Consider the following 72089-nt stretch of genomic DNA (forward strand, 5'->3'; position numbering starts at 1 on the left):
CCCTGTACTGTATTGTCTTTAAGTGCTGAGTACACTGTTGGCGCTATATAAATAAAGATATATACACGTACCTCCCCCTCTGTGATACACTGAGTGGCCTCTCACTCACACAGGAAACACTGGGGAGGAGATTTTAATGGCAGTGCACACCACAAGGAGAAAAGCACACAGATTAGATGGGTAGCAGGGGAGGGAATATAGTATGCACAGAGAGGAGCAGACACTTGTAAGCGGGAAGTACAAAAAGGAGCAGGGCATGATGGCGGAGGAAGGGGAGAGGAGACAGAGACGGCAATGAGAGAAGGAGACAGCCAGCAAGGAGATGAGAAGGGAATGGAGAGAAATGTGCACATCAGTCAGGAGGGAGTGCAAAGAGAGGGGAGGAGAGCCAGCAAGGTTAGTAGGAGGAAGAAACAGACACCAAGGAGAGGCCAACACAGATGAGATAAGTAGGAGAGGAGGGAGTGGAGTGTGTATAGAAAGGAGCAGACACAGTAAGACAGTGAGTGCAAAGAGGAGATGAGAGAGCACAAAGAGGAGCAGGCATGATGGAGGAGAGAGTAAGATGGGGAATAGGATGGTACCGCAAGGCATTACAGGGAAGAGTGAAAATAAAGAGTAATGTTTAATTACTAACCTTTCAGATCTCCAAAATCAGCGTATGTTACGCCGGCTATAGCTAGTTTTATGTATTTAATTATGCCAACTGGAGTGCTAATGAGAATATGACCTCAAATATACAGCAGTAAACAAAGAAGCTCCAATGTACATCCAATATGGCAAAATATTTCATTCTTTTCTATTAGGAGAACAGGAACGCTTTTTTTAGGGCGTGGAGTAACCCTGCTCAAATGTTCCAGAGGGCAAATAGTAAATGATTGGAACTTCACTAAACAGTGGGGTGGTGCCCGCAGGGAAAAAGGGGGTTTCTTCTAGGTATGGGTCATTTAGTTCAATCTTTTGGCCGTAACATGTTAAGCTACAACCACGTCAAGTTACACCCTATCAGTAGGTACCTACACTATCAAATGTATACAAAGCTTTTCTACCTAATCCATATACCTCTTTAAAAGTGCAAAGTGGTAGTAAAGGCTTTAACATTTTTAATGGACCAGTTTCTCCCACACATTTGGTTTTATTTAATCCCCAATCTATACTGTACTGTGTCTACATCCACCTTTCTGCATGTTTTTAAAATGTTTTAATCAGGTTTTTTTCTCTGCAATATTAAAAACTGTAACAACTTGCAACAAATCTTCTGAAGTTGAATGTACTGATAATCCTTTGGCTGCTACAGCAACCATTTAGAAAGTCATATCCACTTCCTCTTTTGAAACCGGCTCTGACACGCACCTTTTTGAGCTCTGCACTTAGGCAACAAAGTATCACAAACAGATCTGTTGCTGTGTTCCAAACAACCGACTCTATTGCTCTAAAAGAGGTAACAATGATGTGTTACACGTATGTAACATTATATTATTATCAGCGGCAGCATTTCACAGACTGTAGCACACAGTTAGAAGGTGGACATTATGTTAGTCACACAATCAGGATTTATAAAAGGAGCATAAAACGATTACCAGTTTAGATAAGAATGTAGAATTATACATTTTCCCATACTTTACATATACAAATAAGGAAAAAAGGACTAATGTAGTATTGCTGCTTTAACACCTCAATATAAAATACCATATTACTTACAAATGGAAGTCTACTGATATTTTTTATTGTTTTTTTTTTTTTTTATGAATTACATTCAATTACAAAGGGAATTTCAAAAGTACAATCTAGGAGGCAGGGGGCCTCATAAGCATGGAGTACTATCGTTCATCTCCTGGGGACACTTTATTGCACATAAGGTTAAAAAAAATGTATATATGTATATTTATAAATACAGGTAAACCCCGTTATAGCGTGACCCGTTATATCGTGAATCGGTTATAACGCGGTTTTCACGTGGCTCCCATTAAAAAAAAAAAAAAAAGTAAATTGTTTTTTTACACACTGCACACACTCACTGCACACACTGCTCACTGCACACACTGCTCACTGCACACTGCACACACTCACTGCACACACTGCACACACTCACTGCACACTGCATACTCACTGCACACACTGCACACTGCACACAGCACACACTCCCTGCACACACTGCTCACTGCACACACTCTCACTGCACACACTCACTGCACACACTGCTCACTGCACACTGCACACACTCTCACTGCACACACTGCACACAGCACACTGCACACACTCCCCGCACACACTGCTCACTGCACACACTCTCACTGCACACACTCACTGCACACACTCACTGCACACACTGCACAGTGCACACTGCACACACTCACTGCACACTCTCACTGCACACACTGTACACAGCACACTGCACACGCTGCTCACTGCACACGCTGCTCACTGCACACGCTGCTCACTGCACACACTGCTCACTCACACACTGCTCACTGCATACACTCTCACTCACACACACACACCCATCCATATACACACACACATCCATATACACACACACACACACACACATATACACATACACACCCATACACGCCCATACACACACACACACACATACCCATATACACACACACCCCCATATATACACACACACCCATAGTTTCTCTCCCATATATACACACACACACACACACTCACTCTACACAGATGGGGGGGGCGGAACAGAGGAAAGGCCGCAACCAGCACCACCACCCGCTCCCCCCCTCCTCCCGCACAGGCAGCGGGAGCGCCGGGGACAGCGGTGGGGAGAAGAAACCCCCCACTACCACCTCCATGCAGGCAGCGGGAGCACCGGGCACATGGGGGGGATCAGAGGTAAGCGGGAACCCGAGGGACATCCCCGCTCCCATCTCCTGCCCTGTGGGCTGTCATGCGGTGACAGGGGGAAGCAGTGACCGGAGGGACATCCCCGCTCCCATCTCCTGCCCCGCGGGCTGTCACGCGGTGACAGGGGGAAGCGGGAACCTGAGGGACATCCCCGCTCCCATCTCCTGCCCCGCGGGGTGAAGGGTGCTGCGGGGCGGGAGGGTGATGATGCGCCGATGCTGCCGGGGGGTGGCGGTTTTGGCCAGGCGGGAAAGGAACTAAGGCCTTTGGGAAACACTGTTCTAACTAATTTTTTTGCGCCGGCCATTTTGTTTTTGCGCGACCCCGTTACTAACGCAGTGGTCTCGGGATGAACCCCGAGGACCGCGTTATAACGGGGTTTACCTGTATATGTAAATAAAAAAAGCTGTAGGGATTGCTGCTTTAAGATTCAGTCCTGCATCTCCTTTAAAATGCGTTTTCATACGTGCGGCTTTTATTGACAATAAGATCATTGCCTTTTATTTGTAAATTCATATATGTTTATTATTTATGGTTTGAATGGGAAAGCTTTTGTATAGTTTGTGAATGCACATTAACCATCCTTTCATTCTAAATGCATAAAGCTTTTTTTAGTTGAGATGATTTATATTCAGAGACTGTCCGAGGAAAGCATAAACAGCCTTATTTGCTAAGTTGTTTACTGGTAACGAGACTTGTGTTTACTGCAAAGGTCAGAGACTCTTTTGACATTGCCTTTCATCTTTTGCAGATTAACTAAATAGAAATTCAAAGGTTAAACTATGTTGAAAAAACAGCTTGAAGTGTCTCCCTCTTGTTTTAAGTAGTGAGGTTTGTAGCAAGTAAAATGAATTGCCAAAGATGATTAGTAACAATAATTGTACCATGATCCTTGTGTCTTGTCAATAAAACCCTTAGAGACACGTTTGTAATTACTATCCTATTACTGTTTTGTAATTGCTATCCTGTCTATAACTTGTTAAAGTAAATAGTCTCCCATACATTTATATTCTACTTGGCATTTTTAAAATGTTTCCTTTACCTATCTGAATGAGTGCCAGGAGCACAGGGAAACATTTTTGCAGAAGGGGATTGTAAGATCGTAGCGCTTACAATTCTAAGAGAACTTTCTCTAAAACCAAACATATTTCACCTTTTGAATTATCAACTTTCAATGCCGAAGGGCCAATAATCCATTGGGGTAACATTAAAATATATATATATATATATATATATATATATATATATATATATATATATATATATATATATATATATATTACAGTGGTTGACAAATCACCAAAAAATCTACTCGCCACACAAAAAAATCTACTCGCCACCTAGTACCAAACGTGTGCTGCTTGGGCCAATATTTACTCGCCCGGGGGTTAAATCCACTCGCCCGGGGCGAGCAAATGTATAGGTTTGTCGAACACTGTATATATATATATATATATATATATATATATATATATATATATATATATATTCTATATAATCTCCATTTGGAAGAGGGAGGGCACTGCTGCTTTACTTACCTTTGAAAAATGGTGCCCAAATAAACGTGTAATTTTTGACCAATAACAGATGCCATATTTCTTATAGTGAGAAATATACATATTAGAGCAACCAGAAACACGATTGTGGAGGAATTATCTTTCCAACAGACGTGTTATTATTGATACAGTGCTACCAGAAGTTTAACAGAAAGAAACAATGCAGAGAGAAATGCAATTGCCCTGGTGTACATTGCGTACCTATATACCGCATGTAGTCAGATACAGCATAAGATATAAAACCAGCATATGGGATGACTGTTTTTATAAGGAGCAATCCAGGCTGCTCAGTTATATAGATAATGTATATATACACACATATAATCAGAATAGTTATTAATTAATGAAATGAAACAATGGTGGGATACAGTCACCTTAGAGAAATATATTGGACACAAAAAAAAGAATACAGAGGGGCTTATGTATTTTTAAAGTGCGCACATTTGACTTGGAAGATGAGACATACATACAAGAATGGAAATTAATTCTTGATAACTGTTCGTTTGAACTCATTAGATTACTCATTTTACATAGAAGGCAAGCACTAAAAGACTAGATGGCCATACTGTATAATGAGGTTAAAAGAGCAGTTAGACCCTTTTCAAAGTTATGAAGGAATTAAACATTTTACAAGAAAGAGTTAAGAATAAAATAGATACAACTGGAAAGCGGGTTATATCGATAAAGCAGAAAAAAATCTTTAGAGACAAAAAAAAGATTACTGACACAAAAAGGTATAGAAATTGGAAACCAGAGAGAGAAATGAATGAAGGGAGAAAAGATAACAATGAAAGGAGGTACATAACAAGAGAAACAGTCCTTTACAATGAAAAAAATGTCCAGTTATAAATTAAATAGATAACATAAATGAAAGATACTCCTCAATATATATATATATATATAGAGAGAGAGAGAGAGAGAGAGAGAGAGAGAGAGAGAGAGAGAGAGAGAGAGAGAGAGAGAGAGAGAGAGAGAGAGAGAGAACAAGAAACGACAATATAGAGGATGGGAGAAAAACTATGACTTCAAAAGAGAAACAAGAAATCCATTTAGAGCAGAGAATATAAGGAGACAGAGAGAAATATTGAATTCACATCCCATACAGGAACTCTTGTTTTTTTCTTTTTTCAAAAAGAAAGAGTAGAATGAGGAAAGGGATAGGAAAATAAATGGTCACAGAAATTGTACACAAAGCCTCCCCAATAAGGAGAAAAAGAATAACCAACACAAAGAATAAACTTCTAATTGAGGCAAACATGTTTGTAATATTAGGACAAATCCAGTAACTGAAACAGAAAAATGATCCTAGGGAAAGGATTATCTTTCACACCGGCTTGCATCCCAACTATATTTAATCTTTATATTGATATACTGTATACAAATTTGTTAGAAAAATAATATCAACAAAGTATTTCAAGAAAGATGCTATTAGTAGATCAGTAATGAACGACAATACTAATGATAACAAAAAATAAAATATGGTTCCACACTTTTTTATTTTTTGTAACTTAAATTTTTATTTCCAGAATGCAATGATACAAAGACATTTCCATACATTATACATCAATTGTCAACATCCAAAACATTGTATCTACTACACCCATGAACATAGAGTTCTATTACTACAACATGTACATGTAACGGGTGTTCCCCCTTGTCTGACCCACCCAATCTCACATTGGCCCGTGTGGTCTAACCGGTCCCTATTACGTGATCGTGTATGGTGGTGCACCTGCAAGTATCAGGACTCCTGAGTCTCCCGCTTGATGGTATTAGGGGATGTCATCAGGACAGGTAGCTGAGGTAGTGGGTGCGAGTCCAACTTACTTCATGTGCAGCGCTTCCACCTCATCAGGGTCTGTGCTTCCGCAGGGAGATGATCCTGGCGAGGAACTCCTTCTTGGTGGTGCCATCCACTGCTGAGTAACTTCACACTCACACAGTGGATGTATATGCGAACAAGACATCTTTATTTGCATGGTATGGGCCAGCTGCCCCTCACAGATAGCAACTCAGCCGCTCATCTCTGTGCAGCACTCCATTAGGAAGGTCCCTTCTCCCTAATAGAGCTGCTTTCCACCTTTACTCTCAAAGAGATTCCCCAGCTTCTCTGGCTGCTGTAATCTCCTCTCCTGAGCTGCTTTGTCTCTCTCAGCTCCTCTATTGAGCTGCTCTGTCTCTGTCAGCTCCTCTAACTCTGCTGCGTATGCTCACTGACTCACAGCTAGCATGAGACACTGCAACACTGTTGCAAACCTTCCCGTGCCTCTAACTGAACAGAGGCAGCACAACAACAGGAAACTGAACTTCTAACTTTAGGCAGTGCTGTGTCTTATATCACCCCCAGAGAACAAACCTGCTCTGTACCACTAAGTGTGGGCACATTGCATGTTGTCACTTCCTTTGGGGATATATGACACCTCACCAGGGTTTGAGGGCAAACCTCCATTGATTGTTGCTGGCAATCCTGCATACTTACCAGGTTTACTGCCAGCATGAGAAAGAGATATGTACACCAATCTTACACATGGCTATATTCTCCCCCTGATGGAACCCCAACGGCCCGGCTGGGATTTAAATTTGCGGAACCTTCCTTCAGGTAGCACTGCAAAACATAACAACACATTATTACAGTACATATCTTTTCATAACACAATAACAGATACATCCTAACGTAGATGTGTAAGAACTAGGATTACCCCCATGCTGGAGTATCCATTACTGGGACTACTCTACCCTCTTAAGGTGGCTTGCGCACAGCATGGTCTACTGGGTTTAGAGAAGCAATGCTGTAACACTCTAGGGGACATACTAGACACCCACAATCAGCCCATAACTCTGGCTTGGATGCTAGTGAACTGAGAGGATTATGCCCATAGATTTCCCAAAGGCATCTCCTGGAGATGTAGACTATCCCCTCTTGACTACACCACTTCTCATCTAACCCGCCAGGATCCCAATTTTCTTCCCCCGATCCTTCCTCTTCATCAGTGCCATATCCCCTATCTTCATCAGGGTTACCCATTTCGAACTTACTTTCTCCCTCCCATGGATGGTGAAAATAAAGTAACCACCTTTGGCGATCCCTGACAACTCTTGCCGACACTGGAGGCACATAGGGGGTTCCCCGGGCAATAGGCACAATATGAGCAACATTACCCAAATTCCCAGACAAAACTCCCAATGTCCCTGGGGACCTAAAATTTGACCCAAGGCTCTTAGGATCACACCCCACACTAACAGTACTATTGTTATCATTAGCAAAACAGTCACCCCAGTCCAGATTTTCCCCAGTCCATTCTTCAATAGTGGCTCGGGATTACCCAGACAACCCTTGGCTAGACTGGGACCCATAGGAAAAAGTGACAGGGGCAGGGGTTTTAACTATGGCCGAGGGTTGGGCATAGGGAAACACTGCCGGCATACGCGGGGCTACGACCCGCAACTTCTCGCTACCTTGCCCGGTACCATCGGACTGGCACTCTGGTTCACCTGTGTCCGTATTCCCAGGCTTCCGCAGGGCCTGCTGTCTCTTCCCGGACCCAGGCTTCCTGGTACAGCTGCTTGGCTGCGAGGACACAGCCATCTTGCTGGACTCGCCGCCATCTTGCATTGGGTTCCCAACCGGAACCTCTTCCTCCAGAACGACATCCGCCACCGGAAGTCATGGTTCTGCTCTCCGCTCCGTCTGGGCCTGGGCTAGGCCTTTCTCCACCATTGCCACCACCGGCGCCTGTGGGGGGTTAGGAGGTTCCTCACCACTCCGTTGGCTTGCGATGGGTTCCTCTGTGGTAGGCCAGACTGGCCGTTGTAAGGCATACGGGCCTACATCAGGGTCCGCAGCAGATGGGATAAATGTCTCTTTATCTTCAGCTTCACTTGTGTGGTCCGCCGGCTGGCGCATCACCACAGCTGGTTGACTACTGTCTTCAGTAGTACAGGATGGGGGTAGGGACATCTCCGCAGGGGAACAGCGTCGGGGCGCTTCGCATACGCTGGTGGCCATTGGCCTGAAGCGGTCCTGCTCCGGCGGTACCAGTGGTAGCGATACACCTTCTCCATGGGCAGTCACCTTACCCTTCGTTGATTCCATCAGGAATGGTTCCATCATCTGGGGTTCCGGTTTTGGAACCGGATCTGGAGCCGTCTCTGTCATCGGGGCTTGGAACTCCTCATGCTTAGGCAGATAAGGGCTAGACACAAGCTGGCTTGCTCCTGTTGCAAAGAAAGTAGCTCCCCAAACAAGTTCTGTTCCTAGAGATTCACAATCAGAGTCCTCACACCTCAAGCTGGTGATTCCGTCATTGGATACTTCCCGGACTCCTTTAGGCAATGAATAACAGGCAAAGATCATATCACCCTTCCTCACTTTATGTATACACGGGCACAAAAGAAAGGGTTAAGTCACTCCTCTGGCCCGCCATACCCCTGGTAGCTGAGGTTGTGGTTTGCTGCATTCTGTTTCTTTCTTAGGGGGAACAGAAGTTGCTACTGGCAGTTCAATGTGCGCACTCCCCCTGGTGGACTCTAGAGGAGGGTCTCGTAGACTTGTAGGCTGACCCAGCACAGGGGCGGAGTGAGTCATAGTCCATGAAGGCGCGGCTCCAGCTTTCGCGCCAAACTCCCCAACAGGGTGGGGTTTTCTCGTTGGCGCCAATCCTGGCCAACAATCAGCAAACTGCAAAGTTGCAAGACTTTCTGCAGCTGGCCGACGCGGTGTCCCGGGAACGCGGGAACCGCCATCTTGGGTCGTATTATCTTTCTTCATCACATTTGAGGTAGCGTTTGGCTGTTTGTATATTGAATAATAACAAAGTCCATTTCGTTCCTCCCATCTAGCAACACTGTCGTCCTCACTAGCCTCGAGGTTACTTTCCCGAGAGCATAGACAGGACAAACCCGGCGCAGCCGCGGCTGTCACGCCAGTCTCCAATAGGCTCACAAAAGTCTCTTCTGTAGCTTGTTCTTCAACCTCGCACAGAACAGGTGCGATCTCTTCATTTGCCCGCCATCCTGGACCTTCTACGCTCTGCAGATACTCCATTCTGACGGTTCTCTCTAGATCACTGTATACTGGATTCTTGTACATGGAGCTCCGCTCTGCGGGGCAGCTACCACACCAGTACAATAAACATGCCTTGTGCACCACCTTGTGTACCTAACGTAGATCTGACTCGTGTTTGCACTACCTCAGGCTAGGCTCACTCTTTCGGTGTCTACTGTTTCTCCTTCCTCCAGTCTGTGCTCCTCTCTTGGTAAGTGGTCTGGAATGGAGACTAGAGTACTCTGGCTCTTCCATGCAGTACTTTGGGCGTCGACCTACTGTTGGCTAGCCTAGCGCGGACCCTTCCAGAATTCCTGCCCTAAGTTACCAGTTTACCCCTTCAGGCGTCCCCCACTAGCGCTACCTCAAGGCGACTAGGACAGCAATAGCCCCCTGCTCCAGACCCACTAACCCCTAGCAGGATCCCAAGGCGTCTGTGCGGCCTGCAGCTCCAGCAGCTCCCTGACTACCCCTTGTTCTGTCCCACGCAGCACAAAGTGGCAGCAGACACTCTCCCTGTTTCCTAATGTGTGCCTAGCAAAAGCCTGTCCTGTTGACAGGTCTCTCAGCAGCGCCTCCAAATGTAATGGGTGTTCCCCCTTGTCTGACCCACCCAATCTCACATTGGCCCGTGTGGTCTAACCGGTCCCTATTACGTGATCGTGTATGGTGGTGCACCTGCAAGTAACAGGACTCCTGAGTCTCCCGCTTGATGGTATTAGGGGATGTCATCAGGACAGGTAGCTGAGGTAGTGGGTGCGAGTCCAACTTACTTCATGTGCAGCGCCTCCACCTCATCAGGGTCTGTGCTTCCGCAGGGAGATGATCCTGGCGAGGAACTCCTTCTTGGTGGTGCCATCCACTGCTGAGTAACTTCACACTCACACAGTGGATGTATATGCGAACAAGACATCTTTATTTGCATGGTATGGGCCAGCTTCCCCTCACAGATAGCAACTCAGCCGCTCATCTCTGTGCAGCACTCCATTAGGAAGGTCCCTTCTCCCTAATAGAGCTGCTTTCCACCTTTACTCTCAAAGAGATTCCCCAGCTTCTCTGGCTGCTGTAATCTCCTCTCCTGAGCTGCTTTGTCTCTCTCAGCTCCTCTCTTGAGCTGCTCTGTCTCTGTCAGCTCCTCTAACTCTGCTGCGTATGCTCACTGACTCACAGCTAGCATGAGACACTGCAACACTGTTGCAAACCTTCCCGTGCCTCTAACTGAACAGAGGCAGCACAACAACAGGAAACTGAACTTCTAACTTTAGGCAGTGCTGTGTCTTATATCACCCCCCAGAGAACAAACCTGCTCTGTACCACTAAGTGTGGGCACATTGCATGTTGTCACTTCCTTTGGGGATATGTACACCAATCTTACACATGGCTACATTCACATGAAGAAAACGTAAAAGTTTGAGGAGAGGGGGGGGGGGGAGTGTCTCCTGAATTCTCCACCTTGGGTCCAACTCAGTTTAATTTTGGGGGCTGCCCAACCCCCAAGTGTAATCGTATACTTCTCTCTGTATTTTGCCTATCCATGAAATGTTATATGAGGGCTAAGTTTTTACAGTGTGTCCTCCTTCAGAGTCCTGATTAGTTTGTGGTAATTTGCCTTATACAGTGAGTTGTAGTGTCTGGTGAGATTCACTCCGAGGTATTTTATGGAGTGGGGTTGCCATTTGAAATTGATTTCTAATATTATCTCCTGATCCTTCGGGAGCGTAATGTTTAGTGCCTTTGATTTATTGTTATTTATCTTAAAGCCTGAGATTTTGTTGAAGGTATCTAGGAGTTGGAAGAGGTTGGGCAAGGCGGTAAGGGGCCTCGACACAGTCAAAAAGACATTGTCCGCATAGAGGGCTACTTTATGAGTTTCGTTTTTAGTCTGAAGTCCCATAATGTCCGGACATTTACGAACTCATTGAATTTTTCACCTGGGAGGTTAGGAGCAAATGTAATTCAATTTTGGTATCCTTCAATTTTTGAAGCGTTTCTGCCTTATCCCTTGTGTTCCCCTACCAGGTTTGATAATTTTGCCTGTAGCTCTAACAGTTTTTTAGTTTTATCTCATTTTCTTCTTGCTCTGATGCTAATGAGAGAACCTCTAAGAGTAGCTTTGTGTGCTTCCCAAAGTGTTATATGGGACTTACACTACCCACATTTGTTTTGAAATACAATTAGGTCCGGAAATAATTGGACACTGACACAATTTTCATAATTTTGGCTCTGTACGCCACCACAATGGATTTGAAATGAAACAATTGAGATGCAATAGAAGTGCAGACTTTCAGCTTTAATTCAAGGGGTTGAACAAAAATATTGTATGAAACGTTTATGAATTGCAACCATTTTCATACACAGTCCCCTTATTTAAGGGGCTCAAATGTAATGGGACAAATTAACACAATCATAAATAAAAGGTTCATTTTTAATACTTTGTTGAGAATCCTTTGCAGGCAATGACTGCTTGAAGTCTGGAATGCATGGACATCACCAAACGCTGGGTTTCCTCCTTTGCCAGGCCTTTACTGAAGCTGTCTTCAGTTGTTGTTTGTTCGTGGGTCTTTCTGCCTTAAGTTTTGTCTTCAGCAAGTGAAATGCATGCTCGATCGGGTTGAGATCAGGTGATTGACTCGGCCGTTGCAGAATATTCTACTTCTTTGCCTTAAAAACTCCTGGGTTGCTTTCTCAGTATGTTTTGGTTCATTGTCCATCTGTAAAGTGAAGTGCAGTCCAATCCACTTTGCTGAATCTGAGCAGACAATATATCCCTATACACTTCAGAATTCATCCAGCTGCTTCTGTCTTCTGTCACATCATCAATAAACGCTAGTAACCCAGTGCCATTGTAAGCCATGCATGCCCATGCCATCACACTGCCTCCACCGTGTTTTACAGATGATGTGGTATGCTTCGGATCATTAGCCGTTCCAAGCCTTCTCCATACTTTTTTCTTCTCATCATTCTGCTACAGGTTGATCTTAGTTTCATCTGTCCAAAGGATGCTGTTCCAGAACTGGGCTGGCTTTTTAAGATATTGTTTTTGGCAAAGTCTAATCTGGCCTATCTATTCTTGAGGCTTATGAATGGTTTGCACCTTGTGGTGAATCCACTGTATTTGCTCTCGTGAAGTCTTCTCTTTATGGTAGACTTGGATAATGTTATGCCTACCTCCTGGAGAGTGTTCTTCACTTGGCTGGATGTTGTGAAGAGGTTTTCTTTACCATGGAAAGGATCCTACGATCATCCACCACTGTTGTCTTCCGTGGACATCCAGGCCTTTTTGTGTTGCAGAGCTCACCAGTGCATTTTTTTTCTCAGAATGTACCGAACTGTTGATTTGGCCACTCCTAATGTTCCTGCTATCTCTCTAATGGATTTTATTTTTTTTGCAGCCTAAGGATGTTTCACTTGCATTGAGAGCTCCTTTGACCGCATGTTGTGGGTTCACAGCAACAGCTTCCAAATGCGAATGCCACACCTGGAATCAACTCCAGAACTTTTACCTGCTTAATTGATGATGAAATAACGAAGTAATATCCCACACCTCTCCATGAAACAGCTTTTGAGTCAATTGTTCAATTACTTTTGGTGCCTTGAAAAAGAGGGGGCTACATATTAAAGAGATCTAATTCCTAAACCCTTCCTCCAATTTGGATGTGCATACCCTCAAATTAAAGCTGATAGACTACACTTTAAGCCTATATTCATTATTTAACTATAACTTGAATTTATTTTGGTACACAGCCGAAATAAAAAAACTTGTATCAGTGTCCAATTATTTCCGGACCTAACTGTAGCTTTTGATCTCTTTGTCTATGCTTTGCAGAACCTCCGGTATCTTTAGAAGGCATTCATTTAATTTGCAGTATGTTCCACGTCTGTGTAGGCTGAGATCCGCACACTTCAGTTTAATTTGTGCGTGATCAGACACATGAATCTGTGTCTCAATGACCGACGGGACCATTCTGTTCGGGTGAGTGCAAGATGTATTTTATTTATTAATTCTGCTTATTGTATTTTAAATGGGCAAATGCATTATTAACCATATACGGATAATTGTAATTTTGCCCATTACTGTACTGTATGTGTTAGGGGGGAGGGGTGTATTTGATATTGTAATGTTTATTGAGGGCCTAAGATCTGGGTAATGGGGCAGTAGTGTGTAGTGTGTAGTGTTTTAATTGTGGGTTGCAGGGTTGGGTGAAGGGGCTATTAGCCCCAAGGATGGGTGTTTAGACCTTGCGGGAGGGGTTAACCTCTTCATTACCTTAGCAGTATTAACCGCTAAGGTAATGAATGGGTTAACGCCACCCGCAGTCCCCTCGCAAGGCCTAAACACCTACCAAGGGCCAAATACCCCCTTCACCCACCCCCTCTACCCACAATAAGCCTGGCACGGGTGGTTAGCCCCTTCATTGCCTTAGCTGTTAGCCGCTAAGGTAATGAAGTGGGCTGTAAATGCATTTTTCCTGCATCGGATGCATGCCGGGGGGCTTCGGTGCTGATATTAATGGTTATCAGCTCCGGAGACCCCCGCATCAATCCGAGGCAGGAAAAGGGCCTGATGTTTTCTAAGTCCCATATCGCCGATCCTCTCCACTCATCCCCAGTTTCTTGCCAACTTTTTGTGGCGGGAGGATTTGGAGAGGAATTGTCAATTCTAGAATGGCGAGAAGCTGATCGGGGCTGAATTGCATTAAAGGTTCTCGGAATATGTCCAAACCCCAGACCCCAGGGTGGGTTTCAGTATATCTCACCAGGGATAAGGTGAAGAGAGTTATGGGGTTTTTAATTTAAAATGTAGAATGTCAGATCTTGGGCCCGGGCATTGTTTATGCATTACTGGACTGTGTGAAAAATACCCGCCAACCTACACGGCGCATAAGGGGTTAATGTTTATCCCCACACTCCTGTCAGGTATAAGACTGAGCCGGTTTGTTTTATTAAAATAAAAGATTAAAAACACATGAAAGCCGATAGCTAACTTTAGTTAGGAGCATCCTAGAAAGATGATATTTAGTGTGGGCATTACTGAGGTACGAGCACATAAAGGGGTTATGTTTTTGAGCATTAACATTCACCCCCAGTATTAAATGAATGTCCCCTATAATTTTGGTATTTTAAAGTTATAAGAGTAAGGAAATTAACATTATAGACAGGAGATGACACTTAGGGTGTGTAATCCTGGGTTTTGAAATGCTTAGCAGGAAATCTCTGAGCTTCAAAGAAATAGAGTTGTGAGAGCCATTTGTTCACAGGGGGGCTTATGGCTACTAGATCAAAGGGACACTTGTCCTAGAGGTGTTAAACCTTTTGTTGACACGTAGGGTATGTAATACTTGGCTTTGAAATGCTTAGCAGATGTCCTGGGAAGTAAGCTTGGCTAGGTATGCTAAGTGGCAAGTGGCCTGTGGGGGGAAGATGACATTTTTGTTGCACATGCTCAGTTGCGATACTGAGGCTTTGTGCCAGTTTTTGGTGTGCCTGGCAAACCCTTGCTATAGGTGGGATAATTGGTTCCCACGCCAGAGATTCGCTGTACATTATGGAAATAGGACATGTGAAGTTTTTTAAAAGGTCATGCAGTCAGTCAGTAAGTTAGTTCCATCTAAGAGTCATCTGAGATTAAGATTCATCTAAGTTTCATCTTGTAAGCAGACTCATCTAAGCTACAGCGGACGGTTCATAGACTATTTCATTGTATCCAGCTTCCATTATTCGCATGGACTAAGGATTGGCTAATTAATCCTGCATTGGGGGGAACGATAATATTACTTTTGGTGAAGAAACAGGGGGTTGCCGCTAGCGCCCCTAGCCAAGGACTGTTACACGGCTCTTTTTGTGCAGCAACCCCACGTGTGGGAATTCCTGCCTAGAGACGTAATTTCTGTGGATTTCGTTCTGTGGACATTTTATTTAATTATACCCCATTTCAGTAAGTGTTATTCGTGATAATTTTGTAATTCAAGCTGTGTGTGTTCTTTATGTGAATAAATACAATTTATTTTATTTCATGCTTTATTCAATCAATCAATCAAAGGATCCAGATGGTAAAGTGTTAATAAGCTTGGTCTATCGTGACACCGAATATAACATGTGAATGTATCACAATGCTGCTGAATAGCACTCCCAACCAGAGGAGTGCTTACCACAAACAGGACTGCGAGGCTGAGGTGGGGATATTGGTACACACCGACCTGTAACCGCGTCCGGAGTGCAGAGTGAAGGTTGTGTAGCTTGGTCAGGGTAGGAGAGGTCAGAATGGTCGTGATACTCACCGTTGTCTTGGATTGGAGAAGTTGGATGGTCGGTGTGTGTAGCCGGCGTCCAGGGGTAGAGAGGTCAGAATGGTCGTGCGTAGCCAGCTTCCAGGGGTCAGAGAAGGTAGAGGTCCGGGTACAAGCTGAGGTCAAAAAGTACAAGAGAGCAAGACTGAATGCACAGAGCAATAGCAGGGCAGCAGGATGCTTGAGGCAAGCACTACGTCATAAACAAAGTTTATGCTCAGCCAGTTTGCATCAGGTCTGGCTGAGCATATAAGGAACAAGTAGCCAATGGGAGAGTCCCTCCAGGCTGTGAGCAATGAATACTTAGAGGTAGACTGTATACTGATACACAGGGGCAGAGTGTATCGCAGTTGTGGAGTAGTTGATGGTTTTAACCCCTCGCTTGTCCCTAGTAATGCGGTACCAGCGTGTGGTGTGCACAGGCACGTCCTCCATTGTGTCACGGGAGGCAGCGTAGGGGCAGAGCATAGGTCCAGTCCTAATAGGCAGTGTTCGACAAATAATGATAACCACTTGCCCGTGGCGAGTGGATTTAGGCCGCTGGCGAGCCGTGCTGCGGCTCTTTAAATTCCCCTGCTCCTGCCAATTTTTTAAATTTTTTTAAATAAATAAATAATCCCCCTCCATGATTGGGTTAACGCAGGGAAGAGCCCCTTCCCCTGATCTCCTCCCCCTCCTGATCTCCTCCCCCTCCTGCCCCTGATCTCCTCCCGTGAGTCAGGGGGGGCCTGGCCGGGCGTCAGTTAATTACATTTAAAAAAAAAAGTTGAAAAAAATGGCGGCGATTCCCATGGTCCCGGCGCGCATGCACACACAGGGCAAGCAGGGTGTCCTGCCCTCTACGCTGCCTGTGGGCCCGCTGCCTGTTCCCCCCAGCAACCCAGCCCCCCTGTATACTGTGCATTCAATAACGATTGTGTATATTGTGTGTATATCTGTCACTGTGTATATACAGTATCTGGTTTATACATTCAATATAGACATCCAGGCATCATCATAATGTATACTGACAGTGGAGCTCTCATGAGGAAGGGGGAAGCGCCAAAACAAGCCCCGCGTGCAACCCAGCCCCCCCCCCGCACACCCCCGCTCCCCACGTGGGACGGAGGGGGAAGCGGCCAACACAAGCCCCCCCTGCACACCCCCGCTCCCCACGTAGGATGGAGGGGGAAGCGCCAACACAAGCCCCGCGCACAACCCAGCCCCCCTCCCCCACTCCCCATTTGGGACGGAGGGGGAAGCGCCAACACAAGCCCCGCGTGCAACCCACCCCTCCCCCCGCTCCTCACGTGGGACGGAGGGGGAAGCGGCCAACACAAGCCCCCCCCCTGCACACCCCCGCTCCCCACGTGGGATGGAGGGGGAAGCGCCAACACAAGCCCCGCGCACAACCCAGCCCCCCTCCCCCGCTCCCCATGTGGGACGGAGGGGGAAGCGCCAACACAAGCCCCGCGTGCAACCCACCCCTCCCCCCGCTCCTCACGTAGGACGGAGGGGGAAGCGCCAACACAAGCCCCACGCAACCCAGCCCCCACCTGCTCCCAACTTGATACGGAGGGGGAAGCACCAACCCAGCTTCCCCCCGTGCGCGCCTCCTGCCCTTGATCTCCTCCCCCTTATCTCCTGCCCCTGATCTCCTGCCCCCGATCTCCGCTTGCTGCCCGGGGATGTCCGCCTCTGAAGGGGGTTCACTTCGGGGGGGCCCTTGCAGAGGCCCTCCTGCTGTGTGGAGGGTCAACTGCCATGTGGAGGCCCCACTGCTGCCACATGCGACCCGGTGAGTGTGTGTGAGTGACTGTGTGTATGTCTGTGAGTGAGTGTCTGTGAGTGAGTGTCTCTGAGTGAGTCTCTGAGTGTGTCTGAGAGTGAGTGTGTCTCTGAGAGTGAGTGTGTCTCTGAGAAGTGAGAGTTTGTGTGTCTGTGTGTGTGTGTGTGTGTGTATGTGAGTGTCTGAGTGAGTGTGTGTGTCTGTGAGTGTGTCGCCCTCTCCCTGTGTCACCCTCTCCCTCTCCCTGTGTCGCCCTCTCCCTCTCCCTGTGTCGCCCTCTCCCTGTGTCGCCCTCTCGCCCTTTCCCCTTCCCCCTCGCCCTTTCCCCCTTGCCCCTTCCCTCTCGCCCCTTCCCTCTCGCCCCCTCACTCTCTGTCTTTGTCTCTCATTCTCTCTCTCTCTCATTCTCTCTCACTCTGTGTTTCTCTGTGTGTGTCTCTTTCTCTGTGTGTGTCTCTTTCTCTGTGTGTGTCTCTTTCCCTGTGTGTCTCTCTTTCCCTGTGTGTCTCTCTTTCTCTGTGTGTCTCTCTTTCTCTGTGTGTCTCTTTTTCTGTGTGTGTGTGTCTCTCTGTCTGTGTGTGTCTCTGTCTCTGTGTGTGTCTGTGTCTCTGTCTCTCTGTCTCTGTGTTTCTGTTTCTCTGTCTCTGTGTGTCTGTATCTCTGTCTCTGTGTGTCTCTGTCTCTGTGTGTCTGTGTCTCTGTCTCTGTGTGTCTGTGTCTCTGTGTGTCTGTGTCTCTGTGTGTCTGTGTCTCTGTGTGTCTGTGTCTCCGTCTCTCTCTCTCCGTCTCTCTCTCTCTCCGTCTCTCTCTCTCTCCGTCTCTCTCTCTCTCCGTCTCTCTCTCTCTCCGTCTCTCTCTCTCTCCGTCTCTCTCTCTCTCCGTCTCTCTCTCTCTCCGTCTCTCTCTCTCTCCGTCTCTCTCTCTCTCCGTCTCTCTCTCTCTCCGTCTCTCTCTCTCTCCGTCTCTCTCTCTCTCTCTCCGTCTCTCTCTCTCTCCGTCTCTCTCTCTCTCCGTCTCTCTCTCTCTCTCCGTCTCACTCTCTCTCCGTCTCTCTCTGTCTCTCTCTCTCTCCGTCTCTCTCTCTCTCTCACCATCTCTCTCTCTCTCCGTCTCTCTATCTCTCTCTCCGTCTCTCTCCCCGTCTCTCTCTCTCCCCGTCTCTCTCTCTCTCTCTCCGTCTCTCTCTCTCTGTCTCTCACTCTCTCCGTCTCTCTCTCTCTGTCTCTCACTCTCTCCGTCTCTCTCTCTCCATCTCTCTCTCCGTCTCTCTCTCTCTCTCCGTCTCTCTCTCTCTCTCCGTCTCTCTCTCTCTCTCCGTCTCTCTCTCTCTCTCCGTCTCTCTCTCTCTCTCCGTCTCTCTCTCTCTCCGTCTCTCTCTCTCTCCGTCTCTCTCTCTCTCCGTCTCTCTCTCTCTCCGTCTCTCTCTCTCTCCGTCTCTCTCTCTCTCTCTCTCTCTCCGTCTCTCTCTCTCTCTCTGTGTCTCTCTCTCTCTGTGTCTATCTCTTTCTCTCTGCCTCTCTCTCTCTCTCTGTCTCTCTCTTTCTCTGTCTCTGTCTCTCTCTCTCTCTCTCTCTCTCTCTCTCTGTGTCTCTCTCTCTCTGTGTCTCTCTCTCTCTGTGTCTCTCTGTGTCTGTGTCTCTCTGTGTCTCTCTGTGTCTCTCTCTGTCTCTCTCTGTCTCTCTGTGTCTCTCTCGCCACGATGTTAAATCCACTCGCCCGGGGCCTGCAAATGTATAGGTTTGTCGAACACTGTATATATATATATTTCATTATTTAAATAAAGAATACTTGTGGCGTTATACCCATCCAATCACCTAAAAATCACTACAGTGTACTTCAGTTTCTACATAGGAATAACACCAAGTTTAGGTACACACACACAAACACACACACACACACACACACACACACACACGTAACAAGGACTAATTGTAGTATAATGTAGTACAATAAATACATTTATGTCAAAAACGAATGTTGTTCTGACTAGGAATTTATTAAATGTATTTTATTTATATATTTTATTTTAAAGCAGGTTTGGGGGCGGGACTAGGGGCGGGACTAGGTGGCGAGTAGATTTTTTGGTTGGGCGAGTAGATTTTTTGGTTGGGCGAGTAGATTTTTGGGTGATTTGTCGAACACTGCTAATAGGTGTAATGCGGCCCTTGCGCACAACACACACCTGAGGAGCATCACCCGAGATGTCACGGGGCGGGGCCTAAGCCTGATCCGTGAGTTGTCCCCCTGGCTGGCAACATGACTCCTGTGCACACCCTCAGAGTGAGGTGCATCACCCAACGCGTTATGGGACGCGTCACGGGGGCAGGCCAAGGTCCAATCATCACAGTACCCACCCCCTTCAGGGGTGACCTCCGGGTGTCCCAGGGATGGCTTGGAAGGAAATCTTTGGTGAAAGGCCCGAAGGAGCCTAGGAGCATGTAGTTGGGCCCGGGGATCCACGAACGCTCCTCAGGGATGAATCCCCTCCAATGGACCAGGTATTGAAGTATTCCTCTGGATATCCTGGAGTCCAGGATGATCTGGAATTCAAATTCCTGCTGGCCTTCAACCAGGAGAGGCTCAGGAGGAGACGTCAAAGCAGGGAACTGGGAATCCTGAAGGGTTTGAGTAAAGAGGTGTGGAGGACTGAAGGATTCCTCATAGATGCTGGCCACCAGATTGACTTTCTCGATGACGGGAAATCTGCCAATATACCTAATTGCCAATTTTGCTGTGGGAATCTTCAGTTGAATTTTTTTAGTGGACCGCCAAACTTTTTGTCCAGGGATGTATGTTGGAGTTTCATGACGATGCTGGTCAGCATGTTTCTTCTGTAAAGAGACTGCCTTTCTGAGATTTTGCAGAATCCTTCCACAAGACGCTTGCAGATGCAGAATCCTGTTATCCGCTGCTGGTACCCCGGAACTAGGTCCTGCGGTAGGAAGAGCCGAGGGATGGAAGCCAAAGTTGGTGAAAAATGGTGAGTCCTGTGTCGACTCATTATGAAGGTTGTTGTGGGAGAATTCGGCCCATGGCAAGAGATCTGTCCAGTTGTCCTGGGTATCCGAAATGAAGCAACGGATGAACTGTTCAAGTGATTGATTCGTCCGCTCCGTCTGACCATTAGTCTGATGATAGCCAGAAGAGAAGTGAAGAGAGATCCCTAGTTGTTTGCAAAAGGCCGCCAAAACTTTGAGAGAAATTGAGAGCCACGATCAGACACAATAACTTGGGGGACCCCATGAAGCCGGAACACCTCCTTGATTAAAATCTCAGATAATTTGAGGGCGCTGGGTAGACCCTTGAGGGGAATGAAATGGGCCTGCTTGGAAAATTGGTCGACCACCACCAGAATGGTATTCCTGCCTTTGGATAAGGGAAGTTCCACAATGAAATCCATGGAAAGATGAGTCCATGGGCGATCCGGAATCGGGAGGGGTTGCGGTAACCCTGATGGCCTTTTATGGGGAGTCTTGTTTTGGGCACATGTCAAACATGCGGTGACAAATTCCTTTATGTCCTTACACATCACTTGCAACTAAAGGGTCCTTTCCAGAAGATCAACAGTTCTTCTTGTACCTGGATGACTGGAGCTCTTAGATGAATGACCCATTCCAATGCCTTTCGACGATATGCTGGTGCAGTGAAGAAACGTCCCTCAAGAACTTCGAGACCCTTCAGAATATCAGACTGACCTTGTGCGATGTCCTCCATAGAGTCAAATGTGTTAGCAGAGATTATACATGATGGGGGAAGTATGGTTTCCTCTCGGTCCTCATCCTTGTCTTCAACGAGAAATTGACGGGGGGATGGGGGAGGGGTCTGCCTTCACATTTTTAGAACCTGGTAGATATGAAATAATGAAATTAAAGCGATAAAAGAAAAGTGACCATCAAGCTTTTCGCATCCCCAAGCAACGAGCGCCTTCCATGTATAGGAGGTTTTTATGATCCGTCAGTATAGTGACAGAATTTTCAGTACCCTCGAGCAAATGCCTCCATTCTTCGAAGGTCATCTTGATGGCCAACAGTTCACAATTACCCACGTCGTAATTCTGTTCGCCAGGCAAGATTTTTTTTGAAAAGAACGCACAGGGGTATAATTTGGTTTGTGGAGTTTTACTTTGGGACAAGACTGCCCTGGCCCAAACATCTGAAGCATCCACCTCGAGCATAAAGGGTAATCCTGGATCGGGATGCACGAGCACAGGGGGCTGACACAAATTCTTTTTTATTCTGGACCATAGCGCTGGATCAGCTACTTTCTGCGTCAACGCCGTAATGGACTCTACTATGAATGAAAAGTTCTGTATGAACCTTCTGTAGTAATTTGCGAAGCCTAAGAACCGTTGTACGGCCTTTGGGGTCCTAGGACGAGGCCAATCCAAAACTGCTTTCACTTTGGCTGGGTCCATGGCAAGGCCAGTATCGGAGATGATGTAACCCAGAAAGGATGTGGTAGTCTGATGAAAGTGGCAATTCCCCAATTTCGCGAATAAGTGATTCTCCTGTAGTCATTGGAGTACCAGTTTGAGGTGACCCAGATGTTCGTGTGCGATCTTGGAGAAGATTAGAATATCATCTAGATAGACAATGATCCCTGAAAACCTCATTGACAAAGTCCTGGAATACCGCGGGAGCATTACAAAGTCCGAAAGGCATAACAAGGTATTCATAATGTCCATCCTGGGTGTTAAACGCTGTTTTCCACTCATCCACCTGATTCTTACAAGATTGTAAGCTCCTCGTAAATCCAATTTAGTAAAAATGGTGGAACTCTGTAGTCTGTCAAAGAGTTCAGAGATGAGAGGTAAAGGGTACCGGTTCTTGATCATGATTTTATTAAGTCCCTGATAATCAATACACAGTCTGAGAGTTCCATCCTTTTTCTTTACAAAGAAGAAACCCGCACCTGCCGGAGAAGAAGACTTCAGGATGAAGCTTCTTTGCAGGTTCTCTTGGATGTAGTGAAGCCCACACCAAGGCGTCATTGACTAGCAGGGACACCATCTTAGATCGCTGGGATAGAAAACGTGATGGCATTAATTCAAACTGTATAAAACACTGGTTAGGAAACCCGCGACAACCCAGAGGTCCGCCACCATAGCGGTTGGGAGTAGGGAGTCGGGGCTCTGAGGCTGCGTTCATGGGAACGGTAGCGGGAGCAGACACCACTGTGGAAACGGAGTCAACAGGTGCACGTTTTGCCTGGTCAGTAATAGCGTGTACTGTAAGTTGGAGTTGCTCCATACACCGACTATTCTAGTCAAGATATTTCTCCATTTTGTTAAATATGTCAGAGTGCATGTTCATGACTCGATGCACCTCAGCTAGGTCCATGTTTGTGGGGCTGAGTATACTGTAAAGGGTGTTTACCACAACCAGGACGGGACTGCGAGGCTGAGGTGGGGATATTGGTACACACCAACCTGTAACCGCGTCCGGAGTGCAGAGTGAAGATCGTGTAGCCGGGTCAGGGTAGGAGAGGTCAGAATGGTTGTGATACTCGCCGTGGTCTAGGATTGGAAAAGTCGGATAGTAGTTGTGCGTAGCCGGGGTCCAGGGGTCAGAGAAGGCAGAGGTCTGGGTACAAGCTGAGGTCAAAAAGTACAAGAGGGCAAGAAACAATGCACAGAGCAACATCAGGGCAGCAGGGTGCTTTGAGGCAAGCACTACGTATTAAAACAAAACTTTATGCTCAGCCAGTTTGCATCAGGTCTGGCTGAGCATATCAGGAACAGGTCACCAATGGGAGAGTCCCTTCAGCAATGAATACTTAGTGGTAGACTGTATACTGATAGGCAGGGGCGGAGTGTATCGCAGGTGTGGAGTAGTTGATGATATTAACCCCTCGCGTGTCCCTAGTAATGTGGCGCCGGCGTGTAGTGTGCAGAGACATGTCCTCCGTTGCGGCGCAGGGGCGGAGCCTAGGTCTGGTCCTGGTAGGGGTAATGCAGCGTTTGCGTGCAGCGCATGCGCGAGGAGCGTCACCCGAGATGTCACGGGCCGGGGCCTAAGCCCGATCCGTGAGTTGTCACCCAGGCTTGCAGCATGACTCCTGTGCACATCCTCAGAGTGAGGTGCATCACCCAATACGTCACAGGACGCGTCACGGGGCGGGGTCGAGGTCCAATCCTCACAAAAACTAACTCTTATGAGAAGAAATGGAGCAGCTTCTTTCCTTACCCTCAAATGCTCCAAATAAACCTCACAATATGAGCACTCAACTAGTAATAAGCGACAGTAGCAATAGTAATATATGATGAGAAATAGTTATTACCACTGTGGCATAGAAATAACAAACACTGGAAGTGCTGACAGTGAGATTAGTACAGAAAGTTTACAAAGTCCAGGTAGATCACTAAGTATAATGATCTGTAAATCGTTGCAGTGGTACCACAAATCAATCAGTCAAAACAGTACATACAGTAAAACCGAAATCGGATGAGAGGTTCTAAACACAGCCGCGAGAAACAAGAGAGGGACCAAGCCGGTTATCGTTGCAATATTCTGTGGGGAAGATTATGCGACCAGGCAGGCACTAGATACAATTGGTGCACTGCTAGAGAGAGGGCAGGGCTTAAAAATGGGTGTGCCAGAGACAGTTTCAGAAGAGGAAGGGATGTGACTTTGTACATGGTTGCTATAGAAACAAAAATGCTTGTTACATTATAATATAAAAAATGTCATTTAGAGTTGTTTAAATAATTTAAAAAAATGCTACCAGTATTTTCTCATAGTACACAACTGATTTATTAATTAAAAAAACACATGTAGCATATTTCTCGGTCTGCATCTTTAAATATTTAATTCTGAAACTCACAAGAATTCTTGTCTGGGAGAAACTTTGGCTATTGGACTCAGCCTTACTCTGGCAGCCAATAGGAAGCCGTGACATCATTGTGAGATGACATTGCAGCTTCTGATTAGAAACTAGCAAAAATAAATTGTAATCTATCTGAACTTCAAATAAGATAACAAAATACCTGATTATAAGGGTGGGGAGATTTCTGCTTTAATACAGTAGAGTCTCTGTTATCCCTTGGAGATGACGACGTCACATCCTTAAAAAAAAAAAAAAAAAAAAAGGTGGGCACATGATACAGCATCCAATCAGATTGGAGCTGTACCATCTGACCTGAAATTGTGACATCACAGGCCCTATATAAGGCCTGGGCGCCTCATTTAACAGGAAGAAGATGACGAGACCACAGCCTTTGGGACTTAGCATGGGGTTGGATTGGCAGATGAAGAAAGAAGATAGAAGATTAAAGAAAAGAAAAAAATAATGACAGAAGTAGGTGATAGAAGATAAAAGAAAGAAGAATGTTGTTACCTGTTCCGGATCTCCAAGGTGGATGCCGTTGGATTGACTTTGATGATGTCGCAGTACGAGAGCTTGCAAAAACGCCGGGATTTGGAGGGTCAACGCTTCTAAAGGTAAGAAAAATATTGAATGTATATAATTGATTGTATTTTTTTCTTTTTATGTTTTTCATTGCCCATTGACTGATAATGTATTAATCTGTGCCCGTTTAGGGTATAGATAAATACAGTGACAGCCAATGCATTTTTTGGCAAATGCTTTTTTTCTATTGATTGTTGTTTTTTTCTTTTTCAGTTTATTGTTTGGCTTAAATTGTTTGTAATTTGGATGGCTTGTTTTTATATAATTTTCCGATTGTTTAACGTTTTTAATTATTTATTTATTTTGTTGGCTACTGGTTTTAATTGATGTGTTGGCAAGTGGTTTTATTAATTTATTGATTTGTTGGCTAGGGGTTTAAAGCTGCAGTTCAAGCTGCCGTTTAAAAATATATATATATATTTTTTCCATTCAATACTGTATGTGTATCAATACAATATGCACACTGACAAGTGATTAGCTAAACTGCAGATCGATCCATTCTCCTGTAATCAATCGCTTGCTCAGGGTTATTTAATTCAGTTCTTGCACAGCATTGTGAGCAATGTAGTCCTTGAATATGATTGACTCGGCAGTTACTAGATACAATTGGTGCACTGCTAGAGAGGGGGCGGGGCTCAAAAGCCAGAGCCTATCAGAAGAGGAAGGGGGCTGTCACTTTGGAAATGCTTCCTACATTAAAAATGTCTTTAAAACTTTTTTGTTTTAAATGCTACAAGTATTTTCTCATAGTACAGAACTGATTTATTAAAAAAAAAACACACATGTAGGATAGTACTTGAACAGCTGCTTTGAATTAATTAATTGACTTGTTGGTTAGTAATTTTATGTATTGAATTTGACTAGTGGTTTTATTTCTTGAATAGTTTGCTTGGTTAGGTGTTTATTCTTATGTTTTGGGATAACAGATTTTTTATTTATGTGCTGTTTTGGAGATAGATAAATGTTATTGATGTGGCTTACTATTAGGCTTTTTAGTTCTTTTATAGTTGGGGTGAGGCTACTTGAGGCTTCTAGCATTGCACGAATTTGAAAAACAGCCGTTAAGTGGCTTATCGCCGCTCGTTTGGTGATTTTTTTTTTCTCGCCAACAACATATGCCGAAAAGTACTTTTATCGACGACTTAATGGAGATTACTGAATAGCTGTAGGCATTTTTGGCGAAAAGGCCTTGATAATTGGCTTATCGGCACTTATAGCATAGGCCCCCCATAGCGTGTCGTATATCCGAAAATGACGGATGATACAGAAAGTATTTTCTGGCATCTGCGTCCCTCCCTTCTTCTCGCTTACCGGCGGCGGAAGATGAGAAGGACCGAGGATCACCATGTCAGCGGAGCAGGGCAGCAGAGGTGTTACATGGCAGGAGGCGGTGGCAGCAGCAGCAGGAGAAGAGCATTGGCACCATGTGAGCAGCACAGGAGGACATGGTGGTCCTCGGTCCTCCTCTTCTGCTGCCGCCGGTAAGCCTGGTAAATGAGAAGAAAGGGTGGAGCAGATGTCGGACAAAACGGAGTGTCGGTTAACCGTAAGTCGGATAAGCGAGACTCTACTGTAGATAGCAATGTGCTGCAGAGCAGTCTGTCAGCAAAAGGACCAAATGTAAGTGTAAGTGGTCCATTGTATGAACAAGTTTGAAAACTTCTGTGTATGCTACACATTTTGTCAGTAAAATTGCTTATAGTTTTTGCTCTTAGTTGATTAGCTATTTCATGATACAGGAATTATTTGATTTCCATGATGTTTTTGTTTTTAATCTTGGTTAGAAGATCTTTTGGTATTTCTTAAACATTAAGCATAATCTATGTTATTATATTTTTAGATGCGCTGACATTTGTACCATAAAGCCTTTATATTATATGCAAAATAATTATTAAGCAGCTATTATTAATTTCCCAATAGTGCCCATCCTTTCACCCATTCCAGGATATCAAAACTTTAGCAATCATGAGTTTTGCAGATAAAAATGTAGCAAAATAAACTGAGCTAAAAAGAAAAAGGAAATAGTAACATTTTGTTCCGGGCTGGGCAATATATGCTATTGGATATACTATAATGTAGCTGAAACATGAACATATGGCCACCTCCAGAAATAATGCTGGCAGTTCATTCCTGGCAAATCATTCTGATTTTCATGAACAAAGTTATTCTTGCTCATTTACAGTTGGGTAAACTGTGACACAGTGAGATAATAATCATACAGATGGCACGGTAGTGATTGAACCCACAGCTTTGTCTATCAATTTGAGAGGCCTAAGAACTATGCAGCACCTGCTCAAACTGCAGGTGTCGTTATGTTGTTAGCAATATAAAGAGAATGAAAATGAATAATAAAAACACATTCTGATAATCTCTTTATCAATTGTCCCACAACACTGTAAATGGTCCAGATTTGAAAACAAAATTGAAAACTGATCTGGCAGTATCCTTGTTTTATCTACTGAAAGCCAATCAATGTATAATGATTATGTCACATTTAAGACTAAGCAATAATTTGTAAATATGATACCATATTGTCTGTCATTAAAATATAAGTTTTTTAGGATAATCTTCAAAGCTCACACCAGCTAATCTTGTTCCCACAATTCATTGAACAAAGATTTTGGTGTCCTTAGAGTATACAGCAATGTAGTTGCACTGTGTAATGCAATTATTACATTGTTATACTTTATTTAAATTATACCTTCGACCCAAGTTTCTAAGGTCAACCAAGTTAATCCCAGCTCAAACCTGGGATGAAAAGTTATATATTGTTATATGCAGTGTTCGACAAATCACCCCAAAATCTACTCGCCCAACCAAAAAATCTAGTCGCCACCTAGTCCCGCCCCCAACTCCGCCCCTAGTCCCACCCCCAACTCTGCCCCTAGTCCCGCCCCCAACCCCGCTTTAAAATAAAATATATAAATAAAATACATTTAATAAATTCCTAGTCAGAACAACATTCGTTTTTGACATAAATGTATTTATTGTATTACATTATACTACAATTAGTCGTGTGTGTGTGTGTGTCAATGTCGGATCTAGAAATAAAAGCCAGATGTGAATGACTAGTTTCCTGAACCCCTTAACCAGTGTCTGGACGTCGGCGCTTCACAGAGAGAGACAGAGAGAGACAGACAGACACACACCCACACACACACAGAGAGCGGCACACCCCCACAGAGAGAAAGAGAGACACACAGAGAAAGAGACACACAGAGAAAGAGAGAGAATGAGAGACACACACACTGAAAGAATGAGAGACAAAGAGAGAGTGCGACAGAGAGAGTGCGACAGAGAGAGGGAGACAGAGAGAGGGAGAGGGTGACAGAGAGAGGGAGAGGGTGACAGAGAGAGGGTGACAGAGAGAGGGAGAGGGCGACACAGGGAGAGGGCGACACAGGGAGAGGGTGGGTGACACAGGGAGAGGGTGGGTGACACAGGGAGAGGGAGGGTGACAGGGAGAGGGAGGGTGACAGGGAGAGGGAGAGAGAGGGTGACACAGGGAGAGGGTGACACGGAGAGGGAGAGAGAGGGTGACACAGGGAGAGGGAGGGTGACACATGGAGAGGGAGAGGGTGACACAGGGAGAGGGTGACACAGGGAGAGGGTGACACAGGGAGAGGGTGACACAGGGAGAGGGAGAGGGTGACAGGGAGAGGGAGGGTGACAGGGAGAGGGAGAGAGGGAGACACAGGGAGGGAGGGAGAGGTTGACACAGGTAGAGGGAGGGTGACACAGGGAGAGGGAGGGTGACATGGAGAGGGTGACACGGAGAGGGTGACACAGGGAGAGGGTGACACAGGGAGAGGGTGACAGAGGGAGAGAGTGGGTGACACAGGGAAAGGGAGGGTGACACAGGGAGAGGGAGGGTGACACAGGGAGAGGGAGGGTGACACAGGGAGAGGGAGGGTGACACAGGGAGAGGGAGGGTGACACAGGGAGAGGGAGGGTGACAGGGAGAGGGAGGGTGACACGGAGAGGGAGAGGGTGACACAGAGACAGGGAGAGGGTGACACAGGGAGAGGGTGACACGGAGAGGGTGACACAGGGAGAGGGAGAGAGAGGGTGACACAGGGAGAGGGAGAGGGTGACACAGGGAGAGGGAGAGGGTGACACAGGGAAAGGGTGACACAGGGAGAGGGAGGGTGACACAGGGAGAGGGTGACACAGGGAGAGGGTGACACAGGGAGGGAGGGAGAGGGTGACACAGGGAGAGGGTGACACAGGGAGAGGGAGGGTGACACGGAGAGGGTGACACAGGGAGAGGGTGACACATGGAGAGGGTGACACATGGAGAGGGTGACACAGGGAGAGGGAGAGAAAGGGAGAGGGTGACACAGGGAGAGGGAGGGAGAGAGAGGGTGACACAGGGAGAGGGAGACACAGGAAGAGGGAGAGGGTGACACAGGGAGAGGGTGACACAGGGAGAGGGAGAGAGGGAGAGGGTGACACAGGGAGAGGGTGACACAGGGAGAGGGGGAGAGGGTGACACACTCACAGACACAGACACCCACTCTCACTCAGACAAACTCACACACGCAGTCTGTCACACACACACACTCACCCGCAAGGCAGGGGGTCGCACATGGCAGCGGGGGCCTCCGCACGGCAGGAGGGCCTCTGCAAGGCAGGGTGGTCGCACATGGCAGCGGGGGCCTCCGCACGGCAGGAGGGCCTCTGCAAGGGGCCACGCCCCCTCCAGAGGGGGACGCCGACACCGCAGTATCCTGCTTAGACCGAGCAGGGAGAGGCTCCGGTGAGGGGATTTCCCCTGCTTAGATCAGGGAGAGGCTCCGGTGAGGGGATTTCCCCTGCTTAGAGCAGGGAGAGGCCCCGGTGAGGGGATTTCCCCTGCTTAGAGCAGGCAGAGGCTCCGTGAGGGGATTTCCCCTGCTTAGAGAAGGCAGAGGCCCCGTGAGGGGATTTCCCCTGCTTAGAGCAGGCAGAGGCTCCGGTGAGGGGATTTCCCCTGCTTAGAGCAGGCAGAGGCCCCGTGAGGGGATTTCCCCTGCTTAGAGCAGGCAGAGGCCCCGTGAGGGGATTTCCCCTGCTTAGAGCAGGCAGAGGCCCCGTGAGGGGATTTCCCCTGCTTAGAGCAGGCAGAGGCCCCGGTGAGGGGATTTCCCCTGCTTAGAGCAGGCAGAGGCCCCGGTGAGGGGATTTCCCCTGCTTAGAGCAGGGAGAGGCCCCGGTGAGGGGATTTCCCCTGCTTAGAGCAGGCAGAGGCTCCGGTGAGGGGATTTCCCCTGCTTAGAGCAGGGAGAGGCCCCGGTGAGGGGATTTCCCCTGCTTAGAGCAGGGAGAGGCCCCGGTGAGGGGATTTCCCCTGCTTAGAGCAGGCAGAGGCCCCGGTGAGGGGATTTCCCCTGCTTAGAGCAGGGAGAGGCTCCGGTGAGGGGATTTCCCCTGCTTAGAGCAGGGAGAGGCCCCGGTGAGGGGATTTCCCCTGCTTAGAGCAGGCAGAGGCCCCGGTGAGGGGATTTCCCCTGCTTAGAGCAGGGAGAGGCCCCGGTGAGGGGATTTCCCCTGCTTAGAGCAGGCAGAGGCCCCGGTGAGGGGATTTCCCCTGCTTAGAGCAGGCAGAGGCTCCGGTGAGGGGATTTCCCCTGCTTAGAGCAGGGAGAGGCCCCGGTGAGGGGATTTCCCCTGCTTAGAGCAGGGAGAGGCATGCGTGGGGTGAGGGGGGGGGGGGGTCACGGAGGCCGGGAGAGATTGGGGTGAGGGGGGGGGGTGGATGGCCCGATGGGAGGGGGTGGTGGATGGCCCGATGGGAGGGGGTGGTGGATGGCCCGATGGGAGGGGGTGGTGGATGGCCGATGCGAGGGGGCGGATGGCCCGATGGGAGGGAGGGGGGTGGGGCGGATGGCCCGATGGGAGGGAGGGGGGGTGACAGATGGCCCTGCAGGGGCCTGAGGCAGACAGGCGTGGAAGGGGCTGGCTGGCGGAAGGGGGAGGAGTGGAAGAGCTGAGGAGGGAAAGTTGCTGAGAGGCGGGGGAGGAGCGAAGGCAGTGATCAGAGAGCTGGCTTTTTTTTTTTCTCCAGCGCGAGCGCGGGAAAAACAGCAGCGCGAGCGCGGGAAATTTAAAAAAATACACGTGTGCTGCTTGTGCCAATATTTACTCGCCCGGGGGTTAAATCCACCCGCCCCGGGCGAGTAAATGTATATAATTGTCGAACACTGGTTATATGTATATACACCTAAAGTATTTTCAAGTATATTCACAAGTGATACTAAAACAAATATATTGATGAATTGTTATTGCTATCTTTGAAACTTGATAAACCCATTACATGTGATATATATATATATATATATATATATATATATATATATATATATATATATACACACACACAAATACAACTGTATGCTCATCTGCATGTCTTAGGCAGGTCTGCAACCCCGCCTTTCCCCATTATCACCCAGCATACAGCACTTCCACTGCAGCAAGGGATTCTTGGAAATGACATGCAAATGAGCACACAGTGTCACTTTTTGCCTCAAAAACCATTTTTAACATGGTTCCCTATAGGCTTAAGCTTGCTGCATGGTCACAGCTTTGAGCACAGCCAGGGTTAAGGTGCATACCCAGAAAATCACCCACAGACAGCTGTTTCGACCTTTATGGGTCTCATCAGTGTGGGGTTGATTTTAACTGGGTATGCAAAGAGGAAGTGCTGTATGCTGGGTGATAATGGGGAAAGGCGGGATTGCAGACCTGCCTAAGACATGCAGATGAGCATACAGTTGTATTTGCATATTTGCTTTCCTGTGGAGGGTTTTTGTCACTTTTTTTACTCACCATAACTTAACTCAGTATTATGGTATATATATATATATATGAGAAAAGGAAGAGAGTAAAAAAGTTCATTTAATTGAAATAAAGAAGATGGGGGGGAGGAAAATCATTCACAAGGCTGGGTAATAAAAAAGCAATTTGTGATAAATATCACCGCCAATCCGCATCCAGAGTCCACAGTTCAACTCTCACTTGATGCTGCAGAGATGGTAACTGGTGCAGAGATCCACAGGCTCCTTGAAACAGTCCAAAACCAATTGCAGGAGCTCCAAATAGTCTCTCCTGTGGTTGCTGGCCGAAATTCTGAATCCGCGCTCTATGCAGCCTCGTCGTGCGCATGCGTGATGACGTAATATCGTAGTGACGCTCCCTGACGCGTTTCGGCACTACGGGTGCACTCCCTTGATAAAGGTCCTGTTTGAAGGATCGAAACGTTGGTGATTGTGCCAGCTTTTTACAATATACCACTTGTGATCTATTTACTGAGTGTGCTGTCTCTTCCTTGCTATGTGGTCCTAGGACTCTTGGTCTGCCTGGTAAGGAGCCTCTACATTTATTCTTTCTATGGGACGAGCACTTGCTTTCCAGCTTTATGTGAGTGCCATCTGCTTTATGTTTATTGTGTGTGTGTGTGTGTGTGTGTGTGTGTGTGTGTGTGTGTGTGTGTGTGTATGTATGTATGTATGTATATATATATATATATATATATATATATATATATATATATATATGTAGAGGTATCAGTACCGTGTTAGCCGAGCTTCAATAATCAAAAAATAAATAGACGATACCGTTCTGTGGCTAACGAAATGCCTTTATTTGTGCGAGCTTTCGAGATACACTGATCTCTTCTTCCGGTGATGTTACAATGCATTGTAACATCGCCGGAAGAAGAGATCAGTGTTTCTCGAAAGCTCGCACAAATAAAAGCATTTCGTTAGCCACAGAACGGTATCATCTATTTATTTTTTGATTATATATATATATATATATATATATATATATATATATAGATTATAGTTTCGTAGGAGCTTTTAATACCTGACTTGTTGCTTCTTTAGACTTATTAGTCAATTAAGGTAATGCAGGGATTCAACATAACATTAGTTAAATCATACCTAAAGGTGGTGAGAAAAAGAGAGAGATACATTTTTGTAAAGTACCAAGTGACCTTTGTACTGTACATCCCCAAACACTTATTTTATACAATACGTGGTGATTTACCTTGGAACAAATCTGAACACAACTGAGATACCTGAAAAATATGCTTCGCAGATCTCAATTTGCATATTTTCCAGGTACCTCAGGTGTGTTCAAATTTAGTGCTGTCTTTGCTCTAATTTTGTCCCAGGTTTTGCAGATGGCAGACTTAGATAGATAGAGCCAATTGTGTGTGATATATCTGTTGAATACATCATCAATGAGGGGCTTAAGGTTCAAAGCTATGTGGATCATGAAAGAACCAAAAATAAATTATCGCCGGAGAACAAGTATACCCCAAATGTTGTAATATCTGCATCTCTTCTGAATCCACCTACAATACAGTACTGCAAATTGAAACTGGGTGTGCCTGATATGTAACCTTTAAGTATCGTTTTTGGTATTACCCTTTTTTTCCATTACTTTTGATATTTCAATGTTGGAGTCCCACTGCTTTGGAAAGCTTATTTCTAATGGTTCATCTCAAATTGTCTTTGTGCCTATCGTTGTTCTATTCTTGATATTACTTACATTACAAAGCTACATGTATAATGGAAGAATAAAAAAAACTAAATGAATGGTTCTTAATCCAGTGGAGAGGTCTTAAACTAAAGGTATATAAAGCAGAAATATAAATACAGTTATACTGTATAACAACAATATAACACCTATATGAATTCATTGGACAGTTCTAGGTCCCGTTTTACCTTTTTTCAAAATAATGATTTGTTCTAATACATTCACACTGAAGTGCATCTGAAAAATACATTGAAAAAGTTAAGCTTATTATTTCAATATGCCTCTGTATAGGTGTAGATAGATTTTTGGTGTTCAAAGTTAAGCGTTCCTGAAGAAGCCATTTACGGGGTTAATCTTACATGCTCTGTAAAATGCTGAGATAGGGATTCACAGTGCAAAATTAAACATATTTGCTTGGTGCTAGTGCGAGTACACTGGAGTTAGATAGCCAGAGTGTGGTGGACAGACAGCAGATATACGACCATCAATAATGAATATATTCTTTGTACCTTGTTATAACAAATATTTCCTCATACTAACAAGATATGAATTTGTAGTTAGAAAAAGCTGTGTTTGAAAGCAAATGACCACAGAGCAGATGAGAAACAGCTCACAGGAAATACTGCTCTCTGTCTATAACCTGTGACATCTTATTCCTGCTAACTGAACCTTGACCTCAAGAATAAATATATTGGGACGACAAGAAACCTGTGTCGGGATCTGTATTTTTACACAACAAGAATCTTATGGTATTTTCAGTGCTAACAAATTAGCATTACATCTGAAGAACAAAGAACATCATATATTTTCAACAGGCAGACAAACGTTGCTTGGCCTGAAACAGATATGCATTTGTCGGCCTGAACAATTTTCTATGTCAACATTATTATCATGTTTTTGTGCCAGTTTCTATAATCACTCATCACTGATCTTTCATTATGTAAGTTGTCTGAGGAATGAGAATCAGCTTTTAGCATACAGTGACAGAAACTGTTCATGTTAAATCACTGTGTCCATTCAATAAAACAGCCCGTAAATCATCTTAAAAAAACCCATCTCATAACCATTAGTAGGGCTCTCCACTAATTCCAAAAATATCTGATAATTCTAGCTAAACACACTAGGCAGGCTGCTGTGCTGATGCTACCTTTTGCTTTGTTTCCCAAATCCAATATGGTGACTCAGACATATTTGTATACTATGTGTCCATTATTTTTTACTTAATATTTATGTCCTTTCAGCTAAACCAATGAGATTTGTTTTTTCCTGAGGAACCATTTCCATTGTATTTTTGTATATAAATTCCAACATCTTATATGATATAAAAATATTATATTGCAATGATTTTTGTAAGTATTTGACATTTCATTGACACATTTAGCAAAAATAATCCATCCATTTTCTGTTGATATTAAGATTTGAGTTGTAAAATGCATTGTATTTAAAAAAAAAAAAAGCCATGTATACAGCACCCATTTGAATAGGTTGTAGGCCTTTTAGAGCCGGGACTCCACATGTATGTAGCACATACCCTTACATTTCCCTTGTATTGTCTTGCTCAATGAAAGTGTATATCATTTTGTACAGCGCTGGGTACATACTGTATTTAATGCTCCCCTCCCCGGTTACATAGATACATAGTTACATGGTAGATGAGTTTGAAAAAAGACTTCCGTCCATCATGTTCAACCTATTCTAAATTTAGACAACAGATCATATATCTATACTTATTGATCCAGAGGAAGGCAAACAAAACCCCAGAGTCACATCATCCAATGATATCTCATAAGGGGAAAAATAAATTCCTTCCTGACTCAAAGAATTGGCAATCGGATTAATCCCTGGATCAACATCTTTCCCATGTATACTTATTTGGTATATCCCTCTATACCTTTCCCATCTAAAAAGATGTCCAACCTTTTTTTGAACAAATCTATTGTATCTGCCATCACAGTCTCCATGGGTAATGAATTTCACATTTTAACTGCCCTTACTGTAAAGAACCCTTTCCTTTGTTGCTCGTGAAATCTCCTTTCCTCCAACCTTAAGGGATGCCTCTGAGTCCTTTGTACTGACCTTGGGATGAATAGTTCTTTTGAATGCTCCTTGTATTGTCCCAGAATATATTTGTATATAGTTATCATATGCCCTCTTAGACGCCTCTTTTCTAATGTAAATAAATCTAATTTAGCTAGTCTCTCCACATAAGTTAAATTGTCCATCCCCTTTATTAATTTGGTGGCTCTTCTCTGCACTCTCTCTAGTTCCATAATGTCTTTTCTTAGGATTGGTGCCCTAAATTGTACTCCATATTCAAGGTGTGGTCTTACTAATGCTTTGTAAAGGGGCATAATTATGTTTACTTCCCTTCCATCAATTGCCCGTTTGATGCAAGATACGATCTTGTTTGCCTTGCAGCTACTGCATGACTTTGGGCACTATTGCTAAGCCTGCAGTCTACAAGCACTCCTAAATCCTTCTCCATCAAGGATTCTACCAATTTATCCCAATTTAATGTGTAATTCGCCTTTTTATTCTTGCATCCCAAATGCATAACCTTTCATTTATCTGTATTAAACCTCATCTGCCATTTACCTGCCCACGTTTCCAGTCTCTCCAAGTCCTTCTGAATGAAATTACATCCTGCTCTGATTCTATTACCTTACACAATTTAGTATCATCAGCAAAGATGGAGACTTTGCTCTCGATGCCAACCTCAAGGTCATTAATAAACAAGTTAAAAAGCAGGGGTCCCAGTACCGATCCCTGAGGTACTCCACTCACGACTTTAGCACAACCTGAAAAAATTTCATTTATGACAACCCTCTGTTGTCTGTCCTTTAACCAGTTCAATCCAGGTGCATATATTATAACTGAGTCCAATTTTCTTTATTTTGTACACCAACCTCTTGTGTGAAACCGTATACTCGGTTGCCGAATACTTACTGTTTTAGGTACTAAAGTATTCCAGCGGTCATCTAATAGGAAGCTGCAACATTATTCGTTGTGACTTCCTTATTGTCCCGTGGTTTGGCAGACATTTTGATTTTCTAATGAGGAGTACACCGACATCTAAAACTGTAAATATCTCAGGAACCAGGTTTTCCCCGAGCTGAAAATAGTGCAGTTCCGTTCCAGAGAACTCTGCGGTTTGTATCCTGTATGTGCTGCATATAGTTCCCCTGAAGAGAACCGTAATGCAAAATCAGTTGTCTACTGCATTAGTATAGTTTCTCCTAGAAGTATTGCAGTGTAAATAAAATTATTTTAGAGGAGCCAGGGGGAGAACAAGGGATTTGTGGGTACCGGTGCAAGTACATGCACTGGGGTCCCCTCCCAAGTATATGCAGCGCCCCATCCCCCCGGGCCCTCCCTGTGGAGTGGGGCATGTTGGGCCTTAACTGGCGGCAAAGGGGGGCCATCCAAATGACCATGTGCGAAAGTTGGGCGCGACTTCCGTTTGGGGCCTAACCTCCATTTTATTGGGGGAGGGGGTAACTCTCTGGCAGGGCACAGACGGACACCGCTTCACAGATAGGGCCTGGTGGGGGAGGGGGGATGGGACAGAGTGGACCTACAAAACTGCCAGGACACTGTTTTGATACATGGGAGGGTGGGCCCCTAAAAGTCATGGTCCCTGGTGCAGATGACCCTGCGGAACTGGCAGTAGTTACCCAAGCAGTTTCATTTTCCAGTTTGCCACAATTTTCTAATGTAGGTACTATTTCAAAGAGTTTCTGTTTTTTTTCTTCTTTCCAGCTATATCCTAATCTCGTGACTGCTTGCTGGGATTCCCTTTTTGTGTTCTGGGAACAGACATCGTTCCTGAAAGCTATGCATTGGCCTGAGTCCCAGAAAATGATTGTTTATGTCCAACAGAGACAGAATGGCACCTTAAGCTGTAATGTTTTGTATCTTTCTTATCCTTGCCAGAAACGTCTAAAGCTACATCCTAAACAAATCTCTAAAAGTGAAAATGTTATAAACATTGCTTTTCTGTCACGTAATACTCTATTAAAATAAAATGTAAATGAATTTTCTTCTCATACCCATATTGTCTGCTTCTGACCTTTTCTTCCTACTGTACTCAGTTAGACTGAGTATGTGATTAATTAAAGCTGGTTAAGAAATGTATTGGAATTAAAGGACCTATAATAAACACTTTCCATATTTGTAAAGAAACCTTTGACAAAGTGAGAATGCCTTCAAAAAGAAGTGAGAATTGCATATCTCAGGAATCTAGTCTCCTTTCCTCTGTGTGTCCTGTTTAGAAAAACTGTGAAGTTGCTCTATCTGGTATTTAGATGTGAACCAGAAACATTGCAAGCACATACGTTGATTAAGGTTGTTTTAGGAATCTACCTACTAAGGGGTGATGCTATTATATTTTGAACATATGAGTAAAAGAAATCCTGGACCAATAATAAATGATTGATAATTATAAATTCTTGGTGCACTGACCACCTCTATCTCGTCTGTGTTATATCGAAGAAAAGGCACAAATGGAGGGGGTGCACAATACAAAGCTAATGTTTATATCACCAAGAAAAGATATAAGGTCATGGCACAGGGTGTGCAATCAGATTTCGGAAGTACTTATACAGGTAAACCCCGTTATAACGCGCCCCGTTATACCGCGAAACGGTTATAACGCGGTCTTCACGTGGCTCCCGTTTTTTTTTTGCACACTGCACACACTCCCAGCACTCACTGCACACACACTCACTGCACACACTCTCACTGCACACACTCTCACTGCACACACTCTCACTGCACACTGCTCACAGCACACACTCTCACTGCACACTGCTCTCACAGCACTCAGCTCTCACAATACACTCACATGTCAGCAGCCCACCCCCCCTCACATGTCAGCAGCCCACCCCCCCTCACATGTCAGCAGCCCACCCCCTCACATGTCAGCAGCCCACCCCCCCCATGAAGAGCCCTGATATACAGCATGTGTAACCTGATATACAGCATGTATAATAAGATTAGGGTTTTTATAGAGCATTCTCTGCGACATGGTGCTGTATAACATCCTCCCCTGGTACCTAGGACAGACCTTAACAAGATGCAGTATCCGGTCCCTAAATATCTGCTGCAAACACCAGCCCTGCTCCTTGTTATTACTTCTCCCATAGTCCCTGGATCACCCGTGCCCTCCTCTCCCAGGGAAGATCGTTTTTTATTCTAAAGTAAATCCCACCATCTGATCTGTGAAGGGGATCACTTACCTATTAGGCGTGGTGTTGTTGATTTGCCCCCAAGGGGGTGATCAGGGTCTTTGGGGCAGATAGATGTAGAGGCAGGGTGAGAGCTAAATTACCACCCCATTCAAGGCTTGACGAACTAATGCATCTGCTTCCGTCAATGTTACCAAATGTACTGCCTTCCCCGGAAGTGAAAGCTGAGGCCAGCTACACACACTGCAGCAGCAGCAGCAGCAGCAGATCTGGCTGGGAGGACACATGCTGCAGTAGCAGATCTGGTAGGAAATATACACACGCTGCAGTAGCAGATCTGGCTGGGAAGACACAGACACATGTTGCCGCGCACCACAAAACCAGGGGTCTGGGAGGGAGAGGGAGGGGGCTGGGAGGGAGAGAGAGGGAGGGAGGAGGGATGAATTGCCGCCATTTTTTTAAACTTTTTTTTTTTAAATGTATTTAATTAACTGGCGCCCGGCCAGAGTCATCGCGGGCCGCACAGAGAGGCCAGACCAGCCACATGCGGCCCGCATGTTGTGCAGACCTCTTCCTTCCTTCCCTCCTCACTCCCTCCCTCCCGATCAGGCGCGCGGCGGCAATTTAAAAAAAAAAATTAGCGCGACCCTGTTACTTACGTGGTGGTCTCGGGGTGGACCACGAGGACCGCGCTATAACGGGGTTTACCTGTACTGATAAAATGCCAGTAGTGTCAACTGATCAGGTTCGGTTTAACCGTTAGATATTTTGTCTTATAGCCTTTGTATTATAAAAAATAATCTGGGTGGTTAATACACTGAATTGTAGATGCTGCTAACAATATTACTATTGTTGGCTACTGCTAACAATGTTCCATTACTGTAGCACAGATTAACAATATGTATGGTGACACCCTTTTAATGTAATTTATTAAAAGTTTTAGTATAAGTTTTCAATGTGCCAAAGCAAAAATCTCACTTAATAATAATAATAATAATATTATTCATTGGCACATTCCAGGATACACAACGACCGCAAGTTTGTATCTAGGATCCAAATCCAGGACAGAAATAAATCAAAACTAGGATTATTGCTGCCTCTAATTTGGGTCATTCCTCCCACTCCTAACCATATAAATATCTCCCCAGTGGCTTGGTTAAGGGAATGGGCGGGGGGTCAGGAGGGAAGGGATACTTCAAATATCTCTCAGTTTATATAGATTTTTTCTAAAAAAAAAAAAAGTCTCCAATTTAAAATCTTAATTAAAAGACACAATACAAGTGTTACAACTTTTAGAAAAAATTGAATGGAAAGAAGACCTGTTCCTAGTTACATTGTGATGTAACATAATTGTACACAGTTATAAAACATCACAAAGGCAGCAATGCAGCAAGATTCTTTGTGTAAAAAGAGGATACTCTAGATTCCACCCAAATTGACTTCATAATTAAGGGCATTATGTTATCCTTAGTCATAATTATTTTTGGTTTAATGAAGATTTTTTTTTACGGATAACAGGTGCAGCTATGGGTACCATGTTAGCACCAAGTTATGCAAATCTTCTGATGGGCATGTGTGTGGACAACTGCATCTGATCCAACCCAGAACTTGGCGCAAACCTGGTGTCATGATGACTATACAGTATAGGCGATATTTTGTTTATATGGCGGGGAGATGAGTCATATAACAATGCAAATTAATCTTATTTAATGTTCACGTAAAAATACAGTAAAATAGAAATTGAATTTCTTGACCTCCTCATTTATGTTGAGGAGGGTAAGCTCCATACCAGAACTTATAACAATCCAGTTAGCTGTATAAATTACATCCAAGCAGACAGCAATTATTACTCAAAATGGTTAGAAAACGTTCCTTTCAGTGAACTAAGATGAATAAAAAGAAACTGCACACAGAAAGAAGTCTTTAAAAAACAAGCAGATGAACTAATAAAAAATTGAGAAGAAGAAATATAAAACAGAAATTATACAAGGAGCTTATGAAAGAGTAAAAAGCCTAGACAGAAAAAAAGTAATCACATATAATACAAAAAACAGATACACTCAGAGACACACAAAGTAAAATAAATGTTCCTTTTATTACACAATTCAATCAATTGGCTGCCAAGATGAAAAATAATAATAACCAAACACTGGCACATAATCCAGAAAGATCCAATTTTACATACATACCTTCCAAACACACCTAAAGTGATCTTTACCAAAGCTGACCATTTTAAATTAAAATTGGCCCCCAGTTGTCTATACTGTAAAAATAAAAATAAACACCATTACACAACCGACTGGCTATAAAGGGCATTTTAGATGTCTAAAATGCAAAACCTGTACATTGTTATACATGCCACATCTCTGCTGCATTATGTGAGACTGCCTGTTTTCTATTGAGGTAGTGTCTGGTACAATTGTTGTAGGTGGTACCCCACTGAGGGATACCTTTTCATAGACATTCCTCTCCCTCTTTTCTGTATATCTATTGATATTGAGTTTAGAGTGTTTGGGAGCACCTGTTTGTGACGGGTAAGGGAGGTACCTAGATTGGATTGATCTAAGGGAACGGGCCAGAAGAAGGGGCTAGGAGCCCCAAAACGTTGCCCCCCTTATTCCCCTGTTTTATCCCCCTCCCCCTCCTTTCCCCTTGTCTCCCCTTACCGTGTCTCCCTTCCCTAGTGCATTTTTTCCCTCCTGTATGTTTATGTACTTGGTGACATAGCATTATATATTTCTGACCTGTTATTTTGCCTACATTGGTATCATGGGTATCTGTGGATGTTTGCTACATATATAAGTAAAGACTTTATTTTTTTGACATATTTCAATGCAATCATATTCTTTTTGTGTGCTGGGAACATATCCCATATTCTACATTGTAACTTCGGCGGAAATTAGGGTTCCTCCTTGTTCCCGTGCACCACTCTTGTATTTACCCATCTATATGCTTCATTTTAGGTGCTGCTAAAAACCTTATACTTTCAATTGTATGTTTATGATGTTATTAATTACACAAAGCTATCTTTGCATCCCTAATTACATGCCAATTTAGCTTAATTGCATATAGTATATTAAGGGCCTATACAGTGGACTTTGTCGTAACCCCTGAGTAGGCTAACTGGCAAAACGAGTACGGTTAATTCTCTGGATTGTCTGGTTTCACCTGAAGGCCCTATTCTGCTCACGTATCACAACCAAAGCCAATGGTGCACAAGCTCCGTCAAGACTGTCCCTCCATGGATGCTTTGCACTGATGTCATCAACGGAGAGACACACTGCAGGCTGCAGAGAAGAAATAGTCACACGCTGATCCAGCGTCTCTAGCTGAGGCTACCCTATGAACGGCGTATAGTGTGAGTTACGACCAAAGAATGTGCTGGTGGTTCCCAGCATCTGTCTGTTATTTCAGCTATTTTGTAAGTGTACTTCTATTCCACGCATTACAACGTTTTATACAGTATCACACTATGTTCTGCTCCTTATTATAGGATCACCCTCATATCCTCCTCCTCGGAAACCATCTGAGTATGACTCTGTCCTATTGACCCACTAAATAGATTTTTTTTACTCATGTAAGTGTATATAAACACAGTAATACTTTATATTATTATTATTATTATATATCATGATAAGAGCATCTACACACTGTTGCTTTTTCTTTCTCTTTGCGCTTAGGTCCTATTGTAGAACATTTCTATCATAGGGATCCAGTATGGGACCCTTGGACTTTTTAGCTGCATGGAGATAAGGAATCTCTTTATAGATTATATTGATTATATCTGACTTTCTATAATTATATACATGCTTTATATCTATATAGTAAATATGGGCAAACAAGTTCAGATTTTGATTTTTTTCCCTCCATAATTGAAAAAAAAAATCCAAAACTAAAACACCAAAAATGTTTTAGAACCAAACTGCATCCAAAACACATTTTCTTTTAGATCTAAAACCAATACCAAAACAAAAGTGAATGTGCCCTTGCTTTATTCACATCTACAAAATCTTAACGTGGTTTTTACGTAAAACATAAAAGTGTCATATTTCTTACGGACTATATGTATTTTTTACTCAAATCACAACCAGTTTGTATGTGACCTTTTATTATATGTACTGACACAAAACGACTTCCTTTTCAATCAAACAATCTACCTACCATAGGGGACTGCGATGGGTACGATATGTGCCCCAACATACGCAAACCTGTACCTGGGGTGGTGGGAGAAACAGATGGTTCTGAGCGATCATCTACAAGAATTCACGGATAACATAATCCTGTGGATTCGCTATATAGACGATGTGTTTGTCTTATGGAAGGGAAGCAGAGATCTCCTTTTGTCAGGTTTGTGGAAGTATTAAACACCAATACTCATAACCTGAGATACGTGATGAAAGCATTGTATTCCTGGATCTATGTGTTAAGATCAATTCAGATGGTAAAATCAGTACGACAACTCATTAAAAAAAAAAGCCACAAACGGTTACCTTAAAACTGACAATCATCATCCAACTCCGTTAATCAAGGGTATACCAACTGGGCAATTCCTTAGAATACGAAGAAACTGTTCCGATACCACTGAATTTAAACTGCATGCAGAGTTGATGACAAAACGGTTCCTACAAAGAGGCTATAGTCACAAAAACATCAAACATGCATATCATAATGCGTTAAAAGTATTTAGACCATCACTGCTACAGGATAAACAGAAAGGTGATGACCAAAAGAATGTAATAAGGTATATAGGCACATACAGTGCTCAGTGGCAGGATATTAGGAAAATATACAAAAAACATTGGCTTACTGGAAGATGAGGATTTGAGAGAAGTACTCAATAAAGTACCTGTCATATTCTCTAGCCTGCTGTACCCGTGCTTGGTCACCGGGACTGCTGCCACTCTCAATGTCTTGTTCTAGCCTGCAGTACCTATACATGTCCACGGGATTGCTGCTGCTAAACTAAGGAACATTCCAGACTCTGATACCTGACATCTCTGCACCTGTGCTCCCTCTCAGCCTGCCTATATAAACCTCCCCTACTGTTCCTCCCTTGCCTCTGTTTCAAGTCAGACTCCTATGCACATGCCTCTGATCCTGATCTGTTCCTGTACCTGTATTTGAGTCTGTTCGCAGTAAGGCCCTTGCTGGTAATCTGGCTTGTCTCTGTTTGTTCCCGTTCTCAGTCCCTGCTCCCAGACCTGTCCCTGCTCACCTGTCCTGTTCCAGTCTCCTCGTTGCCGACCTCTGCTTGTTACCTGACTTCGCTACCTGCCGCCTGCCACGGACCCCTGCTTGTTACCTGACTTCGCTATCTGCCGCCTGCCTCTGATCTCTGCTTGTGACCCCTACTATGCTCCTGCTGTTCCGGCCACCGAGATCCTACCCGCCACAGGAGTCTCCCGTGACAGAAAACAGAGGCAACTTCTGGATCTCGCTGGAACAGAATCTCTGCCTTCCTGCTTCAGCAGACCCCATCCGCTTGGAGGAAGATAAGTACTTTTTTTTTTGTTTTGTTTTTTGAAATCCCAGTTGGGATCCTGAAGGTTTTGTTGTTGCAAAGGTTTCTGCAGGGTTTTTTGTGCCACTTTCTCCCTGAGAAGAATTCCCTTTTAAAAAAAAAAAAAAAAAACCCTCCTTGCAGTACCTGTTTTTGCCATTTTCAGACTTTCATTACCTGGACAAGAATTGTCTCTGCATTGTGGGTGGGCCACTGCAGATTTTCAGACTCACATTTCTATTTAAGACGGTTACCTTGATTTACTGCTTTCCCTGGTTGGACCATATCTCCGTGACTGATGCTAAGGTCTCAAAAGGGTCAGCTCTTCTATCTTGTCTCTCTGTGTCTAATATTTCTGTTGTTCATTCTTATGCTTCAGCTTTAAAGACACATTTCCTCTTTACTGGTTTCTTGGGAAGTGTGGTTTCCCCATGTCTGAAATTATGGCTCCCACTCAAAAAACAGTCTTGAGCAGTAAATGTGAACACAGTACCACTGATTCTTCAGAACTTCTCAAAGCAAGGAAGAAGAAGAAAAAGAAGGGAGGTATTACTGTGGAAGTTGAAATTAAGGATGAACCTTTAACCCCAGAGTCTGCATTTGATGAAAGAGATATGCTGCAGTTTAAGGCAACTCACAGACTTATCTCAAGAATAGTGGAAGAAAAGAACGATGTATTTAATCCAGGAAAAGTTGCCCTAACTCAGACACTTCAATCTGCACGAAAAGAGATTGATTGTCTTCATGGACGTTTAGATAAAGCGCAAGAAGCCAAGGCTGCACTACAGAGCTGTCTATCCTCAGCAATTGCGAAGTGTGTTCTCCAGGAAAAAGAAAAGCACCAGTTGGAGAGTGACCTGGATGTCATGTCAGGTGAACTGGAGAGGGCATATGCTGATGCTGCTGAGGATCAGCGCCTCGCTTCTAAAAGTAACGAATTCCTGGAAATCTCTATGAAGGAAATTGACAGGCTTAATACAGAGCTTAAAGTCTCCCAGGAGGAGATTTGCTACTTCAAAAAAGAGATGGAAGTCGTTCGGGAGGAGAGATGCTACTTGAAAACAGAGATACGTTCTATGAGAGACGCCTCTGAAGAGTTAAATAGTAGGTTTGAAACTATAAACCAAATGAGTAAGAACTTCTCTGTCCAAGCCAGTGAAGGAGATAAAAGACTCCATGAATCAGAAGAGGAGAAGAGACTATTGATTGAAGAAAAGTCAAGGATGCAATTAGCACTGGAAAAAGCAGAGGGTGACTGGGAAAAAGAAAAATATCAGTTGGAGAATGACAGGGTGATCTTGTCAAGTAAGCTGGAGAAGGCCTACGCTGATTCTGCCCAGTACCAGACTTTCATGGCTCAAGTTGACGTAGCACTGGAAGCATCTCAGAAAGAGGTTCACAGGCTTACTACAGAACTGGAAGCCTCTAAAGGAGAAGAGTTGCCACTTCAATACAGAACTATGTTCATTGAGAGAAATCTTCGAAGGGTTAAATATCAGTTTTGAAACTGTAACCCAAGAGTGCAAGAATCTCTATGTCCAAGTCATTGAAGGAGATAAGAAACTCCATGAATTAGGAGAGGAGAAGAAACAGTTGGCCCGGGAAAAAATAGACGTGCAGACAGCACTGCAGGATGCAGAGAGAGTGCTGCAAGAAGAACGTGTCTTCCTGGAGCAGCGCACACAAGCAGAAAATATGCTACAGAGTCAGCTGCAAGAACTGCATACACATCTGCAGGACATGAAAGAAAAATGGGTGAATGCTGAGGAAAAGCAGCAAGTTCTGCAGGAAGAAAGTTTCCAGACTGCCTACAAGGTAAAAATGCTGCAAGAGTATCTGAGTACCCAGTGTGTCCCCAAAGAGCAGCATGAGGAGCTGAAGGCCACACTGAGCATAACCAGAACCTCTCTGGAGGAGGAGCTTAGAGCTCAGGTAACCCTGTTTGAGAGGGAGCACAAGGCGGTCCAGAATCTGAAGAAAGACTTAGAGGAGCAGAGACACTGCTCCATCCCTAACAGCCAGTACACCCAAGAGAAAGAGACCTGGAAAAGACAAGCTGCTGAGATCATAGCAAAGGAATTTGCAGAGCTCCAAGACGTGATGAGGGATGCATGGAAACTAGTTCAAAGTGATCTCAGTGAAGAGATGAAAGTCCTGAGAAGAGAATTGCAGTATGCACTTAACCAGGGATCTCTCACTGAGGAGTGGAAATTGCAACGATACCTAAAAAGGAAAGAAGCTGAACTGACAACTGCTTTGAGTGGGAAAAGAAGTGCAGAAGGACAGCTTCAAGAGCCGAAAACTCAAATAGCTGGTCTTTCATTCGGTGATGCCACGAAACGGCAGTCGCAAGAGGAGACCATGGACAGCAAACTCTGTGTCCCTACTGACTCATGTGGAAAGGCAGCACCCGACCTTGATGCCCACTTTCCTGATGTCTCTGCACCTGCATTTGGGTTGAACGCACCCATTCGGAGGTTCCTTGCAGCACTCAATGTACCTGTGGAGTACCCTCTGCCCGCTGACAAACCACCAGAGGTGGGTCACCTTGAGTCCACTTTTCATCAAGGCCTCCGGGAAGAGCCTGGAGGATCGTCCGGAGAACGCTCTTGGGAGGGGGGAGTAATGTCATATTCTCTAGCCTGCTGTACCCGTGCTTGGCCACCGGGACTGCTGCCACTCTCAAAGTCTTGTTCTAGCCTGCAGTACCTATACATGTCCACCGGGATTGCTGCTGCTAAACTAAGGAACATTCCAGACTCTGATACCTGACACCTCTGCACCTGTGCTCCCTCTCAGCCTGCCTATATAAACCTCCCCTTCCTGTTCCTCCCTTGCCTCTGTTTCAAGTCAGACTCCTATGCACATGCCTCTGATCCTGATCTGTTCCTGTACCTGTATTTGAGTCTGTTCGCAGTAAGGCCCTTGCTGGTAATCTGGCTTGTCCCTGTTTGTTCCCGTTCTCAGTCCCTGCTCCCAGACCTGTCCCTGCTCGCCTGTCCTGTTCCAGTCTCCTCGTTGCCGACCTCTGCTTGTTACCTGACTTCGCTACCTGCCGCCTGCCTCGGACCCCTGCTTGTTACCTGACTTCGCTATCTGCCGCCTGCCTCTGATCTTTGCTTGTGACCCCTACTACGCTCCTGCTGTTCCGGCCACCGAGATCCTACCCGCCAGAGGAGTCTCCCGTGACAGTACCTAACATGGTCAGTAGATGCTCAAGAAATGTAAAAGATTATCTTGTACATAGTTTTTTCCAGAGACCAAAGAGTGAACAACTGACAACATGACTTCCACAAAAAAACTGCAGGCACATATAAATGTGGATCATGGAAAGCTTGCAAATACATCAGACCGAATAAAACCTTTGATAATAAAGGGAAACAGTACAGCATTCAGGGATTTATCAACTGCAGAACATCAAAGAACATTTATTACGGCATGAAGTATGTCGGAAAGACAGGCAGGGAATTTCGCAGACGAATCCTAGAGCATATTGGATCAATCGTCTTGACACACAAGTATCCAGACATGTCAGGGAAAAACATCATAGCAACACCAATGTGCTGCATTTTCAGTGTATCGATTATATCCCTCCTGACAGAAGGTGTGGCAACTAGGATAAGGAATTATTACAGAAAGAATCACTGAGGATTTACACCTTATCCACACTAACCCCGGAAGGCCTGAATGAAGGATTTTTGTTCACACCGTTTATTTAATCCTTATACTGGCCAGTCAAACTGAGGCATTACATACCACTGAGTACAATGCTATTAATCCAACACTAGAGTGCTGCAATTATTACTCTTCGAAAAAGCGCAGGAATGCGCAAAACGCGTTAGTTACCTATTTCGCCTATGCCATGTTGTCAACTGGTTGAATAAAGCTACTTTTATATTTAGTCCTGGTATTGTAGCCCCACTATTTTTGCTGTTGTCTTCCGCTTTTTTTCCATTACATCGGATTGTCTGCTGCAATTATGAAGGCCATTAAGCAGATATGGATAACATATACTACTGCAGACAGCAGGAACATCACAGTAACAAAAGGTTAAATTATCAAAACCGTTTTGGATCAGTACCATAGATTATAGCACATTGGATGAAAATATATGCCCTCTCTATCCAGGATCAGATGCTGTATATGGTCACAATATAGGTGGACCATTTCCACATGCCACCCAAAGCGAATCAGCAGTCCTATTAAGAAATGTCACAAAACTTACCTTATAGATTTTTATTTTTGGCAGGATACTAGCAGAACTAATAGTATACAGGAACAAATCAACCATTATGATTCAACATTACACAATTCATGTACACAATAACACATGGATACATCTGTGTACACATGAATGGTGCTTCTGACTTTACTGTACCCAAGACATGCACGGGTTAACTCCTACTAGATCAGCTAATGATAGCTATTTCAGCAACTTGATATATCACAAAGACCTCTGTATGGAGTTATGTATGCACATTTTAACACACAACTTTCTGCTACATTAAACTGATCCATTGTCTACAAATAATGTTAGCAGGTCACAATAAGAACAGGAGTTTACTAGGGTTTCCATAGCAATATACTGTAGGAACTATCCACAAAAGCATCATGGGGTTACATCCATGTCTGCAAAATTGTCAGGAGAACATTTTCCATTTGTTTATGTTGCTTGTCCTTTGTTATTTTCTTTTGCGAGATTAAGACTGGTTATTCTGGCTTTAGGAAAAGTTTTATTAGCCCGATAAGCACCGCAACAGAAATAAAAATAGTTAAAAAGGTGTCTCCACACTTACCTCTAGTTTGACTGACATGCGCACAAACTAATTAGCCCTACATGCCCCCAACAGCGACAGGAGAGTGCTACAAGGGGCGTCTCTACAGTCACATCATGATGGACGTAAATATCAGCCAATGATATGCAAGAGTCATTCAGTTACCATAGGAACCACTGTGTATATAATGGATCATGATATCACCTGGAACTCGCCCCCGATGAAGCCAGTCAGGTGAAACGTACGTCGGGTATGTCAGACGTCACTACCTGGTGACGTCGGCTCATCAGAGAGCCGTGGGCGTTTGGTCAGTTGGAGCTCTTCGCAGACTGCAGCCGTTGGCAGCAACAGCGCTCTAACCAATGTGTTTACTCAACTAGTATGGTACTCGTCAATTGACGGATATAATTGTAACAACCAGTAAACTTTTATAGCTCTAGTAGCTCTAAGTATCATCTATTCTGGGAGCTATATACTATAGTGGCCACTTTGTGATTTCACAGAAGTGCTACCTTCAGTATAACCCAACTAAATAGTTTCACAGTAACTGTTTAGTGGTGAGAGGTTCAAATTACAAGGTTCCTACTCACAGCTCTGGGTTGCAATTTGTATCATTTGTGCCACTAGATAGGTCAGTGTACATACTTACCTAGTTGAAGTATATAGAATCCTATCACCAACTAGTGACATCATACAATATAGTCAGACTTCGTCTAGCTATACTCAAAGGCACTCCCTGTGCAGATCATTCAGCTGTGGGTGCTATTATGCTATAAATACTCATGCACACCATTATAAGGCTGGATCAGTAGCATACATATGCCTTCACACCCTCCTTCAATTTGAATTGATTTTATTTGTTTATTTTGTCTGTTCTTTGTCGACACCGCCAAACACAATTTTAAATTATTTGCTATTAAAAGTTTGTTTTAATTAAACTACAGGGTGTTCTCTAGTGCCACAAATAGGGATTCTTTCTTTCCTAGTTAATATTGTCCCTTATTTCATTTACTTGTCCCATTGTCCAGGAAAGGTCTGTCAGGACACATAATTGTCCTGTATTGTAGTGCTTTGACATGAAATGCCTGAACTTAGAATGACTGTAAGGAAATCAGTCATAAAAACTACTTAGGGTGTTGGCTACCTTTTCCGATAGAAGTTGCATTACTAAATTATTAAAATAATACAGTTAGGACACTGCATGGTCATCTCATAATACCATGACACCCTCCCCTGTAGGCGTTTCTTCTTCTTCCGCTACTTGTCAGTTCAGTGCACTTATTTCCCCACCAAGAGCAGAGGTGATGAAAACCAAAGAATATAGCGTTCAAGTGGGAGATACCATCCAGCTCCAGGAATTTGCAAATCATTCATCACTAATTATGACAACACACTTTCATACTGGATTTCGGTATCCCGTATTATAAAAACTTAAATGTGGCAACCATAGGTGCTCATGCATGGCACAGTACATCTCTATTATGCTCCTATTTAATATGCTGTGAATCCGTCTTACCCTTGCATAAGGAGGTTTCAACTGAATTCAACTCTCTCTTTAGAGTAAATCATAGTGAAATTCAGCAATTGAAATACATCTGAGATCTCTAATGTTATAAAGGTCTCCACTCTATAAACACAGAAAACGTTCTCTGTTTAAAATGGCACATTAATTTTCTCTGTGCTGCAGTATATTCAATTCCATAGAGGGGCACAAAATGAACTGCATTTTTTAAGGTCCTTATTTCCAATAGAATAGAGATCGATCAAACCCATTTTTAACTTACCAGTGTGCCCAATCTTTTTAAGTACATAGAAGAGTGAAAACATTCCAAACATTGCATGTAGAAAAGCTTTAGTTGGTGATATACATGGATGGTTCCATAATGCAGGAAAATAAGTCAGGAATTGCAGCAGATGTCCGGAGTCTTCAAATTAATCTATTCTCTCACTGCTAGCAGATGTCACAGTGTGGTAGAAATTTATAGGAAACTATAGGGATTCTTTTTGAGATTCAAATTAGCAGCAGTGAAAGATGTCAACAAAAGGAAAATTGTTACCTAAATACCTCGAGTGAACATCCTAAACTAGACATATGCTTATTTTTTATCCATTCCTTTCTTTTTTTTGCATAATAAAGTGTTTAAACCTCACTTAAAGAGCAATTCATCTTGCAGAGAATGTGAATAGAATCATAACTGAAAGTAAAATTGTAGACATAGTCAATCACCCTGTCTTGCCTCATGACTTAAAGCATTATTCCTCTAATTTCCCACAAAATGCAGGTGCTATTTATGCCAGCAATGTAAGCTTGCACATTTTGGGTGTTATGTCGTGTTGCAGAGCCATTGCTCCATTACCTCACTGTTTGAAGGGGTTGTCTGTTCACACACTCTCATCATGGGAATCCAGGTTGGACCCACTTATGAGATCTATAAAGTACCCGGTATTAAAGAGACAGTAAAAAAGAGAACAAAGAAAAACAAATCTCATCGATCTGTAGGCATGATATTACTAAATATATAAACCTTATAATGGCTTCAACTATAGACAAAGTCCCAAATATAAGCAAAATTCTCTCTTAAATAATATATAGTACTCAGTGGTTCCTGAGTCCAAGTAAAGATGGCGCCATAAAATCAATGAGACTAGTTCTCCATGCTGTGAGGAGAGTCTGCTCAATAATGCAGCCTGAGGCCTCGTTCAGGGTGCTGGCTTCGGAGGGAGGGCGTGCTGCCGTGCGAAACAAAGTATTCAATTTGAATACTGGTTGTCAGGGTAGCAACCGCCCTGTCTCCGAAGCCAGGAGTTGAAGCTGACTACAGTTTCAATAAACGAAAATTTCTTCTGAATGATTTCATGACTGCAACTTGGATACTTACCCTGCTGTGTGTAACCCCGCCCCCTACCCAACGCTGAAAAGTCTGCTGGGGGATAAACACAGATCGCCCAGCAAACTGCAGCACTGACTCCCTCCCGCCCTCCCTCCGAGTCCTGCAGCTGGCACCCTGAACGAGGCCTGATGCATGTGTTGTAATCTGCGTGGTCAGGGGCGTGGCTACACTAGCATACTTAACATAAGTGAGAGTGAAAGTAAGATTTTTTTTGTTTAAATGCTATTGGAATATTGCTCTTAAATGACCATTGTGTCGCTGTTAAAATGTATTTTCTATGGATGAGTTTTGCAATTGCTAACGCAGTTAAGTCAGAATATTTTTCTACTAACACAGCAACTCTGCATAATAAGATCTGTAGTAATTTGGAACCTAGAGCAAATGGTTTCCATTTTAATGAATGCAAATAAAATTTGGACTGTTTAATCAAAATTAAATAGTATTAAATAATAAATTCTAAGGGGCCTATTCTAGTAGCCTCGATAACCCACTTATCGAGACTTTTGAGCAGTCAACGCACAAAAAAAATCTCTTAGCAATTCAGAAAGTCTTGATAAGTGCACGGCAAAAGCATTTAATTGCCATTTTTGGCTCTCGCCCAAACACGCCACGCGGTGGCCCCAAATCGCAATTTTAAAAAAAACGTGCAAATCCCATTGACGGACAATGTCTTTATCTGTGCCCCTTTAGGGTACAGATAAATACAGTGACAGATAATGCATTTTATGTCAAATGCTTGTTTTTTCTATTTATGTTTATTGTTTTGACTAAATAGTTATGTTTTTGTAGGGCTTGTTAATATTACATTTTAGGATTGGTTAGCTGTTTCATTTATTTAATTGTTTTGTCGGTTAGCGGTTTAATTTATTTAATTGTTTTGTTGGTTAGCGGTTTAATTTCTTTTATTGTTCTGTTGGTTAGGTGCTTAGTTAATTGTATTCTTGTATTTTGTGATAACATAATTTTTATTATTTTCTTGTTTTGGTGTTAGATTCATTTTATTGATGTGTAGTTTAGGCTTTTTAGTTCTTTTATTCTTGTGGTGTTTAGGTGCTTGTGTATTTATTTGATTGTTGTGTGTTTTGGGCTTGTTGAATTTTTTGGGGGTTGCCCATTGACTGCTATAGTGGTTTATCATGCCCATATTATATGGGTATGATGTACCACTGTGCCAATCAATGGGTAGAGGGTGGGTATAGTGGCCCCGGGGTGGGTGGTTAGGCCTCCTGGGTGGGTAACAGGAGAGGATGGGTTAACCCCTTAATTTTTATTAACAACTAAGGTGATTAAGGGTTAGGGGCCATTAGATTGTATTTTTTATTGTTCTGTTCCTACCAACAGAGGACATGGACCTGGAGAATCATGATAAAGTTGCCCTTCATCATGGCAGGAGTAATGTTTTATTTTAAATGGACAAATGAGCTATTATTATTATTTATATCTGGATAATAGTAATTTTACCCGTTACTGTACTGTATGTGTTGGGGGGTGGGGGGTTGTTGGGTTAGAGGATGTGAGTAGTAGAGTTGTTGTGTTTATTTATGGTTATTGGGGGCAGAGGGGGTGATGAAGGGGGTAGTTGCCCCAAGGGTGGGTGTTTAGGCCTACCGGGTGGGTAGCGGGGCTGGTTAACCCCTTCATTACCATAGCGGTTCCCACTGCTATTGTAATGAAAGTGTTAACTTCTCCCGCAACCTTCCAGGCAGGCCTAATCACCCACCCTGGGGCTACTTACCCCTTCATCCATCCTCTCTGCCCCCAATAAACAGGCTATTCAAGTTTAACCCCTTCATTGCCTTAGCGGATAGCCACTAAGGTAATGAAGCTGTTTTTATTTACATTTTATTTACATTTTAATACTTGAAATCAACACGGTTCTGCTCCGGAGACACCCATCTCATGTACACTAGCATTAAAGTGTTTATAAAAACCCTGCGATCACTGGCGATATATGGGCAGGGAGAGACGTCTCTCTCTGTGCAGCTCTCTATGCAGCTGAGCCACATCGCAGCAGATCGCACGGGTGAGAACTTTTGAGAAAGGCTGAGATCATATACTGCTGCGGCCAAGTTTATTAGAGCATTTGCCCGTTCTTGGCCGCAGCAGTAGCCTGGCGCGCGCCCGAGGGTGACGGGCACGCGCCGAAGCAGCGGAAGAGCGCCCTCCGATCGGGGCGCTCTCCCTACCGCTGCCGGGTCCGCCGGGTCCCCCGGAACCCCCTGCCGCCGTCCCCCACATCGCGGGACACCAGGGCTCCCTCGGGGAGCCCTGGACGCGCGTGCAGGGGGCGCAGGCTCCCGAAGACGCGTGACCGCGCGTCTATGACGCGCGGCACGCCGAGGGGCGGCCACTAGCAAGCCGGGAAATCTCCCGGCTTGCGGATCTGGCCGATGCGCAATAAAGCGTGTCGGTAGTGTATCTGCTCATCGTACGGTTTGGGCATTTTCCTATCGCATGGCTTCAGAGTCTTTCTGAATACCGTGATAATTGAACTGACAAAACGTCTGGCGGTAACATGCCAAACTTGCGATTTAGCAGCGATTCAATCAAGGCTACTAGAATTGGCCCCTAAATGAAAGACAGGATTTTTTTCTGACAGAAAACAAACACTGCACTATGAATTTTATGAATTTCCTGTTAAGTTGACAGTCAATTTTCTGAAAGTAATGCACACCTACACAACTATGTAAGATGTTTACGGTTCAAAACACAATGACTCCACCAAAGCAACAGCACTTAACTCTATACAAAAAAAAATAGATTGACTAGTGCTCTGTTATATAAAGTCTTACCACTCCATAGCAGAAACCTAAATGTGCAAAGTGTGTATTTATGGATACTAAATCACCGCTTGCTATGGATAATTTCTTGGAGTATTAAATGACATGAGACGCTGATGTTGAGGAATTAAATAAACCTTTAACTACACATGCATATTTTACTCTGTGACAAACTGACAGATCACAGTGAAAGAAAACATTGTGTGCCTCCTCCTGTGTAAATGTTTGGCTGTCTAGAGATCTATTACACTGGGGAATACCTGTCGGCCATCTGCCTATCAGTCTTTGCTAAATGTATTTTAGCGTTAGTTCCAATTCACACCATTGATCTAACATTTGAAAAAATGTATAAATTAAAATGGGTGATGAAATACAATTAAATATTAAAACTTAGTAATAATAATAATAGCATGTTCTTGTATAGCGCTGCTAGTTTTAGCGCTTTACAGAGACATTTTGCAGGCACAGGTCCCTGTCCTGTGGAGCTTACAATCTATGTTTTTTTGGTGCCTGACGCACAGGGAGATAAGGTGACTTGCCCAAGGTCACAAGGAGCCGACACTGAGAATTGAACTCTCAATGCCAGTCAGTGTCTTTAGTCACTGAGCCACTCCCTCTCCCTCTACTGAAGAAATGTATAAGCATACACACCACCCCTTTAAGCTCAAAACCCAGACCCAGCATACCATATATATTTATGTCAAAAAGGAGTGTTATTGGGTTTGTGACAATGAACACAACAAAAGTCAGAACGCCCTAATGCTACATTCAACATGGCAAATCATATAGTAAAATACTTATCTGTATCTCTTCTCATGAGTGAGGGTCACTCAGTTAAATTCTTTGGCCATAGACTGGCCATTCACAGCTGCATTTCAAGACTTGCCATTTAAAGGTGGGTAGGGCGAGCTTGGAAACAGAGCGGAGGGGTCACAGAGCTCACAACAACAGCTGTGAATGATCAGTCTATTAAGACTTCTCTAGAAGAGGGGTAAAGAGAACATTACAGAGATAGTGTTAGGATTTCCAAAAATTGAGGGCACACCATGACATGGTCTGCAAGCTTACAAGGCTTTGGCCAAAGAATTTAACTAAGCGACTCTCACTTATGAGAGAAGAACAGATAAGTATTTAACTACTGTATATGATTTGTCATGTTTGATGTAGCATTGTGGCTGTCTTCTGTTGTAACTTATAAACGTAACAAATTGAATCAAGTATTTTCCTTCATTGTGCTAAGAAGACGTTAGAATAACAAGCATTGATGACATTTTTTTCCCCCAATAAAAGGAATATCCTCCATCAATGGCAATGGCATTCTATTCATCAATCGGGTAAAGAAAATATTCTGTTTTTTGCCAGCCAAATTCTTTATATTTTCTTTCTCTTGTGAGCTCACTAATTAGTGTAACCATCCAACAAAATTAATCTGAAATACAGAGATTGCCAAATGTAACTTTGGTCTGAGTAGAAAATGATACGCTGAATGATTTGGAATTTTATATGTAATCCAATGTTTGCCCATTTAAAGGCAAATGTTTGATATGCTGTAAAAAACAGACCTTTCTGGCGCTTGGACAATTGAGTAGAAAGTCCCCCTTAAAGTTCTTTTCCGGTATTGAAGTTTTTAACTTCCTTGGGATCAGATGAAGACCTTGATACAGTACCTCAAGAAATAGGAGACAAAAGAACAGCAAGACGTGCCGCCATAGTATATTATCCTTTAGATATGAAATATGATTGCATGTGATCAGGGATCAAGGTAGAGGGTAATAAATAATATAACATTTCATACTTTCAATGGAGACAATAAAAAGATTGTATGCTACAATCTAACCATGTAAAACATACACTTAAACACATATGCAAAAATTATCTAATGCATATGAATGTGAATGGTGCTTGTAGGTCTAAATCTTCACTCCTCCGCCGGGTACAAACATTGAAATCTTACTTACAAAAAGTAAGTAGGACAAAAGCCTTAGTTAGTGGTATTCACTGGCACTCTGGTTCTGAATCAGTCACGGGTGCTTCATTCTCTCTGGTAGGTCGCACGGTTTCGACTCCTCGGACTGTAGCAAACCGGCTCTTCCTGATGATGTCACCACTGTATTCCTCCAGGTACAATGTCCACACAGTGCCACAAATTCTACTCGTTTCAAGACTCAGTATTGTGGGTCTATAAAGGCTGTAGTGCAGCTATTTAAGCCTCATTGATCACCCAATCATTGATTACGACTGGTGAGTGATTATTGTTCCGTCGTGTTTTATTTATATTTGAGCAGTCCGTATAGTGTCTCTTTCTGTGTATTCAAAATCATTAGTAATGGACTGCTATTTCTCACCTATAAAGGGTTCCATCTATAAAAACCTTATCTTTCACTTCAAAATTAATATATTGAATTATTATATCAATTCACATTCCAATTGATACTAGAAAATAGATATCAATATCAGAAAATGAAACATACAAATACAAGCTAGTGTCAGGAAATAGCCCTGACATATATTTTCCTAGATCTCCCATTCGCCAGGTTCCTTTCTCTGTGCACCGGGGGTGCTTCTATTTTCTGTCTGCTCTGGGGTTCCTCTGTCTGTCTGTCTCCTTGTTGCTCCTGTCCTCTGTCCTTATTGTTTCCTGTTTCCTGTTCCTCCCTTGCCTTTGTTTTGTGTCCAGACTCCTAATGCCCATGCTTCTGCTTCTGTCCTGTTTCTGTTCCTGTTCCATGTGGAGTCCTATACTTATTAAAGGCCCTTTTAGTTATCTGGTTTATCCCCATTTGTTTCCTGATCCCTGGTCTCAGTTCCTGCTCCCCTGCCCTGCGCCTGACTTCCTGCTTGCTGCCTGCCACCGAACCCTGCTTGTGATCCTGACAATCCTGCTTGCTGCCTGCCACAAACCCTGCTTGTGACCACGACGATCCTGCTTGCTACCTGCCTCTGACCTCACCCCGTGACCTCAACAATCCTTGCCTGCTCCCCGCTGCTCCGGCCACCGAGGTCCTACCCGCTGCAGAAGTCTTCCCCCTAGACAGAAAAAAAGGAACTGGGCGAGAGGGAAATCTAGGAAAATATATGTCAGGGCTATTTCCTGACATTACTCCCCCTCTCCAGGGAGGTCCTCCGGATGAACTTCCCGGATCAGCAGGATGTCCTTCATGGAAAGCCGACTCTAGGTGGCCCTCCTCCAGTGGTCTATTGATGGGCAAGGTATTTGTCCCCGCCGGACTACTCTGCCTCTCTCTCCAGCCCTGACCCCAGAAATATGACCTTGACCATTCTGCCTCTCCTGCCCTGACCCCAGAACTGTGACCATGACCATTCTGCATCTCTCCTGCCCTGACCCCGGAACTGTGACCATGACCATTCTGCATCTCTCCTGTTGAAACCCCGGAACTCCACTATTCTACTGATTCAGGATTTAGATCCCAGCTATGGGTCGGTCTATACTCTCCAACTCTGCCTAGCGGGTCTGTCTCCTTGACAGTACAAAGCGATATATGCAAATGTAACATCTTCATGATGCGGTCACTCAGCCTACCCCATTCTAGATCAGTCTCAAAGGGAAGAAGGGCCATATCATTAGAAGAGTAGTTGAAAGAGCAGGTCCTGTTGCTGGGCTTTTAATTCCCTAAGGCCTAAGTGAAGGATTATTGCAAGACACTGCATTAACTGTAGATCCCCCTGGCAAAGGGTATGAATGAGGAGTAACGGGATGGTTGTGCACAGAGCAGCATGATATGCAAACGTTTCTGTCATTCTGTACAGACACATAATTGAGGGTTCATATTTGTTTCAACTAGTTTGTAGTGATTTAAGTTTGATGGTACTTGGTGTTAGAGGGGAAAGGGGAAAACTTTGCAAGTTTGCCACATAAGAAAAAAATATTATTTGTTAATTTTAAAAACGTCAAAGTTTACGGGTAAACACGGGTAAACAAAAACACACAAGTAAGGTGCAAAGTTCCCACTCTCCCTCTTTTAAAATGTAAATATAGAGATGTACTGTAGGCAACGTTTTGGCACCCGTTACCATACGATAATGCATTTCAGCTGATGTGTGTGTAACCCTGTTTCCCCTACCCAATCTCACATAGGGTCTCCTAAGGGAAATAGCACTCTGGTTACATCGGTCTTGTTGGTGCATACCTGCTGGTAACAGGGGGCCCTGGGTCTCCCGCGATGACATGAGGGATAACAGGACAGGCTTCTGGGGTTGTGCCCGAATTCTTCTTACTGGTGCAGCACCTCCATCTTGTGCAGCCCCCAGTGGTATGGGGCGAAGTATCTGCAAAAGAATTATGTTCCCCTCCTCCCAATATACTCCACTCTCAGACAGGAGGTCTAGGTAAAAAGCAGATGGTCTTTATTATATCTTCTCTGTTCAGCAGTTTCACACACAGCAGATAGAAGGTGTTCACCCTCAGGATGTCCCTGAACTCACTCCTGGCCAAGGGCACCAAGAGTGGTTCTTGCTCTTCCCCTACCCTCTTTTTGGGTAGGAGGTATGGGATTACCCCTGTCTCCCCTAGGGGAGGCCTTAAGCCTACCAGAGCCTTGGCAGCTTATCACGGGTACCCGGTCTTTCTCAAGGGTAGAGACCAACTGACTAAATGGAAGGAATAGCACAGTAAGCAGCTCCAACAGGCATCACCCCTGTGACTTCTAATTGGACACGGCCTGATGACACTGCCTTCACTGAATCACTGCACTGCATGAAGTGGGAGAAAATCCATAATTACTCCTGGTAAACCTGCCCTTACAGGTATTATTGCACAGGAGGACAGAATAATAGCCCGAACCTACCAGGGCTATATGTGCATTTTAAAGTGTGATCGTATGATTTGCAATTCAACACAATGGTGGTGCAAGATACACATTTGTGCAATTTGTGCGCCAAATTGCGTGATTTAGTGCCTTATTGCCAATAACGGGTACGATATTGTTGGCTTCATCTGTATCAAAGTGCTTTACGAAAGAAACAGACTTTCCTGGAATCCAGAACAGCACTAGTAAATCTTTAATAGACCCTGAGCTGCAGCTTGTTTGCAGGAGATCATATGGATATTCCTTCAAAGTGAATACCAATTTAAAGTGTTTCTAAACCTACATTCACTGTGAAGGCTGCCTGTGAACTAGGCGATAATATCTTTCAGTAACACCAAGTTAGCTCCATAGTGACTGATGTTGTTTGACCTTAAAGACAAAGATAATTGCAAAAAAGACAGTAACTACAGTATAAGGGTGTTGTGCACAAATTGTGAGTTAATGTGCACTGCCACATTCTACTTTCCTATAATCCCATTATTTTACATTTGGGGGTCTGGACTTAAATAGGAAGTGAGGAAATGATGGAAATTAAACGGAGTACCAAATGAATTGGTACAGTTGGCATTTCTATTAATGGACTCGAGCCATTATTGCTTTCATCACTATAACTGGTAAGATTAACTCAGTCATGCGCCAATATTGACAGATGGTGCCAGTTAAATGAAAGTCTTTCATATCTGCCTTTTCAAATGTAGTTTGGCAGATCTAATACTGTATGTGGCCCCAAAATGTGTCTTTTTATTCATGCAATTAAGATTTCATTAGATTAGGAAACAATGTAAACAGAGCAATTTACCAAATAAGTACTGTAACTATTATTAATGATTTTTGTCTTTTACACACACTTGGAAATATGATGAAAATATTCTCTTATGGATGACCTTGTCTAACATATGTATTATTATTATTATTTTTTTAAATTTAGAAGTGCATGACTCATTTTACTAAATGGCAGTTCAACAGACCCAACTCTACAGTAAGTACATGTAGCTGCCAGGCTAAGTATATTTTACCCTTTGAAAGGGTGTATATGCACTTACCATTTCCACTAAGTATGTAATTAAGACGATTTAAATTTAAATTTTTGTAAATTTAAACCAGAAGAATAGCCTAAAACACCGGGAGAAGAGGACATGCATCAAGCTCCAGAAATTACCGTTTTGAACAAACAGATTTAAAAGCATCATGTAGATTGTATGTTAATCTGATCTCACAAGGGTCTCTGTATCAAAGCATTTTTATTACAATGTGGTTCCATCTGCCCTAGCTTGCTACATGGGGAGTGTCACTAGGAAGAGTTGGGGAGAAGTTACATACTGTAGTGACTATAATGAGCTGTGTAACAATCTACGTTTCTCACTTTTTGCCTTTTCTGTGCCCCAAAAAATCCTTCACATCTGTACTGGCGTAAATCTAATATACTGCATCTTACATGGGCCACAACTCTGCTCCAAAAAACAGAGCAGTGTGTCCAAACACAGTCTTCTCTACGGTGATACATAGATCCCATAGTCATCAATGTAAATTGCCTTATACTGGCAGAATGAAAACAAACGGGAGGAGATTGGGCAGTGGAAAGTTTACAAATAAAACTTATGTAATATAATTGTGCAGTCTTCATGTGTGTATATTCTTTTTACTGTATTTGTATATTTGTGTACATTTTTAACATGTTGTCTTTCTCTTCCTGCCTCCTAGTTGCTGCAAAACTCAATTAGTGGGCCAGCGCCTGATATAGCTTCACATTTGCATGATTTTAAGTGTATGTCACAAATTTTATGCGCAGATAACTTTGAACTTTGGTCGTTTTTCTTAAACAAAGATTAGTTTTTGTATGTGCATTTCTGGAAACATTTGCAGGGACACTCGCGAGGTGAACTGGGAGGCATTAACGCTTCTCTAGGATTTCGGATTATCGTGGGCAATTGCCATCCCTTTTCATGGCGTCACATAAAGAAGACTCATACTGTATAATGCTATCAAAAGATAGCCGAGACTGGGAAACTGCTTCGTAGCTAGTGACGCTCAAACACAGACACTGTAGGTACAGTACATGTACAAAGTGAAAAGACAAAACGGAACATAGACTCCTAAAGAGACGGTATTTCATTTTCTTTCCTTAGAAGTTTATGCTCTCTCTATTATGAATGATCTCCCTTTAGCACTATTCAGATTAAATCTTGGTACACAGAGATGATTATATTGGTTTGGATGAACAAGAGCTAGTAATAAGACACTGCATTCAGTTATTGTCACACAGTACCTATACACAAATCCATATTAAAATTAGAGACCGAAAAAAGATCTGCAGCAGCTACAGCATATATGGATTTTACTATGAATTATTGTAATTAAAACCTGAGTAATTTACAAATGAAACTACTTCCTCTTGGCTAAGAAACTTTTAATGACATTTGCAATTTCCTTGTGCTAAAAAGGTACAGATAGTTTTGTGTTTTCTCCATGTTAGTATTTAGCACTTAATCTTTTCTCTGTCTCTTTCACTTTATTTTGTAGTAAGGAGTTATAATAATTAGTATAAAAAAAGGCTGAATCTTCAGTAATTGCATTTGGATAATGGGTTAGTGAACCAGAACGTTATTTCATTGTATTAATTACGTTCTCATTTTGCATGTTCTTTCATTTGCAAGTCAGCAATTAGTATGCCTCTTTTCCATTTTGTTAAGCCATTTTTTCTTTGTCCAGACAACAGGCAACAGCACATTAGGTTTACACTTAATGTAGAAAAATTATTCTCAAATCAATCATTTGTTAATGCTCATTTATGCCAGCAAACAGGTGAGTCCTCTAGCAATGCATTATTAATGTGCCAAACAGGCCCAGGCAAAATATCCTTGACAATGTTATTCAAAAGTTCTCATGCATACTTAGGCAGACCGGAAATGAAAAACAAAATACACATTTCAGGTTTGTAAAAGATTGATATATTGCTATTTTGATTTATAGAGGTGGCATTGGTACATCATACAATAATCCTTTACAGGAATTCACCAATACAGAACATTTGCCTGTACACCTAATTAGATAGACAACCAGAGATCAGCAGTGATAATCTTAAAACGATTACTTCATTTTACCTAATAACTGCGCCAGATATGAACCACTTCGCCAAATATTCTACCCATTTTCCTATATGCTATAAGACCACATACCCTATTTGATCCCTGGTCTTTATGGAAGTCCCTACTGTATCAGCCTCAGTAAAGAGGCTATTCCATGAATCCACCTTCCTTTCCATGAAGAAGTACTTTCTCACATATTCCTTGGGCCGGTCACTCTCCAATTTCACTGAAGGCACAGTGTCCTGTAACTGCCAACAAAGGAAAGTAGTCTACTCGCATGACCTCTTGTTCTAGCAATTCTTTTTCTCTGAAATATACTTATCTTCTGTACTTTGTTGAAACTCTTAGTATATCCTCCAAGCTGCAAATATTAGAGTCCTTTAGATGTTCCCTTTTATGATGTAGACATGCACCATTTTTTGTAGCCTTTCTTTGTACAATGTCTAATTTATTTATGTCCCTCTGGAGGTACGGTATCGACAACTGAACACAATATCTAGGTGAAGTCTCACCATTGATCTACAGATGTACCAAGCCTTAAAGTCTTCAGTGCCACTGCTATGAACGGTCACAAAAAACGTGGTAGTCATGTCACCAAAGGATTAATGCTGCAGGGGGGTCCCATTGAGAAGAATGGACTCACCCTGCAACTTCCTTGTTGAAGACACTGTCCCAGCCCTGCACACTTTTGCTTGTTCGTCCGTGACTCTGAGGACTGTAAATAGTGGTCAGCTAATTGATGTGACCACAGGAAAGTAGACTACTCACAATGAGCAGAGACCAGACAACGTGCCCTGGTGGGACCACCTGATAGTTGTCTGCTGGATAAACTTGCCTGCCACCAACCTAGTGGTCACTGTCCCTACGTAGATAACCCTGCAGTAAAGGGAAAGGTTTAGCCAATGGGAACGGAGAGGAAAAACTAGCAACTTAGGCTGAAATGTCCGATGGTCCGGTCCTGACACCACTGAGTACCTGATGTGATCAAGGAGTGTGTGTCAAGAAATGCATGATGTCATGTGACACCTACCTACCCTACTTTTCGCTTGTCACTTCTTCTAAGGCTAAGTTCCCACCCCTCGGTACTCAGTGATATGTAATCAGCTCCTGATTCATGGAGAGAAGTCTAGTAAGCGAATCCGGAATAAGTTAAATTATTTTGTGCTTGAAGAGCTGTAACAGCTCTGTGTTCTGCAATTGGTTCAACCTGAATTTGGAAGTAGGGAAACAGAGATAGTGCCCATAAGTAATTTCAGGTGAGTATGCTAATGACAGACTAGAAAGAACAGCGCAAAACCTGATAGTGTAGTATATACAAATTATATTGAATTCATTCAGCAGGTGAGTATTGCACGTACATTTAAAATATAATCAACAGGCATGACATGTTACCACAGCTGCTCGCAGTAGGGAACCACTCAGGATTCTGCTGGGCTAGGGAAGGGATGAATTCTTATCTCTCCCCAGGTGTTCTTGGGTTATTTCTCCCTCCAGATCGTCATCACCTCATCAGATGGGGAACTGTAGAACTCCTTCCACGTAGCCCGCTGGATAGCTCAATTGCTAGGTACACGCTGTATAGCTCAATATATATATATATATATATATATATATATATATATATATATATATATAGCTCAATTTCTAGGTTGTATAGCTCAATTGCTAGGTACACGCTGATGCTGTCACTCAGAGTATCTCCTGTCTGGCGTAGGAAGCGGTGGTTCCGGTGGCGGGTAGTGTAGCCTGCCACACGTCATTGCTCCACGACGGACTGGCTGATGCACACTGCCGCGCACTGATGACGTCACTCCACGATGGACTGGCTGATATGCACTAGCGCGCACTGATGACATCACTCCAAGCTTCCCGTAACACACGGGTTAGATTAATGGAGACAGGCAATGTCCATAGGTTAGCATAAATGGTTAGAGTCAAAGCAGGTACTAAGACTCAAAAGGTACAAACTGGATAGCGTCCTATTCCAACGCGTTTGGTAAATTAATTACTTCGTAACTGAGCGCAGTTGATTTTTCTTTATTTCACTAATGTCTAAGCCTTTACCATTTATCCAAGGTTGAGCGAGTATCACATTTCAGTTTTCGTTCTACATCTGTATAAAGTAGCATCACTACCTTTTTGTTTTTGCTGCTAGTACATTACCATATACAACCTAACAAAGGCCGGATAGGATGTTTGCTGGGCTCGGTACAGTGACATGTGCCTCGGCTTTTACCTTCTTCATCTGCATCTCATCTCCAAGCATCTCATCTCCCAGCATCTCCTCCTGTATGGTCCTTTCATTATGGCTCCGCAACGTCAAATGACATTGTGTTGCCATGACAATGGGATGCTAAGTGACATCATGGAGCCATACGGCGTCCCATTATCATGGCAACGTGGCACCATAAGCGTCCCATTGTCATGGCAATGCGACACCATTTGATGTTGCAGGGCCATAATGATGAAACTATGCAGGGGAGATGCCGGGAGAATATAAGAGGGTTACAGAGGCCTCTCCTCCCAACAATCGGTTTAATCACAGGGCACCGACTGCACTGCCTTCACTGGATTTCCTCTTTGCTTTGCTACATTAGGGGCCTACATTTAAATCAGCTAAAATAATGACCCCCAAGTCTTTTTCTTGTTTGTTGACATTATAGTGCCATTTATCCTGCATTTTGACTTTTGATTTTTGTGACACAAGTGCATTATTTTGCACTTGTTGGCATTAAATTGTAGTTGCAACACTTTGACCATTCCACTAATCTACCTAAATCATCATTTTGTTAACCCCCCCCCTTGCTGGCCTCACCGTGTTTTAATTTCTCAAAAATCCAGAGTTCACAGGTTTATTAAACATAGCTGGTGAGTATGCGTGTGTAGTCACCTGTTTTTGCTATGTCATTGTGAGGCGGGGGAAAGCGGCGCTCATCTGGATACCAATGCAATTATAGGGCACACGACCCTTGATAACAGGTCAACATGGCAACAAAGTGAAAAGGGCCTTATTATGTGAGCGATTATGAATGTGCACCCTATTGAAATTTGCTCTAACAACTGATTGGACGATTAGACATAATTGGTCTGCACATCTTTGTCTAATCATGCCAGGGGGACACTTTCCCTATGCTAATGCTGCCCCCTCCTAGTAGCAGCTAGTGCTTGAGAATCTCCCAGAGCCTTCTCCTCTATCTCCTGATAACTATTACCACCACGTACTGTACATCTTCATGGTGATGACGTTCTTCAGCACCACAACAAACATTTGATTCCCCTGATCGACTTATAGGGTTTGAGCTATCCCTCTTCACAACCGTGTTGTGTCTTGTATCCTTTTGCTGAATAGCACATTGACCCAAATGCTTGCAGTTGATAGGACGTCCTTTAGCTTTGTGGAGCTTCAAAACAGGCATATGGATTAGTGGACATGCTGGAGGGGACTATAAGGTTTTCACTGCCTGTTGGGTGTGCTTTCCTCTCTTGTCAACGTATACGGTGTATTGGAGATGGTGTTGGTCGATGTAGTAGTAGTGATGCTAAGAGCCAGGAGATCACTGCTACCCTATGTACAGTATGCAGGGTTTTGATCCGAAATCCCATGATTTTCTTTTGAAACTACTGAGTTAGTTATTAAGCGTTGGTTTTCTCCCAGCAGCCTTGCGGTTGAACTAGTGACAGGAGATAATGGAAGCAATTTGGTGGCAGCTTTATATCAGGGTTACCTGATTGATGGCCCCTGTTTTGCCGATTTACTTAATTTTATAGTTATCATTTTCTTAGACCAATGTGAGGAAATGTAGGAAATATCAGCATCTCAAAAAACTGTTCCCACTTAAACCACTCCTAAACATCTTATTATTCCCTCTGTTGTTTGCAACAGTCTAGCTGTCAGGAATCGGCGTTCTCCACGTTCCCCACACAGAGCACTCCATCCCCGCAGGGAGCCCTTGGACACACAAAACAATCCTGCCTTACCGGCCTCCACGGCTCTCCGCCCCTGCCGCCGTCGCAGGATCGCGCCCCTCGGCGATTCCTCTGCACAGCGCCGCTCGCACCCACGCCCTCCTGCACGCACACCTGCACCATCCACTGGCTCGGTTCACGCGCGTACACGAGTTACGGAGCACGCTCAGTCTGCACACTCTTATTCCCGTCCCCCGGACCTCAGGCTTCGCCCCCGCACGAGCATACTCAGGTTACCAAAAAGACTCACCTGGCCTGTTATGCCTGCACCAATCTGCATTGTCTCCCTGTAGCTCTTCCTGTCCCGCCTCCGTTCCTAATTGGACCTTCCTGCTTTATCTAGCTCCTCTCTGCTCTCAGTCTTTGCTCGACATAGTCTCTGTATGGAAGTACTTCTGGATTCTCTCAGTGTTTTCACACAGCTCGTACGACTACCCCTTCTAGCTCTCGATCTCGGCACTCCTTGGACAATGCTCACTCTGGTAACCCCTTGAACACGGCTTGGACTACGACCTATCTCTACTCTCCACTCCCTGACTTCGGCAAGGCATCCTTCACTCTATCTCTACAACCGGTACCGGCAAGTATTGTCCACCTTACTACACCTGGCCTGGCAACGCTTCATACCACACTCCGGACCCGCTCCCTTTGCTGCGGGTACGTGTATTACCACTTCCCCCTTCAGCTCAGGGGACGGGTCTGGTCTGCGGGCAGCACCGGCGTAACACTATCAACCTGCCATGCCATAAGCTCAAAAAAGAGGTGCCCACTTGGTGGAACTCAACGCTGTACATGGCGAGTGGTTATATGAACAGCGCAAAGCAGTGAATAATTACATTTTGGCGAATCTCAAGCTTGTAAAGGATACTTGTTGCCCTCTGATTGGCGTTTGATTGGACACCTGTGAGGTCATTTGAGGAGGCTACCAATGAGGTCAGCAGTGACGATGCTGGCATCAGCCAAATCATATGGGAATTCAATAAAAACTTGAGTAATAATTTGATGTTTGCTAATTAGTTACATTACAGTATAAGAAAGCGACTTGTAAGACAGTCGCCATTGAAGCTTGAAAAAGAGTAATTGTGACTTGAAATGTTTCTTATTTTTTTGTTATTCTTGACGAACACAATAATTTTCAACTTGGAATACTAGTGCTGTAGACATTCCTTCTTTAGTAACTTGGTCAAAAAGACTGAGAAAAAGCCACAAATTTGAAAAAAACGAAGAGAGACAGCACTCAACATCTAGTCATTAAAAGGAATGCACAAGCTTCAATTCAATTGCAAAATCTTTATTTAATTAGTTAGACCAACAACAACAACGATGTTTAGGCCAACATGGCCTTTCCTGTGACAACAACACACCGACTTGAGGGCAGGCCTGATATGTCGTTGTTGCTTATTAAGTGAACATTTTGTAATTGAATTGAAGCTTGTTTGTTCCTTGTAAGGAGCAGGCTGTGAGGTTTTGACTGAGTGCTGTCTGATCTTGTTTTTCCTATAAAGTGAATAAAGTTAATGGAAGATCACCTAGATTTAATCCAAAAATATAGTGTAGCAATTCTCTTTTCCATCTCCTGCAGCTTCTTATAAGGAGACGCTCCACTCCGCAGATGGGTACATAAAAAGCATAGAAGAAGTGCAAAGTGTGAAACCTTCACATGGATGTTATTTTACCAAATGTAGAGTTGTTGAAAGAATGACTCCAGATTGTTCCTTAACTTTGTTTCTTTATTGCCTTCGGTTACAGGAATCAGCAATGTTACAGCAGCTTGTGTTCATAGCTTTCCTGATGTTTAGAGATCTCTCTCTAACAATGTCTCTCCTTTTGCTTGTAAAGTATAGAAAACATTCACAAGTATCCCACTTACACATCTAATATCTCTGCACACCTTTCTCCTCCTTAGATGGCTTGCTGGTGAGTGGGTCAGTGTCTTTGCCCATATACTGTAGGTGGAAGGTTTTTCTTGACTCCACTATTCTGAATATTTCTAGTCACTCAGGGATAGTTGGCTATTAGTTAGCTCAGCTTTTGAATATTAACCCCATCGTCGCCAGTAATGTACAGACTGCATTATATATTTATAAATCCTGATTATTGAGGGTCCATGGATACGATCTTGCAGTTGTGGAACCTTTGAACGATCCTCCCTTTGGCTGGATCTTTGCTTTCCCATTCCTCACTCATTTCGCAGCCAGATGTGTTAGAGTTTAGACCAAACCAGAGTTTTTCCAGGATTAAAAAGATAGGGCCAGTGGTGGTGTGATAATGATCTTTTCAGATTAGCTATTTTTCTTGTGCATAATTTATCTGTGCATCTACCTCCTTTTATAAAAAGGTTTTGCACTGAAGCTTCGTTTGCACTTCTTCCGGGTTACACTGTATCTATATAATTATATTTGTTTTATGTTACCTATAAAAAAAAAAAAGTGCACTGAAGTGGTAGCTAAATATTTAATGGTCAGCCAACTTTTTCTGTTTATTTTTCATTTTATTAGCAGTACTTCATACCTGTATGTGTTACAGGCACTGTAAATCATGCATAATAATGTGATTCAATAATACTATAGCATTGCAGCAGGTGGAAGACAAAGCAAACTTTATTTGCCAGATGTTAAGTCTTTTACATCTCTAAACACCTCTATACACACATATCCCAGCTGAATATATGTTGAACCAGTCAAAATTATTCCTCAAGAATGTGTATCTTACCGACTAATTCACAAGAGTGCAAAAACTGTTCATCCAAAGCAACTGAACAGTATGTGGTAAGTTTTATTATTTGCAATAGGGGGGGGGGGGGCGACTAGGTAGGCACTACATGCCACACACTACCAGTTCTGCATCCTGGGCCATTATTTCTCTCTCCGTGCTTGAAAAACAGCCAAGTCTGATGGTGTACAGCCGTCTGCCTCACATATTTGCAGCAAAGGTAATAAGCTTGATATGCAAAGCAAGTTTTTTGCATTTGGAAAAAATAAATCATAAAAAGGTGTAACATATGTTAAGTAACACTGTTTTGTTATTGAAGATTCCTTCTATTTCACACAAGAATGTATGATGGATTATTATTTTACTTATTGTAAAACTCTTCCAAATCATAATAAGATTGAAAAGGAAAAATCCCCTGGGAATGTAAGCACCAATGAAAGCCACATTGGCAGCATGGCTGTGAAAAATCATTATGAGATTTTTTAAGCAAATTCAATAAATTGCCAATTATTTGTGAACTTTTTTATAGAAACAAAACAGAAAAAAAGAAGGAGCACTGCAAAAGAAGAGAACTGGAGGCACAGAATCTAAAATAGAAACCAAAATGTATTGTAGCATTATGCCAGTAAAAAAGGAATCTGACGCTTTTCCTGCTATAAGTGGCGCTTTATCAAAGCGTCTTCTCAAAATGCCTCTTTGATAAAGCACCAGCTATGGCAGGAAGCGCGTCAGCGATATTTTTTTTTCACCCAAAAAGTTTTTGACAAAGGTTATAATTTCTCTTTTCGCTATGGCACTACTAGGATTTTCGTAGCACCATTTTGGAGAATCACTTCTCTAATTTACGCGAATCTCTTTACAGGCTCTGATTCCATCTTTTCTCAATGGAGCAGATTTAGAATGTGTTGTGCAAATGCAAATGCAGAGCAGATCACAGCTGTTTTGCATTTACGCTATCGCGGTCGATATCTGCCAAAGTAGTACAAACAACCGCTTCGGCACATAGTATAGAAAAGGTCCCCCTTTGCTGCAAAAAGGGTATATCCATGCCTGCAGGTACAGTAACTGGAAGAAGCAAACACATACAATTTAAAACAAAAACAAAGAAGCCCAAAGCTACATCAAATATGACAAAAATATACAGTGAAATACATATACATACATAAATACCTCTTGAATAAAGGGTCATTTAGTTAAACCCTTTGGCCAAAGAATTTTAAGCCTGCAACTCACTTCAAGGCATGACCAAATATTGCAGGTCCTAACAGTAACTGATTAACATTTTTATTTATCTCTATAGTTAGAGGAAGAGTGATCGCATTGGATCTGTCACAACCAGCTGCATGAAAGAACTGCTCACCTGGAAAGTGGGGAGGGGCGAGCTTAAACCCTGGGAGGGAGGAGTCACTAGCCTCCAAAACAGCTGAGACCAGCTGGACAAAGTTAATAAACACACAGGTACCCAGCAAGCTCTAAGAATCCCCCCAAATTACCACTTATATACATATAGAGCTACATTTTTAGCCACGCCCAGTAGCACTCCAATTGACACACACATACATACATACATACATATATATATATATATATATATATATATATATGTATGTAACGGTATTTCTGAACCGGCCTGACCCACCCAATCTCACATTGGCCCCTGTGGTCTAACCGGCCCCCATTACAGTGTGGTAGTGTCTGGTGGTGCACCTGTTGGCAACAGGACTCCTGAGTCTCCCGCATGATGGTGTATGGGGAGGACCCGTCCAGACAGGCAGCTGAGGTAGTGTGCTGAGTCTCACCTAGTTCCAGTGCAGCGCCTCCACCTCATCAGGGTCCCTGCATCCGCATGGGGATGATCCTGTTGAGGAACTCCTCCGTGGTGCTCCTCTCTGTACATTCACTCCACACATGTACACGAGAGGGTTTCTGATTGAGAACATCTTTATTGCCTGAGTGGGCTAGCTGCCCCTCGCAGTAGATATCTAGCCACTCATGTCCAGTCAGTGCCTCCCTTTAAAAGGTGTATCTCTCCTTAGATAGGGATTCCCTATCCCCGCAGGGATCTCTGCCCTGTGCCAGGTCCCTGGACACAGTCTCTTCTTCAGTTACTATAACATAACTATAACTCTCAGTAACTCAGGCTAGTACTAGAACTTGAACTTCTGCCAGAACTCCTCCTCCTCTTAACAGAACTAGACGCAGATCTAACTTTAGACTCAGTGCTGTGCCTTATGTACACTCTGGAAGCTGACACACCTCTGACATCACTAACCATGGAGTCAGAGCATGTGACTACTCCCATCCATACACAGGGCACCCCACCAGGGTGTGAGGGCAAACCTCCATAATTACTGCTGGCATGCCCGCAACTTACCAGGCCTTACTGTCAGCAGGAGAGATGACTGTAGCCATTTACATGACCGCTACATATATATATATATATATATATATATATATATATATATATATATATATATATATATATATATATATTGAGAGAAGGAAAGGGCCCCAAACAAAAGCACTCTAGTATACCTATAAAGTACAAATTCACATAATCTTTATTTGATGGTTGTCACAGAACAAAAGTTAAAAATATATATATACACATATAATGTGGTAATTTGGGGGGTTTCTTACAGCTTGCTGGGTATCTGTGTGTTTACATACCATTTAAAACGTTTTTTTATATAGAGAAAAATAAAACATAGTCAGTGGAATTTGATTTAATATAAACAGACGTTTTTTAAAAAAAAGAGGGGCATTAACATGAACTAACTCAGTTAGGTATGCAAATTCAGCTAAAGTTTTTGCTCTTAAAAACCATATCGGGTAAACTCACATTTTCCATAATGAGAATTGACAAAATAAATGAAAATCTAATGTCTAGATGACATGTAGTGATTGCCTATTC

General features: G+C 43.6%; 1 long non-coding RNA gene across 1 annotated transcript; it reads right to left on the bottom strand.

The window, feature by feature from the left end:
- Positions 1 to 15751: 15751 nt before the first annotated feature.
- Positions 15752 to 38827, bottom strand: LOC142490910 (uncharacterized). The gene is made up of 3 exons (XR_012800146.1): positions 38691 to 38827; positions 24859 to 24956; positions 15752 to 15871 (listed from the first exon to the last, which is right to left on the bottom strand). It is a non-coding gene; the product is annotated as an uncharacterized LOC142490910 (long non-coding RNA).
- Positions 38828 to 72089: the final 33262 nt, after the last annotated feature.

This window comes from Ascaphus truei, chromosome 3 (genome assembly GCF_040206685.1).
Source record: "Ascaphus truei isolate aAscTru1 chromosome 3, aAscTru1.hap1, whole genome shotgun sequence".
In the NCBI taxonomy this organism is placed as follows: domain Eukaryota; kingdom Metazoa; phylum Chordata; class Amphibia; order Anura; family Ascaphidae; genus Ascaphus; species Ascaphus truei.